The 72,089-nt window shown below is 39.2% G+C and overlaps 2 protein-coding genes across 3 annotated transcripts; one reads left to right on the forward strand and one right to left on the reverse strand.

The window, feature by feature from the left end:
- Positions 1-367: 367 nt before the first annotated feature.
- LOC121294613 (Bardet-Biedl syndrome 4 protein-like) lies at positions 368-25,208 on the forward strand. The gene is made up of 16 exons (XM_041218502.1): positions 368-442; positions 2,338-2,389; positions 8,555-8,634; positions 11,713-11,776; positions 13,947-14,058; positions 14,163-14,235; positions 14,752-14,805; positions 15,108-15,235; positions 16,884-16,938; positions 17,959-18,027; positions 19,113-19,265; positions 20,306-20,477; positions 21,192-21,261; positions 22,962-23,106; positions 23,469-23,679; positions 24,086-25,208. The coding sequence occupies exons 1-16, from the start codon at positions 419-421 to the stop codon at positions 24,232-24,234; spliced, it is 1,611 nt and encodes a 536-aa protein (XP_041074436.1). The 5' UTR covers positions 368-418; the 3' UTR covers positions 24,235-25,208.
- Positions 25,209-25,303: 95 nt separating this feature from the next.
- LOC121294614 (ADP-dependent glucokinase-like) lies at positions 25,304-39,858 on the reverse strand. 2 transcript variants are annotated; one of them, XM_041218504.1, is made up of 8 exons: positions 39,574-39,858; positions 38,447-38,720; positions 36,915-37,140; positions 35,363-35,425; positions 34,926-35,046; positions 33,884-34,080; positions 29,671-29,769; positions 25,304-29,311 (listed from the first exon to the last, which is right to left on the reverse strand). In XM_041218504.1, exons 2-8 carry the CDS (start codon positions 38,677-38,679, stop codon positions 28,760-28,762), a joined length of 1,491 nt encoding a protein of 496 aa, XP_041074438.1. In that variant the 5' UTR covers positions 38,680-38,720; positions 39,574-39,858; the 3' UTR covers positions 25,304-28,759. The 2 variants fall into 2 exon arrangements, with proteins under 2 accessions (XP_041074438.1, XP_041074437.1); XM_041218503.1 differs by having other exon boundaries at positions 25,304-29,314.
- Positions 39,859-72,089: the final 32,231 nt, after the last annotated feature.

The raw sequence follows: 72,089 nt of genomic DNA on the forward strand, positions 1-72,089 counted from the left end.
AGGTTCTTGAAAAGGTTGTAGAACAACTCAACTGACTTCTAGATAGTAGCAATGTCCTTGAAAAGTTTCAGTTCTGCTCATAGTACAGAGACTGCCATTGTCAGTGGGGACATCAAAAGTCTACTGTATGTACCTCTGTTTTCAAACACACTTTCCCTTGACAAAGGCATGTTAAACATACCGAAATCTTAGGACGTTTTTTATCTTTTTTTTTGTTGGGTGTAAATTTTACAGGACTTTATATATATATATATATTATATATATATATATATATATATATATATATATATATATATATATATATATATATATATACACACCCAGAAGAAAACAATTCAGCCACAGCGCGGCAGCCTTTAATTATTGTTCTGTAACCTTGGTAACGGACAACTTCCTGTGGTCGGGTTCAGGCTGAAGATGGCGGAGGACAATTCCCAAACGGTAAGGAAAAAAAATAAAAACACAGGTTTAAAAATAGTTTTTAGTGACAGGTAACGTGAATGTGTGCGGGGATACGTGTTTCTGCATAAAGCAGATAAGTAAGGGCGACAAATCCCAGCTCCCCACCCCCCTTTTTACACAAAGTAGTAGTCAGAAGTACAGTGTTGTGTGATGAAGCAGGTGGGGGCGGTGACGCGTCTCATAAAACTGTTTCATACACAGTCGGTTGCTCATTTTCCACCCAGAGAATGTACATTTGTTTTCCACTCTTTGTACTCTGCTTAGCGTTCAGGAGTGCGAGTAATATGTACCGAACTGCAGACAGTCTCGCTATGTATTCAGTCTTTAGATTTATACATATTGCGGTTTCTATCGGGACACAGTAAGATTTATAGTAATATGAGGGTTGTGAAGTCAGCTGCGTATTGTACTTTTTTTACAGTTGTTGTCATTTGCAACCATTGTGATGTTAAAATGTTGTATACTATCTTAATGTAGTACCAGTGTAAAAAGTTTAACAGTGTCTGAACATCACAAGTTCAGTTTTGCCCCAAACAACATTTAACATAAAGCTGATGTATAACTTGTGATACAAAAGGTATTGAAAAAATACCGGCAGTAGCTTGACTGTGTAGGCAGCACTAAGATGAATCATGCCTAATCATGATCAATGGTCAGTGAAACCATCCATCAATTGCATCATGTGCCAAAGAACATTCACTTCCCCATATAAGATTGTTTATTTCAGTCGGGTTATGAGTGACAAGCTCTGACTGAATTTTAGTAGCTGGGTCTTTCAAAACGTATTTGTTTTAAACAGTAACAGCACAAGCCTGAAGCAGAACTGCTGTGCTGACAAGACTATTCTGAGCAACCAGCACTGAGAATATAGCAGAGCTACTGTAACCTGTAAAAGATCATTTATACCTGTAGAAGGCACATTTTCTATCAATAAAATGCAGACCTCAGTGTAATTATGAAGACCTTTAGCACTGATGAAAGCATTAGCAGAAATGTCTTCACTTTGTTTTTAGGGTCCTCATTCAATAAAATGGGAAAACCCTCATGCAGATCCTGTCCGATGGTCAGTCTGGTTATATTTTGTTTTTAACACTGTTATTAACTCGCACTAGTTCTGCACCCGTTCCTGGGTGTCATGCCACATGCTTAGGTACATTTTTTTAATGAACAGCTGCCATCAATTTAAGCAATCAGGCCCCAGCTAAATGTGCACTAAACAGATTGCAGGATTTGTCTACTTTAATTGGTAACTGGAGTGTTAAAAGTTTAAAGTAGTCTAGATAGGTATCATGTTTATTCATTTTTGTAACTCGGATAAGACTACAGTATTCCAGTATTGTGATCCATGCATAACACAGGCAGGCTACCTTGATAAAATACACACCAAACATACCACTGTTTGCAAACATGTAAAATAATTTCTCAAGAATGATGCTCAATTGATGGTACTTGAAAGTAAAAAATGACCATTAAAGTAAAAAACTAACTTTAGTATGCCCACACATGACAAGGTTTTTGCAATTTACAGCGGGATTAATTGCATATTGGAATTAGTCATGTGTTCCTATTAAATATGAAAGGTTTAAGGGCTATAGGTCATGGTGTCCAATTTGCTCATTTAAGTGTGAGTGTGAGGCTTGCAGATTTTTCCCCACGTTTTCATTGTACTATTTATTTAAAGAAAGCGTTCAGCCTTTTACCTTACTGTTGAAAGTGAAATCGGGTCCGGCAAGTTTTTTTTGTTTGTTTTATTTATATTTAGATGGAAAAGGCTGCTCAAGGTTTGTTTCTGTTCACTGTTTGTACTAAGGAGTGAAAATATGTCATGTCAGCCAAGAAATACAGCTCTAAAAGGTTTGATGATTTTTTTTCAGGAACTTCAGCTTCCTGTGGTCACTGAAGTTAAGAAGCCTATCTCCAAAAAAGGTATGTTTTTATGTTTGCAATTTTTCAATTTAAATTAATTTAATATAGCGCCTTTCATACCACAGTATCTCAAAGTGCTTTTACATGCCAGTTAAAACAGAAGAAGGTATGCAGTATCAAGAAATAGTAAAAATTACTGAATAACAATAATGATATCAATAATAAAAAAAAAATCAAGATATGTGTAGAAAACAGGACATTATAAGAAACATACAACTACAAAAATAAGCAAATAAAATAGATAAGCACAATCATATTTGTAAGTCAAGTTAAAAAGGCTAAACTGTACAAGTATTTAATCTTGATTTAAAAATATGAACTCCACTGACTATGGGAATTGTAACAGGATAACATCACAGCCCAGGCTGGTTACCCTCAGGAAGCAGACTCAAGAGACAGGAGTTTGCAGTTGAAGCGCGAGAGCACATATTTATTAACAAAAATAAAACGAAGGAAACAAAAGGGTTAAACAAATAAACAAACTAAAGATTAAACAAACGGCACCCAAGTAACAGCTATCCTGGTGTTTTAGCTGAGAGCATGCCCTGCTACTCTCAGCTTTCACCTCCCTGCTACCTCCTCCAAACAAAGGATTCTTATTTTATACTAATGAGTGAGAAGGGGACACATATTAGCAGTGATTGATTCATTCTAGCATAAAGACAATTTTGTAATTTTTTTAGAGAATAAAAGCTCTAGTTAATATTACTAGAACTAAACACCAATTCAAGACATGTTTTGTTTTTGTGTGTGAACAAAAAACAAAGCACTGGTTTGTAAACATGGACTGTGACTAGACATGTGTTCTCCCCACTCTGGATGAACTCGCCTACAAAGGGGATATGACGGAGGAGGTTTTTGTCTGGAGAACCGTTTATCCAATTGTCATGAAACCTGGTATTAATATTGTTTTGCATTATTAAGAATATATGGGGGTGTCTGTCTGTCTATACAACCATCCATCTGTATGTCACAGAAACTTTGTAACAGTCAATAATGACAAATCCGGGAGACAATAAAGACAACGTTTAACAAAGACAGAAGAATCTGTGGGTTTGGCTTACAGTACCTTACACAGGATGCCAAACAATGAAGTAACACATACAAAGTATATGTACTGTGTTTTGGTATTAAATTGAACAAGATTGTGGGACACATCCGTTATTCAAAAAACTCGGACTCTTTAGCAGACACTTCTAGCGTAATACCATGTATTAATTTCTCTTTTCAAAAACTCAAAAGCATTGTGTTGAAACAAAGTAAATAAATAAAACACGCAGATATAGCACTTGTGGACGAGATGCCACGAAAATGTAATTTGTCATTGAAATTGCCATTAGAATAAATTAGCTTACTTTCCCAATAGCTACTGTAGTTCCCAGAGGACCTTATGAAGGAGACCATGTACACTGGTGAAAGAAACAATATAGTGTTATCACAACAGGCTACAAAGGACCATATTTGCATTTCATGTTCTGGAATTGTATTATAAATGGTTTTAGCAATGCAAGGTTAAAGGGAATACGGCATGTTAAACAATTACAAAAACGAATAGAAAAAAATAGAATTTTGTAAAACTAAGGTATGACGGATTGACGCAGTTACAAAACTATAGATCCCATAAGCACTTTCACATGTTCATATCTACCTTTCAGTATTAGAACTCTCCATTCATTGTTCCTTGCCTCTTGTATTTCACTAAGCCTCATTGTAGTGTGTTGTGTTTAGACTAATTTTACACTGTTTTGATTTGATTAAATAGGTTTTCTCCTGCCTTCATAAGCTTGTATTCAAAAAGCCTACTGAAAATAACCACTAACTAGGGAGAAAGTTGCATGTAATGGGAGTTCAGACATTCAGCATTTATAGCCAATTACAAAATAACTGAAAATGTTGTTATTGTCCATCTTGGTTTGTACTAAGAAACGGGGGTGAGGGGTAACATTAATAAATCTTGACTATAACATACGCCTACAATCTGACTGTTAAGCTGCAATCCCAGTCGTTTCCAGCAGGTGTCCTCACTAGACAGTGGAACTTCGAGGAGTCCCAGGAGGGAAGCAGGCTTCAGTTATAGACTATCCAATACAGTAAATCCTTAGTATAGTTCACACTTAATAATTACTGTGATTTCTTTATACTGAAGCACATTGGGAAAGTGACAAAGAAGCTCTGCCATCCCTCCCTGCTGTTATGAATCTTTGCAGACTCCGCAGGAGCTGCAGCAGCAAGTCTCAGTTATTATTCTGGTAAAAAAAGATATATATTGGCAGGGATGCATCTTGCCATCCCGATAATCCCTGAGCATGCTGCAGAAATCCAAAATGCAAATCTAGACAGCACGCAATTGATACAAATCTCTACAGCACACAATTGAAGGTGGTTGTGGCATTGCTATTATAAGCTTCTTTGTCTGTTTGAGCTTGTAGAATTCACAGATGCACCACATTGAATTACCTGTGTTTGAAGAATGTTTCTGTTAAAACTGTATTTTTGGACATGACATTGATTAAATAGCTGCTTATTAAAAAATATTAAATAAATTGAGAGATTTGACAAATAACATAACAGAGATTGAGAGCACACATACATCTAGGAAAGATAAGTCTAAACACCTGACAAGTAACTTAAACTTGAGTATGCTCATACTGTATATCTAAGATACTGAAGCTAATTAGTCATCCAACTAGTCCTCTTTCAGAAGTTACTTACTGCTGAATGAGTTAAAGCATTCCAGGTTTATATATACAGTGGCATCATAAATATCAAACTGATTTTAACTTCTAGTATGCATTCTTGTTGTTATTTAGGTTTACTTTGTATCTTTTCTGTTATTAAACATTGCTAAAAATTCACATTAAATAGAAGCAGGCATTCTGTGAGGGGAAGTGAGGCAAAGCTACAGAATAAATCATTCCTGCCTGCTACACAGATGTGAACTGGGATTAGATTTTGAATGTCACGCTTTATGTCAGTTCAAAACACAGTCATGCATATATGGAAAAAAAACACAGTGAAAGAGAAATACCATAACCCTATATGTGGTTTCAGCTATGGTGTCACCATTTAGGTACTGCATAGTTTACAGATCTGACACAGATTTGGCAAAGTGCACTTAGGAAAAATGGATTTCAATATGGTGACAATTTAGTCTTAATTGAAAGCAGATTGGGATCACAGTAGTTATGTGATGCAGAAATATTATTTGTGTTGTTCATAAAACAGTTTCAAGCTTTGTCTTTGTTTCATCGCCTGGCCCATCCTGTCTGCCTGTGTTAGTTTCTTTAAGCTCCCCCTGCTTTTCATGCTGAGCCTCTCCTCTCTCATCTCTACTGCCTGTGTGTCTCTCCACTTCCTCCACTCGGAGCTTCTTCTCTCTTACACTCCAGCAGCTTGTAGGACACCAGGGGCAGCTAGTTGCCTGGTAACCAGAAGGCTTTCTCTTTCACAACAGTAACACTGGCATTATACTGCCAGCAGAATAAATCATTTTAAAACCGTTCGCATTCAGATGTATGATCCATATTTACGTAGGTGGAAAATATGAACATTATTATTATTATTATTATTATTATTATTATTATTATTATTATTATTATTATATGTCCCGTAGAATGGGGTATTTAGCTTAAATAATGGGACATTTTCACCACTGCTTAATAAAGGAAAGTGGAAAATCCAGGCCATTGCCATTGTATCTATGATTTACATTTTTAGTAGAATCTTAATTGGTACTGGCTGACCATGACTAGTATATTACTGCAATTCAATTGTAGGTACTACTCTCCTTTGATAATATATGTTTTTTGCGGTTACCCATTTAGATAGCGTTTGTGTTGTTGGAGTTGCAGCAAGGAACCACTGAAGCTACAGACTATTAAAAGCCTCTGTCTTTGAATACTGTGTTGTGTCCACTGGAAAACAATGCAGATTTAAAACCACTATTTAATTCCTGGTTGAAATAAAGACTTGGTACTGCTGGGTACTTGAAGACCAGTGTTGGAAAACATGGATTGAGAATTGATTAGGGGTTTGCTACGCATGTGGACTAGCAGAGCTATACTGGTGTTCTTTCCTGAAAAGAGACTAATATTGCAGATAGCAGACTGTTTGGTTAAAATTGCATGTACTGCTAACCACTGATAGAGACGATGCGTCTACAAACTGTCCAACAATGACTGCAAGCTAATGAGATAACAATGCTGTGGACTAGAAGGGAACAGGCTCTAGACTTCAGAGAGATCAAAAGAGATAATCCCACTGGCATCAATGGGGGTCGCAAGGAGATAACAAAAGGCAGATGTATGGACCTTTTGTCTCCAGGAGTGTGAAGAATGCACTGAGTTCAGAGGTTGTCACACTAGACCACACACACAGACACACACACATTAACACTCACACAATAAATTAAATTACCTTGACCATTGGTTAATGTCAGAGAAAGGGGAGGTGGACCATCTATACAGAAGGGTATTTAATGTCACGCAAACATTGTAATTTTGAGTATTGTTTGTCCTGTACCTGGGACCAGACTCCCTGCATATTTCAATAAACCTGGCAACTGATTGAAGAAAAGGTCTCTGTGCATTTTCTTGAATCTACTTACTCACCATTTTTTAAGTACTTCAACCAGTGTTAAGAACAGCTGCCATAAGGGTTCAGTTGTGTTTTTGGGAAGGCATTTATTCAGGTGGGGGAGGAACCTCCAGTCGAGTCCTTATGGGGTGAACTTGAACTTGTAAAACAACGTAATGTTTCAGTATTTTATTGAATTCAAACAACAAAGACTAATAACACAGCTTCTAACAAGAATTACAAAATAACACTGCTTTTCTTATCCTTTCCTCTCCCTTCCTCTCCTTTTCCTTAACAACAGCTGCAAGTAGAGGAATAATAAACGTACCACTTTTATAAGTTTAAAGCTGCTTTTGCTAATGCAATCTGTGCAAATCACAAGCCTGACTATAGAAAGTAAACAGCAGAGTTCTTCAGCAACCTCCAACAGACTTCAAAGGTGTCTTTGAAGCCTGCCAATTTAATTGGACTGGATCAGCTTCACCGCATTTAAAAGAAAATGATAAAGTGCACAATGCGTTCTTCTATATGACATTGCTGTGGGGGTGCTGAGCCATCTCCATATAAAGAGGTGGTGACATATTTATACAGCTGCCTTAATGACACATGGATCAAGATCAAGTTCTGGACACATTTGTTTGTGACTTTTATGCACTGTCCCAATACTTGAGATATCCTTTAAATTAAATGTTAACAAAGTCTGTTTTTACCTCTGAGGAATATTGGATAAAAAAAAAATATTCCACTGATTTTCTTTGTTTATGACATTAATTAATCAAAGTGCCAGTTATAGGAGGACGCTTCCTGGAATATACCACCGCATTAGCCAAACAATACTCTGCAGCTGTGCACAAAGGGTTATTGAATTGTGCAATAGAACAGGGCAACAACTAGGGTGCTGTATTATTTAAATCTCCCTTCTGTCAGCAAATCTAAATGTTCAACACCATTACACTGTGAAATAATACATGTCATAAAATACCTTACACATTCTGCTAGTGCTTGAAGGTGTAGTGTTAACAGTTTACCTCACAATAAGACGTCCTTCTGTTTGGTTATGCCTGGTTATGGCCATGGTTATGCTTATGCTCAGTGCTAATGTCTGTATAAAGTCAATCATGCATGAACCTTTATTATTATCATATCTGCTCATTAAAGCGCTTGCTAGTTTTGCTTACCAACCATCCTCCTGGATTATGTTGAAACCAGAAATAAAAAGAAAGAATTTAGTATTCAACTCCAGCTTTCTGAACTGAATCTTTAATGTATCCCACGTGAGTTTTGTGTAGGTGGGTGGGAGCGAGTACTAGATGAAACAGCTTCTAATGTTTAACTGGTAAAAACAAAATGACTTGCAGCAAATAATTTTGACAGCAGATGAAATAACAGGTGCCCTTTCAGTGAAGCTGCACCGTACTGATATGAACTGTGCAGCATTTCATCTCCACAAGCGTTTGCTGGGGTAGAAGTGCTAGCCAGGTGGAGGGAGTGGGTTTCCCCAAGAGCAGCGTGGCATGGCACGACGAGAAAAGGTGCTCTGTCGAATCATTTCTGAATGCCGTGTCTGCTCTTCTAATGTTTTCCACTCAGCACCGGTGCTGCCCATTTTTGAAAGAAGGAACTGGCTGATCCATCTCCATTACATCCGAAAAGACTATGAAACCTGCAAGGTAAGAGATTGCTTTACTGGTGTGTGCTTGTGTTAGTGCTGAGTATATTTATCTGCCTCTTCGTTTAGATTGGGATTTACAGTTTGCATGTATACGGTATGTGTGTACACACACTGATTATACATGTGATGGAGGGATGTGCAGTATATTTTAAATAGATGGGCTGTACTGAATGAAAAGAAAATTCCCTGGCAAGAATCTGTGACATGACAAGACAACAGAAAAGTGAATTATTATTTTGTAAAGGGTTTCATATGTTTGTATGTCATTTTAGAGTTCTGCATAATCCTTGAGAATCTCAAAATATTGAAATCTTAAATATATCATAATCTCAGGGTACGCGGAGGCAGTTTGTCCTTACCGCTATCTTTCTGTATGTCGTTGTTGCACGTGATTTTTTCCATGTTACAGTTGGCTGTGATTTATTAATTTTCAGACGTTGCAAGGGATAATAAAAAATAAAAAAAGTAAATAGTTTTTTGTCTGTTGTGAAGAACTGGAACGTTACAGATAGCACAAGACAAATTTGCTCTTGGTACCAAACATGTCTACTTTTCCCTTAATAATATCAATTTAGCAGATGTAATTAAATTTAAATCATATATTAAAACAGCAGTTAAAAAATAAAATTAAAAAATACAACCCCCCTTGAGTGAAAGCAAACGCAGTGATGACCAAAAGCAAGGTTATATCATAACCTGCATTAAAATTCATAATGTATTTCATGTGTTTAACTGGGAGTTCTTTTCCCCAGGGAGGATTCTGATGATCATTTCAACTGAATTATTTATTTATTTATTTATTTATTTAAGAAGTACAACTCGTCTGATCTCAATTTATCTTTAGGATTTGTACATAAAGTTTTTATCATATGGATTAATATAGTGTGAAACTATAAGGACCCTCTGTGTGTTCATTAGTCTTATTTAATTGTACTATGCTTTTTGCCTTTGCTAAATTTTGTGCCCAATCAGTAACAGATTACTGCAGATTACACTGTTTACTCGTCTTGATTGAAAATCATTTTCAGAAATCCATTTACTATTACTTTACTATTTACTATTCTGCTTCTGTTTATCCACAACCAATATGTTTCCACAGCCCATAATGTAGTATACCCTTTACAGACATTGCCATATGGCCTGCATATTGTACAGTACACTGTATAGGTGATCTGAAGGGGGTATACAGTAATATTACTAGATAGCATTGCTAACAGGGTAGGATTTGAGTCGGAGGGTGCTATTGTGTGCCAGGGTGAGCATTTATTCTTTCAAAACAGCATAACTTTTGTATGGACGTGGGCTTTTGTTATTCACATATGTTATGTTTTGCTACAAATATAGCAACTTTAAATTATTTTATGATGAATGAAATTCCTGTTTTAATTATTATATAGTTATTCCTTAACATTTTTTTTTAGTTTGCATGACTAAATGACAATATAAACCACCATCAGTATAAACCACCAATTAAAAAAAAAAAAAAAAAATTGTGGCTGGTATTATGGTGATTTCTTTCCCAGTTTGTCCCTACCGCTGTTGAAATGCCTCAGATGCCACCTACAGGATATCACACCTGCTGGGTGGCCTGCAGCTTGCTCAGTTTAGAAAGAGTCGGAGGTCTATACCAGGAGCCAGGCAGGTAGGCAACGTCCATTCATCTGGACACCCCCTGGGAATGTTTGATCACAATCTGAAAGCTTCCCCCATGAGACTTGGAAGTCCTGCTGCACAACATTTATTGATAGGTCACTCAATCTAATTTTTGACATTTTCTTACTGAAATGTATTATTTATGAATTCAGACATGCCAAGTGTTTACAAAGAATATACAGGTAGTGGACAAAAAATAATAGGGCGTTGGGCCACCACATGCGGCCAGTATGGCCTGTATGTGCCATGGCATAGAGTCTACCAGCCTCTGGAATTCTGCAGGAGGGATGCAGCACCATTCTTCTACGAGAAAGTCAATCAACTCATGTCTGGTTGACGGAGGTGGAAAACGCTGTCTCAGGCGTCGTTCCAGAATATCCCTTAAATGCTCGATTGGGTTCAGATCTGTTGACTGAGAAAGCCATGACATATGGATAACATCAGTGTCATGCTCATCAAACCATTGGGCGACCACACGTGCTCTGTGGAAGACACGTGGGGTGAGGACATGGGGTGAGATGATCACTCAGTACCATTAAGTAGCGATTAGCATTGACCTTGCCTTCTAAGGAAATGAGTGCACCCAAACCATACCAGGAAAATGCACCCCACAACATTATGGAACCACCAAAACCCTTCACTGTTGAAACCAAGCACTCAGGGCTGTAGAGTTCTTTAGGTTGGCACCACACGTGCACTTGTCCATTTGTCGAGAACATGGTGAAGGATGATTCATCTGACTATATCACATTTCTCCACTGCTTGGTAGTCCATTGCCTGTGCTCTTGCTCCACTGGACTAGCAAGCGTGTATTGCCAGGTGTGATGAGTGGTTTGTGCACTGCAACCTGACTATGGTATCCCGCTCTGTGGAATTCTTGGTGGATCGTTTTTGATGAAACTAGCTGCTCGTGCCCCAGGTTGAAATTTGCAGTCAGTTGATCAGCAGTTGTTCGACTGTTTTGCCTTGCACTTTGAATTAATGCACAGATATCACGATCCTGGAGTATGCATTTCCACCCACTGTTGCCCTTTGCTGATGATGTCTTTCCCTCGGAGTTCCATGCCGACATCACCTTAGACACCGTTGCTCGTGAAACATCAGCAAGTTGAGCTGTCTTGGTCACTGAAGCTCCTGCCAAACACTCCCCAACAATCACCCCTCTATCAAAGTCACTGAAGTCTCCTCTTGCAGCCATGCTAGCCATAATTATAGGCAACCAGGCCTGTCCAGCATTTTTATACATGACCCCAAGCATGCTGGGATGTTATTTGCTAAATTAACATATGAGCCACACCTGTGTGGAAGCCCTTGCTTTCAATATACTTGGTGTACTCAGAATTCAATATACTCAGAATTGTTCTCCCCTAATTTTTTCATGACCAGGGTTTTTCATATTTTACTTTTTGTTTTTTGATTTTAGGCAATTATTAAAGAACAGCTACAGGAGTCCCAAGGAATGTGTGAATATGCTGTTTATGTCCAAGGTGAGCCTAATGTTACAGTTTGTGCCATTTTCATTTACAATTGAAAATTACCCAACCTTATGGTAAGAACCTTTAAAAAGAAGATATTCACCAGTGAGAAAAATGGCACACTAAAAGCATCTATATTTGAGCTGGAGAGATATTTGGAGGAAACACATACAGATTCAAAAAGGCAGGAGCCTATGTCAGTTCCTTCCGACATCCCACCTCTCAATCCACCCAAATACCAAATGGAGGACTGTGCACCTAAGTAGAAAAAAGTAGAGCAAGCTGTGAAAAATGCAAGGGCGTCATCATCTTCAGGGCCCGATGGTGTTCCATACAGAGTATACAAGAGTGCTTCAGGAGTTCTACGAATCCTATGGAAATTGATGAAAGTGGCATGGGAAAAACAGGTTGTACCAAGAGCATGGCGCCGAGCAGGTGGAGTCTTTATACCAAGAAAAAGATTCTACAAGCATCAGTCAGTTTTGCGTTATTTTTTTAAGGCAAGATTTTCTTCAGCATTATTGCTTAGAGATTGTCAACCTACCAATTTAAAGAACTGCTTCATTGACACTTCATTACAAAAAGCGGCATTCCAGGTTTTCCAGGGTGCTTAGAACACATCAGCGTAATCTGGCAACAAATTCAATCAGCTAAAAAGCAGAGGAAGGAGCTCCATGTGACATTCCTGTATTTGGCTCCAAAGTCCGACTGGAAATAATATTAGTAGATTAGGGAGGCAGCACCTGTGTTGAAAACTGGAAGAAAATGGGCAGCAAAGAAAGCTGTGGAAGATGCAAAGGCTGAACTTCGTATGAGTGATATTATGGGGCAAGTTCAGCATGGAAGAGGGCTCAGTTCAGCTCCTCCTACATGTCACAAGGCAACCCCATCTCAACGGAGGAAGCTGGTAGTCAACAAAGTGCAAAAGCAGTAGAGGATCAGGTATGTAAGGGCTGTTTCCCATGCCAAGCAGGGAGAATTGATGAGATGGGAGAGTGTGGAACAACGCAAGATCAGCTGGCAAGAGCTATGGTCAGTGGAACAGAGCAGGATCAGTTTCCTCATCAGATCAACATATGATGTTCTCCCATCACCACCGTACCTAAACCTCTGGGTGGATGAGGATCCCTCATGTCCTTTGTGTTCATTACTTGCAACATTAAGGCACATTTTGACAGGATGTAAGGTGGGTCTTAGCCAAGGACGGTTTACTTGGTACCATGACCAGGTGCTGCGATGTTTGGCCTTAGCATTGGAAGATAAGCGTAACCTGACCAATAAGTTGACACCAGTTCCATCAAAGCATTACACACAAAAGACAATATTCCTCCATCCGGAAGAGCAACCACCAAGAAAAGGTGTTAAAACCAAGCCTCGCCCAGGACAACTCGAAGCTGCTAGAGACTAATGTACAGGTAAGTAAGCTGGGCTGAGTTGAGTGGGGGACAGAGGGGGGTGATGCTGGGATGCCAGAATCACTGTTGAGCCCTCTTGAGGTGTCGTGAGCTAGTCGATGAAACACAGAGGACAGAAGGTGCCCACTTGAAGACCCCAGAGATGTACCTTACTTAGCACTATCCAGACGGTTGTCATGCTGATGCGCTGGGGAGAAAGCACTGTTGTTGATCCTTGGAGCCAGCATCGCAGCCGTTGTGTGCGCTAATGCGCTAGAGCCAGCATTACACTTCAGCCATCAACACCGGGCAGAAGGATCTCTACATCATCAGATGGAAAGAAACGCAAATGGATGGAGATGCAGATGGATCACATTAGTTTACTGTAAAGCTACGTCTTAGTTGGTGGTTATCTTGGCGAGAGCCGAGTTCAAATCAGCATGAAGTTTTAACATCTACTGTCATGTAATGGAAATCACAAGGGCTTGTTCCATGGAGTTTGGGTCAAGTACAGCTAGGGCTAGAACCCAAATCTAACCAAACCTTTGCATATCAGTCACTTTTCAATGCTTGATATGTCAACAAGTATATTTTCTGATGAGTTAATGTACTTACATGTATGGAAACAAGCAGTACCGTATTAAAATAATTTAATTATTTTCCTGAATAGCAGAATGTTCTAACAATAGAAGTTTGCATAAGAAATAGTGAACAATACAGGCATAATGTTGCAAACTTAAATTCATGAATTCATTTTGGTGTAAGCTTTTTTTTATGTTGTCTTGTAGCTTTAATATTCCGTCTTGAAGGGAAGATTCAGGAATCCCTGGAGCTTTTTCAGACCTGTGTGATTCTCAATCCCCACAGTCCAGACAATCTAAAACAAGTGGCCAGGTCACTGTAAGTGTAAATATAAATTGATGAGCCATACTGTGTCAAAATAGTTTGTTCTTTTCATTTCTCTTTTATAACTTGTTGTGTAACATGTTGTGCCTGTCTCCAAGGTTTCTGCTTGGTAAACACAAAGCTGCCATTGAAGTTTACAACGAGGCCATTAGACTGAATGAGAATGACTGGGTAAGATGCTTATGTTTTTCTGTTACTGGGTAATATTTATTGTTAAATACCAGACCCTTTTTTCTTTTAAGCACCAATATAATGTTCACATTTGTTTGGTTTCTAGCAATTATGCAGGTTGTTGAAAACTTGCCATGAGGTTTGAGCCAGAATTAGTATATAAGCGCATGAGTTTAGGTCAGATTTGGGGTTAGGTTCGAATCTGTGCTTCGGTCCAGCCAAACTGTGCAACTAGGTTCAAGCAAAGATTCCATAGAAAGTCAGGTGGCTTATATATGTCCCTCAGAAACCAGTTGTTATACAATAATTCCCCTTCCTCTCCAGATGAAGTCAAAGGGCTGGATTCAGAATACTGGAGGATCGCATTTACTTCCCAGACCTGGGTTTATTCACCCTTGATATAATGAAATTGATCACTTTGAAACCTAATGGCATAATGACAATTGCTGCTGTCAGTAGCTGCACTGTCATGCAGAGGTATCTTACTAGTTTATAATATATTTTGTTTCAATGCAGGAGGTTTTCTATAATCTTGGTGTGTGCTATATGTACCTGAAGGATTTTAAACATGTAAGTACTATGATGAAGTTGAATGTCCTACTGTTTTATTTTTAAGTAAATATTTTTTTATTACATGGGTATATATACTGTGTACTTTTTCTAAAAGGGTAGTCTGGAAGTTACACAGTAAATATTGATTTAAAAAAAAAAAACAAAAAAAAAAAAGAATAAATACAACATTTTGACAAACTCTTGCTAGGGTTTATGGACCAGACTCCTAGCATATTTAAATTATAATAACAAACACATTTAGTTTAATTCAGTAGCTTTTCATCCTTTAAGTAAAGTGACCTATTTTTTTTTTTCAAAAGGCAAAAGAGAAGATGAATTGTTCTCTGCAGCTGAATAAACATGACATAACGTTCGTGATGCTTGGGAAGATCTGTTTACTGGAAGGCGACACAGCCAGTGCAATTGAAGTGTACAAAAAGGCTGTGGAGTAAGTGTGCTTCTGCATAAATTCAGGAAACATGAGAAAAAATAAGAAGATATACCGGTAATGTTCGGTGTGTGGAATTAACAAAAACATAGTAAAAATGTGATATTTTATAATACAATACTTTGTACTGTGATAACTTGTAACAAGTCGCCCTGGATAAGGGCATCTGCTAAGAAAATAAATAATAATAATAATAATAATAAATAAACTAGGTCAATTAGACAAATCTATATGTTAATGACACAAATTCATTCATAATTAGCATGGACGTTCTGAGGGCATTCTGACCGTCCTCAAGTCGCAAGTCACAAGCCTAAAGCCAGAATCGCCAAGCAATCCAGAGCAGCAGTGGGCAGGCTACTGATCCCAGAAGACAGAGATCAGCCCTGCTTCTTATCCGCTCTGAATATGCTCTGTGTCTGGCCAGTAGGGTTCACTGTTGTGCGGTGAGGAGAATAAGTTCCTTCTGGTTTCTCATCCCCCACCCTGGGAGTGTCAGAGCCAATGTGGTCCCCAACAAAGGTTGTTTATATAAACCCTTCATGTTAACTGTCCAAGCTGTGAGATTCATCCTGTGCTCCCCTGCGCCAGCACTTCAACTGGATGAGCCACTCAGGGATCTCTACCATTTCAGGATTTCAGTCAGTGGGCAGATGGGATTGGAAGGTAGTGAAGTCAGAGGAAAACAAAACAGACCTGTGTTTCAGGAGATATGGAGAAACAAGATATATATATATATATATATATATATATATATATATATATATATATATATATATATATATATATCTACATATATATATATATATAAATTATCTTGTATTTATAGAACATAATAGTCAGGACAGAGAGAAATGTAATGTATTTAATAGAACATAATAGTCAGGACAGAGAGAAAAAAACTGTTAAGTTAGAGAGCTCATTTTAATATAGCTACATTATCCTTTTCATCCTCTAGTCGCAGCAGTCCCTAGCAGCACATTGGGCACCATCACCATTAGTACAGTCAAGCAATCCCTAGCAGCACATTGGGCACCATCACCATTAGTACAGTCAAGCAATCCCTAGCAGCACATTGGGCACCATCACCATTAGTACAGTCAAGCAATCCCTAGCAGCACATTGGGCACCATCACCATTAGTACAGTCAAGCAATCCCTAGCAGCACATTGGGCACCATCACCATTAGTACAGTCAAGCAATCCCTAGCAGCACATTGGGCACCATCACCATTAGTACTGTCAAGCAATCCCTAGCAGCACATTGGGCACCATCATCATTAGTACAGTCAGGCAATCCCTAGCAGCACATTGGGCACCATCACCATTAGTACAGTCAAGCAATCCCTAGCAGCACATTGGGCACAATCATCATTAGTATAGTCAATGGCTGATTCATAACAATACAGGTTATTTAATAAGAGCCAAATACCATACGTTTTAAAGTATTTAATGGCGCCCAAAGAGAGTAACTACACCTCGATCCTTTAAACAATAACGAGTGTTTAATTGTTTCAGTCTTTCAATTATCTATGTACTGCTGTACCATTTCAAATAAAAAGTGTTCTAAAATTTTGAAGATGACTGAAAAGCTTTGAATGGACAGACAGTTAGTTATAACTTCAGTACATTTTACTTTAACCATTCAGGTTTTCTCCTGAGAACACTGACCTTCTGACGACCCTTGGGTTACTCTACCTGCAGGTAAGAGGAGCGAAAGGGTTTCATGGGTTCATGAGGTGTATCACCTTCAGTAATTTAATAGTTCACTATCAATATCTACATTTCCTGTCACTGGAATTCTTCATTAAGCATCCCCTTAAGTTTTAAGTTTCTCAGCCTGCCACAACACCTACTGCTGCTAATATCTCATACACCATTTAAGCTGTGGAAACTCTCGGACAAATTCGATCAACATCCTTTCACTTTGACCTTTGATAAAATAGCTGTCATATGTGTTTTTATTTGTTTCTGGGTGACCCTGTGCTTCGAGAAGTTGGCATCATACTCGGTACACATATGTATTCTCTGATTCCTAAATTCAGTTGTGGGTGTTGTGCAAGAAAATGGTACAATTGTTTTGTTTTACTTTTTTTTTTTTTTTTTTTTGGTAAATCTGCCACAGTGTCAAAGTCTTGTATCTCAGAAACCATATCAGGCAGTGACTTCATGTCTGCAGTGTTATATAAACCCTTCATGTTAAACGTGTTGCTGGCTGTGAAACAGACCTCTGACCTAAGATGGCTGCCATATTGAGGTTGTGACTTTTGAAGTTCCAGCAGCATAGAGACAGTACACTTTAAGGTATTGTCTTACTGTTTGGTACATAGCTGTATTCTGTGACTTTCTAACTTAAGTTTCATTACCAGGGTTGTCCAGTAAAAAAGACCATTTCACTGCCGCATTGCTTTGAACTCTACCAATATCAATTATACAGACCACAAAAATTTTCATTTAAAGTATATATTCTGTTAATGACGAACCATGTTTTGCATACTGCAGTATGTGTATTGCTACGCCAGGTCAAAGATCTGTTTCCATTAGGCATGTGAAGCTGTGCCTGCATTTGATATAATTAAACACATCATGGCAGAGTCACATTTACTGTTTGTGGAATATGGTCTAATATTGGCCCACCTACCTAAATGTACTGTATTATACTTATATATAAGGGTAGACATAAAAATGTGTATGTATGTATCTTTTCTATAATTTTTCTTCCAGCTTGGAGTTTATCAGAAGGCATTTGAACACCTTGGGAATGCTCTCACCTATGATCCCAACAACTACAAGGTGAGAATTTCTGTCACGGTGGATGAGTGCGTTATTGTCTTGAAAGTAGACGTAGCCATCGCCATCAGGCTACAGTTGCATAAAAGTGTAGACTTGATCCATCACAATGCTGAAGTAAACTATGGCATTCGTAATGAAGTAATCAAGGGACCCAGGGTATACCAGGAGAACATTCCCCACACCAGGGTATACCAGGAGAACATGCCCCATACCAGGAGAACACGCGCCACACCAGGGTATGCCAGGAGAACACGTCCCACACCAGGGTATGCCAGGAGAACATGCCCCATGCCAGGAAGACATGCCCCACACCAGGGTAGACCAGGAGAACACGCCCCACACCAGGGTAGACCAGGAGAACACGCCCCACAGCAGGGTAGACCAGGAGAACACGCCCCACACCAGGGTAGACCAGGAGAACACGCCCCACACCAGGGTAGACCAGGAGAACACACCCGGGTAGACCAGGAGAACACGCCCCACACCCGGGTAGACCAGGAGAACACGCCCCACACCCTGGTAGACCAGGAGAACACGCCCCACACCCTGGTAGACCAGGAGAACACGCCCCACACCAGGGTATACCAGGAGAACACGCCCCACACCAGGGTAGACCAGGAGAACACGCCCCACACCAGGGTAGACCAGGAGAACACGCCGCACACCCTGGTAGACCAGGAGAACACGCCGCACACCCTGGTAGACCAGGAGAACACGCCGCACACCCTGGTAGACCAGGAGAACACGCCGCACACCCTGGTAGACCAGGAGAACACGCCGCACACCCTGGTAGACCAGGAGAACACGCCCCACACCAGGGTAGACCAGGAGAACACGCCCCATACCAGGGTAGACCAGAAGAACACACCCCACACCAGGGTAGACCAGGCGAACACGCCCCACACCAAGGTAGACCAGGAGAATATGTCCCACACCAGGGTATACCAGGAGAACACGCCCCATACAGGGCGATGCTGAGCCATTCAGGAAGATGGGTCCTTGTACTGTGGCGAGGCAATGTATGTTTCCAGTACCAACTGGTGAAATGTTTGTAATTAATATAGCCATTCTTCCTCCCTGTCCAGGCTATATTGGCTGCAGGCAGCATGATGCAGACCCATGGAGATTTTGATGTGGCCATGAACAAGTACCGTGTTGCTGCCTGTGCCATCCCGGAGAGCCCCCCACTATGGAACAACATAGGAATGTGTTTCTTTGGGAAGAAGAAATATGTAGCAGTAAGTGCCACTGAATGGATCACATATCACTCATTCAGCACTAAGTAGCTATACAGAAATCTAACCCCAAGTAGACCCTGGTATTGTTGTGATACAGCCATCTGAAACGTCTATGTATCAGTTAGTTAGAATCAGATTGATTGTATCTGAACAACAGGGGCATTCGTTGTCTTTTGTTCTACTCAGACTCTTTATTAACTTAGTTGTGTATTACTCATAAAGTCGAGGGCATGATCATTTGTCATTCTTGACATTTGAATACAGTAATTTTTCCAAAAAGTTCCATAATGTGATACGGATTTATCAAATGGCTCAAACATTGAGATCACATGAGAGCATAGAGTAGTGGATTGTGAATTTAGTTCCCCTACTACTACATCAGTAATTCAGTATTCCAGAGCACTGTATGTCAGATGCCTTTGCGCACACAACACTCTAGTCTTACGGGTGCAAATGCTCCCACAGGCACAGCTTTGAGGACCTATACTTCAGATAAAGATCTGTATCTGCTTTGAAATTTGAACAATGCAATTCCTCCATTATTCCATCATTGGATATCAATGAATAGTAAATTCCATACACTTGTACATACCGTTCAACTTAAACACTACATTAGTTACGAACAAGATAAAAAGGGGATCATAAAAATTGTAATGTTCTTGTACTGTGCCTCCAGGTTTTATTTTCCGATGCTCTGAAGGGTTATTAATCTAATTATCTTTTTTTTTTTTTTTAACTGTCAGCAATGATTATACTTGGAGGTGAATTACATTGTAATTAGTCTCTCTAATTAGCACATTTGTCATGTTGACATAATCAGCTTTTGAAGAGATGAATAAATCTATTAAGGTGTTCAGTGTTTAGAGTGCTCGACTGCACTGTGGGTATGGGTTTGAGCCCAGGCTTGAAAAAAGATGATCAAGCATGTGAGTCCAAAAAGTTAACTCCCTGGAAAAGCTGGTCAGGAAAATTACAAACAGTACAGTGCATTAGTAACTCGCAACTTTCCTGAATTCCAAACTATTCCTTGCATCTTCTAGGCAATCAGCTGTTTGAAGCGAGCGAATTACCTGTCTCCTTTCGACTGGAAGGTCTTGTATAACCTGGGGTTGGTCCATCTCACCATGCAGCAGTATGCTTCCGCCTTCCATTTCCTAAGCGCATCCATCAACCTGAATCCCAAGATGGGAGAGCTCTTCATGCTGCTGGCTGGTACTTTTATAACTGCATCTTTTTTTTCCTCTATTTGTATGATCCTGTATGGAAGGCCGCTCTGTTGGTAGTTTAGGGGAAAGTGTTTGGCCACTCTAGAACCACTGTGATCCCTGCTGCAAAATGCTGAAAGTGTGTTTTATCACATTTATATTTCTTCATTTTGGAATTCAACAATATGCTCAGGGAACGAGTTGGATTGCTATCATATACAATAAACTATTGTCACATGTCCTTTTGAAACACTTTTGTACAGTGACTTTTAGTTCATAAGAAAGTTAATTTCAGATTCTTTCACCTCTTTCATTGTTTTCAGTTTGCATTTGGCTTAACTTGCTTGCACAAATAATCAGTCATCATAAAATATATCAATTAGACCTTAAAGGAGAACATAAAATAAAATGTAGCAGTAAAGGGGTAAATGTTTGTTGAAAAAAAAAAAAAACTTATCATTAATGTATTTGGATCACACTGGTTCTAGTGTATCAGATAGTAAGCTATAAACTGTTTCCCAGCTTATAAAATGGCAAGTAACCATGGCACATTCAATCCAGGGTTTTGTGACATAAAATTATTGTAATAAAAAGAGACAGTCATAATTAGATTTAAGATATGATATATTTAAAATGGTCACACTTACATGTATTCGTATTTCATTTGCACACAAATCAACAAAGCAGAATGATTATAAATATTTAGATTTTATTTTTATAGTGGCCCTGACTAACCTGGAGGATCTTGAAAATGCCAAAAGATCATACAAGCAAGCAGCTGCTTTGGACCAGTAAGTTTGCGTTGTTTTATAAGAAATGTGTTTAGGGATTTAAACAAATAAAACACAAAGAAAGAGGCGCGTTGGCCAAACAAAGAGACAGACAAAACAGACGTGGACGAACACTAAAAGTACCGCGCTGGCACTTCCAGCACGCTGTAGCAATTGTTATTATTTTAACTAAACTCTCCTCTCTCTCTCACCTGTTCTCCACGTCCCGAACAAACAACCCTGAGTGAGTGAAAACATGCTGCTTTTATGCAGCTGTATCGAGACTCGATTGCTAATCAATCATTCAGTTGGCGTCTCGGTACAACTGCACATGAATTAATGAAGTGCAATTCCTCTTGCTCACATATTATTAAATTTTACGTGCACGTGAAGTGCCGTGCAATCCTGGTGCCTAAATACAAATTACACTTTATAACACTCGTGCTCATAACCCATATTTATATCCCGTGTATTTTATACATAAACACCAACATTAACACACTACATACAACATAAAACACTGATAAACATAAAGGGGCGGGACACTGCGCCACAATATAAGATATATTTTAATTGATAATTTGATATGTATAAACCACTTCATAAGCACAACACACTTGTGTGTGGTTATAGTTAACACCCAGCTTTTAAAGTGGGTGAAGGCACTTGGACATGGCAAGCACAACTGCTTTTGCTTACATGTTCGTCTTGCAACAATGCATAACTACTGGCTTCATGCCCCTAGTCCTTGTGTTACAGAAACTGACAAGTCCAATAGAGGAGGCTACAGATTTAAATACTATTCAAACAGAGCCAATCCTATGTAATACTTATCACTTATTAAAACCAAATGCTGAAGTTGATACAAGCTGTTTATCATGTGCTTTTTGGCTGTAAAAGGAGAAGATATTTTTTAGAAAAGGTTTAATTGTATTTTCATTGTTTGTTTTCAAAATCCCTGTACGTTTTGCTGGCCCTAATCATGCAGTATTTATTTATTATAACTTGTTCAATGTGTGTTAGCCAGAATGTTTGTGTTTTGGAATGAGCTCTAATAGGGCTTCGTGGCTTGTTGTGTAGTTCATTTTTAAATATGTGCTTCTGATGTCCACGATATCTTTAATTCAATGCTGAGCTGTGCAATGCCCCTGTAATCTTGCAGACATTCTAGAGCACACATTGCTGAATACAGTATGTCCAAAGAAATCCCATTCTGCCAGCCATGACAGTCAGATTTAACCGAGTGTTAAACAATGACCTTGCTTTACATTCCTAACCAGATGACCACGTTCATAAACAAGTTAGTGTTTCACACACATTTTCAAGTCTCTGTTTACCTCGACTTATCCTTAACTTAAGAGCATTGTGATGACTGGTCCCTGGTAAATGTATTTAGATTTAAATATACTAAATAATATTTTCTCTTTTTCTGAATGTTGTTTAAATTCTCCCCTAGGGAAAGCTATTTCCTTAAATGTTACATTGAAACATTAGTTTACATCACAGCACATACATTTGCAGTAAAAGTTACACATTAATTAGTACATCAAACAGGAATTCTGTATCCATCCAAAGCACTTCCAAAACAGTTTGCTCTCGAAGGATGTGGAACTACAACAAACCCAGCAGACGTGTTTGTGAACTTCACGTTAAACTTGGTAATTAGAATTGTATGAATGTATGTACATACTGTAAATCACGTTTGTACTTTTTCCTTCAAGGTTCAACCCGCTGATCAGTATGAACTATGCCATCTTCCTGTATAACCAGGGATTAAAGAAGGAAGCTCTGCAGCAGTTTCAGGATATGGAGAAGAGGGTGAACAAACTCAAGGAGAGCAACAGTAATACTGAGTTTGATCCTGAGGTTAGTTCCTGCACAATGACCCTCTTGACCACAGAGCAACCATTAGTTTAACATTGCAGTGATTGTGTTTCTTTTCAGGTTTACAAGTAGACAGTCAAGGAAGAATGGAGCACCTACACTGTTAATCAATGTGTGGACTTGCTGTTCATGTGTGTAATAGGCAAAGTGCTCGCAGTGCAACAGGGGCCGACTCTGCATGTGTTCTTGTCCGCAATGACAACTGGAAATGAAATGAAAATAACATGTTCTGTAAAAATTTTATTTTCATATGATGCTTGTTTAGCAGTGTTTGTGAAGAGCATTTGAAATGTGCTATATCAATGCATGTGCAGTTCTTTAGAAAGTTTCCTCTTTCTTCTCAGTTGGTTGATATGGCTCTGAAGATGGGAGCAGCCCTCCAGGTCGGGGAGAATCTCGTTTGGACCAAGCCAACCAAGGACTCCAAATCTAAGCAGCGATCTGCCACCTCCATCAAATCCACCAGCTCACAGCAGCCTCTGGGCACTAACCAGGCGTTAGGGCAGGCCATGTCATCCGCTGTTGGTTACAGCAAAAACATGCAGCTGTCTGGAGGTAAAGCAACACTCACCAGTTTTCTTTACCCACTAAATTCTAGACTGAGCTGTGTTTTTTGATCACGAGACCAAAGGGATCAGTCTTGATGTGTTCATTATATACCTCCAATAATGGGAAACGATATGTAATATTTATACTGTGAGTTAAAATCACCTACATATGAATTTCTAACAAAACTGCTTTTTCTGTAGTACTTTATGTGCAAGGAGGCCCAGCAATGAAGTGGTTAATATGAAAAGATCCAGTAAAATGCAGGTCACCTGTATATATAAATTTTAACTCTCAAACATAGAAACAACAGGCCCACCCCATTTGCACAGCTGTCCCTTAGACATGCACTGCCCCAAGACATCTGATTCAAAGCAAGCTGTGTCTCAGGTGTTTGGCTTGTTCTGTTCATCAGGTAGTGCAGTCCCGAGCCAGCAGAAGCCCCCCTCTCTGCCCCTGGAGCCAGAGCCCAGGGCCGAGGCTGCCCCGGAGGAACCTACATCCCCCACAGAAACCAAGGACAAGAAGAAAGAGAAGAGGAAACAGAGTGGATCCTTGCTGTGATTTGTTTTGCACTTATGCAGTTAATTTTAATGTGCACAGTTCTGTACTGCATCCAAAGCAAGGCAGCCATGTCAAAGTTATTAAAAAAAAAAAAAAAAAAAAAAAGGTAAAAACATTAGACTCTTGTGCAGCCGAGTGGAGGAGTAAACCTGTACATTAATCCTGGCTGCCAGAGTGGACCTGTCAGGCAGAAAGTTTTACACAACCATTTCTGCTAGGTATATTGTACAATATTTTATCAATGGTTGTTTACAGGGAATGGTTTTTTACCAGTCAGCTTTCTTCTTATTTATTTTAACTTGCTGGTACAAAAAAAATGCTTAACCATCTATTTTGTTTAACTCCCATTACTTGTTACTCTGCAAGCGTAGCAATTTTAAATGTATTTTTTTCATGAGACCAGTTTTTTGTTTTTAAAGCAAAAAAAAAAAGATCTAGTTTTGTTTTATATGAAGTGTTCAATTGTTCTGCGTTTTCTGTCTCGAGAAAGGCAGTTATTTTTATTTGTCTGATTACAAATGTATACAAGTGCAAATGCCTACCTTTAGTGTTTTAAATACTAAATGTCAAATAAATTAGATACAGTTGATCGGTTCTATTACGCTAACCTACTGTCTTAACCTGGACATTCTCGGAGGAAACAATCATTTAAAAAAAAAAAATAATGTGCTTCACCAAGTTGTAGTCCCAGTGATTTTTTTAAATGTTTGCATTAAGGGGATTCCTAATGGAGAGTGGTACATTGAGGTATCTATAGATACTAAAAAAGGTATTTTTGTAATTTTAGATTTCATTCCAGTTTTTACCTATTTCATTGTTTACGTGAGGAATATTAAATGCTTCAGGCTGGTAAACTGCATAGAAAAACTGCATATTTATTTAAAGAGCCTAGTTGCATTTACATGCACCCTATTCACGGTGTTCTGTTGTAGCAAGAAAAAGTATTGAAGTTATTTTCTTGTGATAACTTTGTCTGTCTTATTTTGTCATGGCAGTGGGAGGATTCCTGGCAGGTGCATCATCTTTTTGGATCTTGAGACTTAGAAAAGCATACACTGGTAACAAAAGCTTTAAGTTTAAAGAAAAACTTTATTGGACTCAAATATTAAAATAAACAAACAAAAAACCCCAGCAAACTTAAATACTCCCAATATGCAAGTAGAGGTTTAAGATATTCAATTAGTATTAACACCTTGAGACAGGGCCAGCTACTCTTAACAGAATATCCTCCAGTTGTTTCAGGATTATAAACGGAGGATTACATATTCATACTTTAGGAGACAAGCTTGAAGACATTTTTATAACACCCCTTTAAAGAATTTATTAGATTTTTTTGAAAAAAAGTTCTACTTTATAAAAAAAAGTTCTACTTTATAAAATTTGTATTGCTGTTATGCAAGACCAAATTGCATTTTAAATTGATTATGTATATACTTTTCCACAATCTGTTGTATTGCACTCGTGTTGAATATTGCTATACAAGCATTTTTCGGAGTTTCTTAAATCCAATCAGCAAGTCAAACTGGAGTCTATTGAAGAGAGATTGAATTTACCTAAATACAGTAGATTGGTAAGTCAGGTAATTAAACCAGTAAGTGAATGTAGAAGCATTACGGTTTAAAAAGCAAAAGGCTGAGACCCAGTACCAGACTGAGATTGCCAGTTAACTCAAATAAACTAGTTCCCAAGTTTTCCCTGTACCAATCAATCATCCAGGATATTTGCAAAGCCTGCATCGATCACATCTAAGAATCCACTGTGCATTTTATTATCTATTTAAATCTACTGTAACCAAAACAATTATAATAAATTCAGAGGTGGTAGGGAAATCATTGTAACATCAGTTATTTGATACATCTGGTTAATTCCTGCATGGGCAAGTTTCAACAAATAACACATATTTAATACTCTGTATCATATCAATGCCAAAGGAAGAGAATTCAGTACTTGCCAGTATTTAGTTACAAAGAGGCATATTCAACATTATATAGACATTATATATCTTTAAGGCCCTGCACCACACTGCATAACTGATTAAGAACCGTACTCGAAACTGTTCCAATGAATCCAGCTCAAAGCGTCCATGCTGAAGTGCCATTTCATGTTTAGCCGGGCTTAATGCATCCACACACTATTAGAATAGTTTGGTTACAATTCCTAGCAGTGCAATGAGGAGTGGAAATTAGCACAATAAAAAGTATCCCACCATGCACTGTATTTTATTTTAAATGCTCCATATTAAGAGGTCCATATTGTATTTTGGAAAAAGTAAATGTGAACACAGACAGTTAGTTAGGGCTTGAAGTTTTCAGGTTATATTTTCTTAGTTGAATAAATTGAGCAGATTGTATTTCATAATTAAACTCAGAAAAAAAAGCTCTTCATTACAAGACAATCTTTGTATGACAAGTTTGTATCTTCATATTTTTGCCTGAGCCTAATTCTGGTCCCCTTACTTTATTTCAAACAGAGCTGATAATTACATGAACTGTTCAATCCTACTTTTAACTTGCATTTCATTTTCGCAGTCCCTAATTTAACATTGTGCTTTTGTTATTTTCCCCACTTGTTTAACAGAGGGGTACAGACAGACAGTTTTGTTTTGTTTTTTTAAATAAAAATGAATAACCATTGTGGAGTGTACACCAGTGTACGTCCTTCAGGCGCCTTTTCTAAGTATTTCACCAAACATATCGCAAAGCATTATGGGATATTGGAGGATACAGAAAAAAATGCAGTTTGGTATTACAGCGTTCAGACTTCTGACAAACCGCACTACCTGCTGCAATCTAATTAGAACCGGACTCGAGACTACCCCAAGTTGGTTCGAGTACAGTATTAAACGTTGCATATTTAGCACTTTTAAGCTGGTTTAAAAGCAAATAATACGGTTTAAAGACATAGTGTGGACAGGGCCTTAAATAATGAGCTCTCTGGCACTGCTAAGTGTGTGTCAATCACAACTTTGGTAGCCTTTCTACATGCATATGCATAGTATACAACACAAATGGCTCCTCAAAATATTTGGTTATTTATAATGACTTATTTCCATAGGAGTGATGCTACTTCTGTGTTAGAACACTTCCTTACAGACAGTTAAATGAGAATAAGTGAAATCAATTACTTTTTTTATGGTTGGGTTGTACATTAAATTTCCACTTACTTTTTAGGCTCCACCACCTAACATGCTGTTTATACATAAATACAAAAAATGTGTTTTAGTCAACGCTGGCTGCAGTTCCCACATGCCTTCAGTACAGGTGAGGCACAGGCAATGCTGGCTTATCCACACAGTGCTTCACCAAAGTTCCTTAACTTTGACCTTGTAGGACTGTTCTCTGCTGGTGAATGAGGGTAGTACAGTCTCCTAGAGCACAAATAGGATAAAATCTAGGTTCACCAAAGAATCACTATTGTGGCAAATCTTGGAAATGGGCTTAAAGCACTTACATTTATTTCACACACTGTTGTTCTGTTGGACTTAAAATTGACTATTAGGATGTTATACAGTTAAAATTGTGGGCTTTTAAAGGTATTATTGTGCATCACATACAGTATCTTACTAACCAATAAAAGCTGCAGCAGTTGCGTAATTTGGAAGCACCTGATCTGATCAGAGGTTTTGCATGTTAAATCCAGGTCAGATATATTGTTTTCTGTAGCCATATCCTCCCCTGATATAATGACATTATTTGTATTTTTTTCAGATTCATATTGTCTTTGCTAAATGTTATAGTCACTCTAATGCAGGGGTATCAAACTCAATTTTGACGAAGGCCTGTTACGTAATTTGATATTTAGTGTACGCATCAGTTACTTTTGTTAATTTTAATTTTATTTTTGATTGTATATTAGAAGAACGTGAATTGTCGCAGACCAGATTACAATTTAACTTTTGAAATAAATTAAAAAACAAGCAGGACATTTATTTCATAAGCCCGTTTGCATCGATCCCAGATGCACTCCATTCTTCCACTTGTTTGATGGAATACATACCAAGTCCAAAACTCTCTTATTCAGCACCGACTGTGCCTGGATGGTTCTGCAATGTCTTTGACTTTAAACAAAATGATAAATGCTGTGTACACAATAAACACTCCTCCTTTTCCTTTAAAAAAGGCTCTTTGTTAAACACAGTCAACTGTTTCCATAACAGCAAAGCAGTGTAACATTAAGGCAATGCATTTGTCCGTTTTAGCCAAATTTAAAAATACATTTTTGGGTGTACCTGAGCAGACTGCTCAACCCTGAATATTTGGAGCATGTCATATTCAGAAATACCCAAGTCCTATTGCTCATTAAAGTGTGATTTCCCAATGTGAAAAAACCATAAGCACGTAAGTGTTGCTTCTGAATATAAGTACAGTCACATCTGACACAAAAAAAAGACAAAACCCCTCAAGATTATTTCAGTTAAGTAGGGAATCCTTACGCTAACCAATTGTCAGAGACCCTTTGTTGCAGCATGGCCCAAATGGTACTGAATAAGACAGTCTGCACTTAGTATTTCCATTCCAATAGTCAGTTACTGCTCAGCCATTTCAGAGTACAACAGTCCCTCTGCTGAAATGGCATCTCCCAGCCCAACTGTCCGAAGTGGGTTTTTACAAACTAAAACAGGCGTGAAGTAAAAGGAGACATTTTCTCTGTGCCAGATTACCACAGGTTCGGACAGATTTAAAGTCATCTTCTGTCCTGGCTCGTCCCGGGAGGTTTGGAATTCCAGGGGGGCTTGGAGGACAACTCTGTTCACGTCGATTTTCTGTGTGCCGCAGGCCTGGCTCCCAGCCACCCTGGCACCAGCACACACGGCAGACACCTGGTTGGCCCAGAAGCCATCAACTGTGGCCAGGATGTGGTAGGCAAGGGTGTGGAAGTGGATGCGGGTGAGATCAGCCTCAGACTCCAGGTCAGTGCGGCCGTGCTGCTTGAGGATCCATAAGAGTATGTCACTGACCTGACCAACATCAGGGACGCCGCTCCAGGAGGGCAGCTGGGAGTGGGGGCCCAAGCCCGCCTGCGAGATGAACAGCAACTCCTGCTCGTTCAGGCCGATGGAATTCACTATGGGCAGAACCTGCTAACAGCACATGAAGGGAAAAATTAGAAACATCTGCCTTGTCTTTTAAAAAAAAGCAGGTGTTTCACCAAGGCAATCTGGCCATGCTGTACAGAGTTTTCACAAACCATTGCCCCAGAACCAGTTCTTACCAAGCCACTAAAATGTCAACCCATTTATTTAGCATCTGTATATAGTATAATAGGCAAAATAAACCACAATATCTTCTCTTTAAAACACTCTCCACTGAGATCCTATATCTGTTCTGTGGAGTTACTACTCACCACCAATCTAGCAATAGCCAACAACTGAACAGCTCTTCAATAGCCTTCCCTACTCTCCTTCGTCAGATTCCTCAGTTAAACCTATACATTTACCTCTCGCATGATGCTATTAATGTAGTCTGTATCTCTCATGCTGGCCAGCTCCAGGTGGATAGGGACCTCATTGGGGATGTCCGAGATGGTTAGTACAGCCTGCAAAACAACAGCCGACATCAGAATGCGATCACCAGGCACCGCTAGGAGCTGCTCCTTTGAGGACAGACGCATAGGATTTAACATTTGTTTTGTGTTTGTCTTACTGAACCATGTAACAAAAAGCAGGTGGCACATCTGCACTGTCGTAATAGGATAACTCGTTTTGAACCTCAGGATTACTTGAGCCATTTTGTTAACGTAACGCCAACTGTATGTGTTGTTAGCTTGAAGTCCAGTCACTATTGCTAGGACCACTTGGTAATGTACAGCATCCAAAAAAAAGTGTTGCAGCACCACTGCTGGTAAATGCTGCTTGGAACCGAGACTTTTTTTTGTCCATTTTATCCAACTCTGTTCACTTTCTTACAAAATACAGCATTCCCAAATAGATAGTCATCCCCTCTTACAAAAAAAAAAAAAAATATATAAGCAAGCTGTCCAACAAATGCAACCTAAACATACTGTGCTGGTGTGTTTTTTGATTGAACAGGTTATCAATACAGATAAATGGTGCTTAATTGAGGATACCTTTTTTTCACATCTTTGAGCTCTGCTGCAATGTTATAACTAGCCCTGGGTATGGAATGTACATCAACTTTACAGGGCAGAACTATATGAACATAACTTAGATATTTTATTTAACATCATGTAATCAAAGAAACTACAAAATGATATTGCAAAAGTCTACTGGACGTGATAATAGCAGTATAGTATTTAATGTTACATTTCAAAATGTCACATTTTTACATTTTTCCACTTTTGCATTAAGTATATGGAAAACTACAGCGGTATGTAATTCAATAACGTAATATTATTCAGGTTTCATTCAACTTCATGAAGCAAAATTAGTTAATTCTATAGGGTGATGCACAACTTTTGGCCTGTAGTATCGATGCCATATAAGAGTGTCAAATCCTTAAAATAATGATGGCACAGGGAAAGTGGCCCTTTATGTTTTGAAGCATCTCAATGTTTTTGACAATTGTATCGATTTAAACAAGGTGGGGTCCTTAGAAATAACAGAGCTGTAGTGCCTCTATTTTCCAGTATAATTAGACCAGAACGGGCTGTGAATGTAAAACAATAGTCCATGCTAGTCAATTCTGGCATAGGAATTTTCTTTATTATCAGTAATTCTGTGCCTGGTTTTTTGTACCCTGTACTGATTTCATGGGGGAAATACAGTAAAGTAGCACAACTTCAGAGTGTTCCTTTAACAGAACATGTATATGTGGTTTTGATAGACGCAACCGCAAGGCCTGAATGTTTTTGGCACACAAACAATAAAAAAAAGCAATTGTAATTTTAGTAACGAGTCCTTTAAAATAGCTGTACATTTTATATTCCGGATTTTTTAAATTTAATTTTTTTAATTTATTTATATTTATTAAAAAGAGATTGCTGTCTTTTAATTCCTTCATGACCTGATCTAGACAAATACTAATTTTAAAGTTTGTTTCATAAGAACAGAAAGTTTACAAATGAGAGAAGGCCATTCAGCCCATCTTGCTCATTTGGTTGTTAGTAGCTTATTGATCCCAGAATCTCATCAAGCAGCTTCTTGAAGGATCCCAGGGTGTCAGCTTCAACAACATTACTGGGGAGTTGATTCCAGACCCTCACAATTCTCTGTGTAAAAAAGTGCCTCCTATTTTCTGTTCTGAATGCCCCTTTGTCTAATCTCCATTTGTGACCCCTGGTCCTTGTTTCTTTTTTCAGGTCGAAAAAGTCCCTTGGGTCGACATTGTCAATACCTTTTAGAATTTTGAATGCTTGAATTAGGCTGCCGCGTAGTCTTCTTTGTTCAAGACTGAATAGATTTAATTATTTTAGCCTGACTGCATATGAGATGCCTTTTAAACCCGGAATAATTCTGGTCTCTCTTCTTTGCACACTTTCTAGAGCAGCAATATCCTTTTTGTACCGAGGTGACCAGAACTGAACACAATATTCAAGATGAGGTCTTACTAATGTACTGTACAGTTTTAACATTACTTCCCTTGATTTAAATTCAACACTTTTCACAATGTATCTTGTTGGCCTTTTTTATAGTTTCCCCACACTGTCTAGATGAAAACATATCTGAGTAAACAAAAAAACTACTAGGTCTTTTTCATAGTCCTTCTTTAATTTCAGTGTCTCCCATATGATATTTATAATGCACATTTTTATTTCCTGCGTGCAGTACCTTACACTTTTCTCTATTAAATGTCATTTGTCATGTGTCTGCCCAGTTCTGAATCTTGTCTAGATCATTTTGAATGACCTTTGCTGCTGCAACAGTGTTTGCCACTCCTCCTACTTTTGTGTCATCTGCAAATTTAACAAGTTTGCTTACTATACCAGAATCTAAATCATTAATGTAGATTAGGAATAGCAGAGGACCTAATATTGATCCCCATGGTACTCCACCGGGTACCACACTCCATTCTGAGGTTTCTTCTCTAATCAGTACTTTCTGTTTTCTACATGTTAACCACTCCCTAATCCATGTACATGTGTTTCCTTGAATCCCAACTGCATTCAGTTTGAGAATTAATCTTTTGTGCGGGACTTTGTCAAAAGCTTTCTGGAAATCTAAATAAACCATGTCATATGCTTTGCAATTATCCATTATCGATGTTGCATCCTCAAAACAAAATCAAGCAGGTTAGTTAGACACGATCTCCCTTTCCTAAAACCATGTTGACTGTCTCCCAGGATACTCTTACCATATAGATAATTTTCCATTTTGGATCTTATTATAGTTTCCATAAGTTTGCATATAATAGAAGTCAGACTTATTGGTCTGTAGTTACCAGATTCAGTTTTGTTTCCCTTTTTGTGGATCGGTATTACATTTGCAATTTTCGAGTCTGTTGATACAACCCCTGTGTCAAGAGACTGTTGCATGATCTTGGTTAGAGGTTTGTAAATTACTTCTTTCATTTATTTGAGTACTACTGGGAGGATCTCATCTGGCCCAGGGGATTTGTTTATTTTAAGAGCTCCTAGTCCCTTTAACACTTCTGCCTCTGTTATGCTAAAGTTATTTAAAACTGGATAGGAACTGGTTGACATGTGGGGCATGTTGTCCATATCCTCCTCTGTAAAAACTTGTGAAAAGTAATCATTTAATATATTTGCTATTTTTTTCTTCATCTATGATTTTCCCATTTGTATCTCTTAGACATTTAACCTCCTCTCTGAATGTTCTCTTGCTGTTGTAATATTGGAAAAACATTCTGGAATTGATTTTAGCCCCCTTAGAAATGTTCATTTCTATTTCTCTCTTGGCCTTTCTAACTTCCTTTTTGACTTGCGTTTGCAGTTCCGTGTACTCTTTCTGTGTACTTTGTTTTTGGTCCCTTTTTAACGCTCTGTAAAGTGCTTTTTTCGCTTAATATTTTTTTTAATTGATCTATTAAACCATTTTGGCAATTTAGTTTTACATTTAGATTTGTCTACTTTAGGGATGTAATTGTTTTGCGCCTCTAGTACTACATTTTTGAAGAACAGCTATCCTTTTCTGTGGATGTTTTCTCTATTTTACTCCAATCTACTTCTTTTAGTCTCCGTTTCATACCTTCATAGTTTGCTTTTCTAAAATTGTAAACCTTAGCTTTAGTCATTACTTTTGGGGTTTTAAAAAGCACTTCAAATGAGACCATGTTGTGGTCTGAGTTTGCCAGTGGTTCTCTGACCTCTGTTTTAGTCTGTCTTTGTTATTTGAAAAGACTAAATCAAGACATGTCTCCCCTCTAGTTGGTGCCTTAAATTGTGTTAGGAAGCAGTCATTTGTCATTTCCACCATTTCCATTTTGTCTGTCGTGCTACCCAACGGGTTTTCCCATTTTATATGGGGGAAGTTGAAATCCCCCATTAGTATGGCTTCTCCTTTGCTACACGCATTTCTAAATATCATTGTTTCAAAGGCCTTCCATTAAAAAAATAAAATAAATTAAAAAAAATAAACAAATGTGAAGCAAGTCATTGATGTAAGCAACCCTCACGGTCCACTTAAACTGGAGTGACCCAATATCAATATCATCCCTAAACAGCACCGCTCCCACTCGCACACAGAGCGCCGAGGTGCTGCTGGAAGGGGGCGTCTATTCGGTGCCTTTCCCACCTCTTTGAGACGCTCCTCCCAGAGCTCCCTGCCCTGGCCCTCCATCATGTGCAGCCCGGACAGCACCACCAGCTGGGGCTGGAATTCCTCCATGCTCCCCACGAAGGTCTCCAGTGCACTCATCTCCCCATTGGACATGTCATGCGAAAAGATGAAGCGGTTTGCATTGGGTGCCTGCGACGAGCCCCATTTATCTCCTGAACAAGGGAGGAGGAAAGAGAGTCAAGTCTTGCGTTTTTTTCATTAAAATGGGAGTATTTTGTATTCAGGATAGGAAATGTACATTAAGTGAATAAAACACAGCCCCAAAACATGCAAGAAAGATGAGAAGGCATATAAAAGACACAAAATCTACAAAAGGGACCAAGTTATAGAAATTGATGTTTTAAAAGGCTCAAAATCGGGGCTGACTTATCACTTTAACATAAAGGCCATATGACTGTATTGCCTGCAACAGTCTTACTAGACGATGGGTGTGCGAGAGCGAGTTGTTAAATGTATTAAATCAGCCAGTACTCAATCACCCAGATTTTGGCTACTGACCAAGTAGCTCCCTATTTCACTAATAATCACACACAAACTGCAGATAAAACTATTTACTAAGGGAGACATTCTGAAAGCTAGCAGGCAGGAAAGGCAGCAAACTACTTGACACACAGTGCACAAGATTAAGAAATGATAACAAAAAAAATATAGCAGCAGTTCTACTGAATCATTTCCTTACTGGAAGCGGCAAGCGGTGTTTCACATTTATATTTTATCTCAGGAATCTCCAGAAGCTGCAGTTTACAAAGGATTCACACCCACCATAAAAGAAAACTGTCGTTATGCCTGAAAGAACCCTATTGTTTGCCATATTGACATGATGCCAAGCTATACATCATCTCAGCACACAATGGCTGATCAACCTACTCACAGAAATTCTACAATCACACTGAATGATGTGGAGGGCTTTCAGGTCATCAGTTAGAATCCCAAATAGTTTATGCAGAAAGGCCAAACAGAGAACATCCCCCAAGCCGCTGTGTCTGGGTTACATTACCTGCCTTGTACTCCAGGATGAGGTGGTACTCATCAGTCCCCTGCAGAGACTCGGCCGGGACAATGATCTGATCAGTCAGCAGCTCGTGGAGTTTGGGTCCAACCGGCCCGCACAGCAGCACCTGGAGAACAGATAGAGGCAGAGAGGTCAGAGCGCAACTCGTCACAAACCTGGGGGTGGCATCTCTACACAGGCTTAATCTGTGGATAGAGAAATGAAAAAACAAAAGCAGCATGTTTTGCTATAGCCAACACAGATTGATCAAAACACTGGATCTAAACACTGCTTAAACACTTAGATCTAACACCACTGAGATCAGGTGAATTTACCCTAGTGTTTAAGAATATATGTTTCACCCATAACAATCCGAGTTCTATTTGACAGCTTATAGCACAACAGAACTTTCCCTAGTCAGGGAAGGCAGAGGGCAAGCTTACCGTCACGTGGGGATTGGTTGCCAGCTTCTGACCAATCAGAGCTGCATTTCCACCCACAAAGTGCTGAAAAAGAGAGGAAGGAAAGTGAATACAGTATGCTGAGTGCAAACGGCAGAATTGTCTGAGCTCTACCTAGTCAAAATTTAACCTCACGCAAGACTTTTTGTAATCAATGTCTGAAGAGATCTTATGGGAAATTTCAGAGCTGGAGTTTTAAACATACCAGACTCAGTTTAATTGAATTCACAGTCAGACTCACATTTGGGATCTATTTTCATTGTTCTGGGGTTAGCCATTTACTATACCAGTTATGAGCTGCCATTTTCAAACCCCAGCAAAGCTACTGGCTTATTCTGAGGGGTGAAAAGATTCATTCTGTACTGTTGAATCATGATACTTCCTTGCATGATGCATAAAGTGATATCGATACATGAGCAATATTGTACTACTTGAGGTCCACCACATTGTGATGAATTAATTTATTTGATTTACATATGACTTTATATAAATCAAATATTAAATCAAGTCTTTTTTTTTATTGAAAGCGTACGATAATGTAAGAGTTACACTATCATTTACACAAAAGGTTTACGACTGCTTTCACAGATCGTGACCAAGGCTAAGGTACTCCAAAATGAGTAGTAATGTGTATACAGGAAATCAACTCAGAGTCTAATAATTTACAACATTTTAATTTTACAATACATCAGGACTATCAAGTCCTGTGATTTGAACCTGGACACAATCTACTGGAATAAATCTTTCACATTTCAGTCTGCAAAACTGTGTTCAAGCAGTATCAGCTGCAAGGAGGGGCTAACTTTTTGAAGGCAACAATGAATAGAATTAGGAGCGATTCACAAATTATGCAATTGCTAACAAGCATGCAGAGTCACACTTTACCATCAAACAAAACCTTGCATAATGCAATATTAATTCAAATAAATCAATTAGTTTTGTCCCAATGTATGCAATTAAAATAGGAGGAGAAACAAGGCTAATATAATGGCATTACCATCTTGGTAGTTTCTCCTCCTGTAAAACAAATAAAACCATTCTGTTTGTTTAAACTGCATTTGACTTGAGCATTTCACAATTCTTTAGTTAACAAAAGGAAAAATAGCGAGCACTTATCCAGTAACACAATACAATTTCTAACTATCTTGTTTAATGTGTTACTATCTGGCCCATGCTAAACCTGCTCTGAACTTGTTAATACATATATTGCAGGACTGGGATTACTTTACCCTTGCAAACAGTTAAGACACCATTCCAGCAAACAATGCTGACGAATGAAAACTGGGATGGAAATAAGACTCGCATTGCATAGCAGTTTGATCCATTCCTGATTTTGCTAGGAGCTTAATAAGACACATCTGGGCTTGTTAGCTACACACTGGAGCTAATCAAGCTTGTATTAAAACCTGAATGGGTGAAACAACTATGCAATAGGAGTTTTATTTCCATCCCTGGAATTCTCAAACCATTTCAATCTGCACATCTTTTTAGATCAATTGAACAGACCCTGCAGTGTAAGTATGTCCCCCGTTACCTGAGCCCCAGGATACTCTGACGCCGCCCTTGCTATCCACTGAAATGACTCCTTATCACTGTAGAATCGCTCGGCGGCCGCCCCCTTCTCCATGTAGTGGATGAAGGTTTCTTTGAGGTCCTCTTTGGAGTGCAGGACCTCGTGATCCAGCCCTGTGCCAGGATCGATAGCGAGCGCTTGGAGCAGCCCCACCCCGGTTACCACCACATCCACACAGGTGTTCACTCTGAAGGAGACACACAGGGAAATTGTTTAAAGTGGCTGCAGATCTTACGTGCCGTACACTTCAGGGATGGAAATAAGACCCACTGTTTAGAAAGGGGGCAGGGCTACAGTACACCAAGTCATCACTCCAGAGGGTAAGTGATGTGGCAACCGCAGATTGGAGGAGAAACGGTTGCACTCGCTAACCAAGGGGGCGTGGCTAGGTGATCTGTTCCTTGTTATGGTTAAGAGAAATGCTAAACGATGAAAGTAAAATAACAGCGAGTGTTTAGTGTTTGTTTGTTTTGTCGAGTCTAATTGTGCTGTTTTATTTATTAGATGGCTAACACGATCCGGCGCTGTCGCTTAAGGCCAGCACAAACCTGGAAAACACTTCACCACTGGTCACGGATAAATTGTACTTGCATGTTGGTACTCACTGTGGACGTGATCGTGTGTACTTCTTGTGTGTGTTTAATGACTATTTATTATTATTTCGGGACTGTAACCCGTAGTTTAAACAGTGCAATACACATACACATTCCTGTGTATTGCCTGGAATAATTGTTTGCGGTCACAAACGACCTGGATAACAAACCCTCCTCAAACAAAACATTGTTTGTACATTGCAATCACTTCTTTGTCATTACTTGTGCACAGCATTGTGCACGCATTTTCTCCTTCAAACAAGATATCTGGTGGTACACAAGGTTAAAGAAAGCTCTCAGTTTGCTGGCTTTGAAATTGTGTTACATTTCACCCAAGCAGTGTCTTTGGGGTCAAAGGATGTTACTTGCAGCAGGTTGGTTAGTTAGTGACAAGAAAGAAGGATGGTGACAATTGCATTCGTCAAGTGAAATAACCAAGGAAGTGCTACCTGAAAGCAAGGCTTGGCAATTTGAACCTAAAAGTAACACCAGATATGTTTTTAAATGAAAATACATGCTTGCTATGTGTTTTTCAAAACTGCATGCAAGACCTACATAGCGAACGAAAGTGCACAATAGAAAAGATGAATAGATTTTTTTTTGTTTGCTACAATTTTAAGATGGAACTATAATTCTGTGTACAATGCACACAATCACACACAGCACTACTAAGATTCACCTAGGAAGGCTGTGGTGGGGGAGGGGTACTCTACATGTTTTTCAAAGATTATGGATAGCCATTCTAGGGGAATCTAAATTTGTCAAAACAATCTGTGGATCTGGTATATACAGCTCTTGTGGTTTATTATGCCACCAGAACCCCTTGATGGAACTGCAGCTTTTTAATGTACAGTACAGTTGGGTGTGAAACACTCTTCCCTATATAATACTAATACTAACCCCACAGCCACCCTGGTCCACTGCGTGGCTGGGGCAGTGATGAGTGTGTCCCAGGCTGAGGAGATGGTCTGCTCATTGGTAGCAGTGCTGGAGCTTCCCTGAAGGCAGCTGGACAGGGACTGAAGGGATGTGGTGAGGTGGCGCACAGCCACCTCTGGAAACTCAGGGTTCGAGTGGTAGAAGTAGCCAATGCTTACTGCCAGCAGCACAGCTGCAAAGGCTTGTCGCCACATCCTCAGATCAGACCTGGTCTTTCTGCAGCTGGGCCTTTTACCTGAAAGGTAATCACAAGAAAACGGGGATTAAACTCCAGCAATAAGACGCAATAATTAAACACAAACAGAATACAGAATTAAAAATGAATTGGCAGTTTCTAGTCTTTCAAAATAAAATAATGAAATGTGCACTGGAAGCCCTGCGCGTTCGAAATCTAATGTGGAACATAAAACTGAATTAACCGAGTTGGGGAGAGAAAAAAAAAAAAACTGTGGTTATAGCGGCCTACTCAAAAGTCAAAATAATGAACCCCCGTGGGTTTTCTTAAATTATAACTTGTGTGATGTACAAAACATACATAAATACTAAGTGTTACACAGCCTTTCCATTTAATTGTTCATCTGTCAGTCTTGAGTTGCACAATTCATTTGCATGCCGAATTTAACAACATACCTGCATTCCTCACACAACTGAGATTCAATAAATACCGTACCATACAACACAAAGGAAAATGCGAATAATTAAGAATGGAATAGCATCCACCTTTGATGAAGCGAGCAAAATCATTTTACGCGAATAATAAATGTCTATTTGTTGCAATCCGTCATATCCATTACAATAAACGACAAAACATACCAATTTACAGAAACGGTATATTGCATCTAGTAGTATTTTCCACTTAACATTTCAGCTAATTTAATACAATGTACTGATAAGCACTGTAATCGATACCATCACTTCGTTAAACCCAGTTGTTACGCCGGCAAATTGATATAACTAGCTATTGCTATGTCAATGTAATTGTTTAGCAAACAATGCAAAAATGTACACAAGGTGCATTACCGGATAAAACACAGAGACTACAAATATTACTAAATGTATGTATTTATTCACAAGTGTTTGGGCTTTACCTGGAGTAGACACTGTTCTGGCCTTGTCTGTACGCGGGATGCCGTGCTGTGAATTTACGTTTTCAGACCGGCCGCCACGTCTGAATTTTAGGGGGTGTCAGGTTTCATTAGTCGAGATGTGGCGTACCCAGAATTACGGAGTCTGTGCTACCAACCCTAAATGTCTGTACAGATTATTAAGCAAATCTGTGCCTGTTAACCGCCAGGCGTACAGGAATAAGGCGTGATTATGTTTTGAGAATAGGAAATAATACCCGGAACATGCACAGAACGAAGCAGAGGACTACAGGTTAGTAGCTGAGAGGTGTGGAGAGACTACGGTATTAAAATGTGAGCATAGTATTTCATTTTAGCAAATACAAATGTATTTTAAAACTATAGAGCACCTCTGTTTCCAAACGTATACTTTGTAGTTTGCAACACATTTGACTTACGTTTGCTTGTTCATTTGCGTTTGTGTTTACCATACACCTCTTCATGTGGTTTAGCCCGAAAAAAAAAAGAACCAATCAGAATAGGGTTAGGCTTTTCGGTTTACAATACCTGCTATGCGTGCGTTTAATTGTGTCGACTAAATCAATGTGGTGGGGAATTTCACGGCCAGTAGGTGCAGTTTTATATCAGAGTTTGGGGTGCGCATAGTTGCACAGAGACGTTGTGTCCTGTTAATAAGGGGTTCAGATGCTTGGCTCCAGTAGGTGTGGTCTCTCTTAGTACAGGCAGGGATGTCATTAGAGTAAATGAGTCACTCGTGTGCAACCCATTGTCTCAGAAGTGTGCAGCAAAAGGACAGTTTTTCTATTGCGTTGTCCAACCACTGTATGTAAAACCGTTGCTTCTATCTACCCAGCATGCCCTTCTAAAATGGCTGTGCTCAGAGCATGTTTGAGCTCTTAGCGTAAGCTTCCAAAAAGACACACAATGCACCTTTTGTCCAGGTAACTTGAATGAATAGCTGAAAATGCAACCTGAAGGAAGTCCTCAATTCTACTCTCGCACACACATCGACACAGCACTGCACTACACACGGTAGAACATGTGCAGGGTTCAGGGTGACCCAGCGTTTAACCTTCCATCATCTTTAAAAAGACACGTTTAACTAACATTTCATAATACATATCTAGGAAAATTAAGGTTTGGGCCCCCTGTCTGTAACAATAGTCTTCCCTCGTGTCAATAAGTGTATACTATAGCCCTCCTCAACAGTCCATAAATAAATAAATAAATAAGGACCTCTGTAGTGACCACTCTGAGAATGACACTCCCTGTCTATACAGAGAGTGTAGTCACAGAGCCCGTAGGGGTGCTTTTTTCGTCGTTCAGAGGTTTCAATTGGTGTGCTGTTCAGTGCCATGTGCGTCAGTTACTGCCTTAATTCCTGGCACCACTGTGCTAACACTGATTGGAGTTGCATGGCATTTTAAAGGCATACAAAGTTTATTCAGTAGGCTGTGTGTGCTGGACAAGACTGACCTGTTAAAGAGCTAAAGAGTTGACGTTTCTACAACACACATGCTATGATATGTCACTTAGGGGCGGACCGTGCCCCTTGTGGTCTATGGGTGAAATTTGTGACAATGTGGAGAACATTATGTTTATTCTCTCATTTACTACATTAACATTGTGTTAAAGCTCAAATTGTACGGTAGTTTAAGAAAGCCACCAGACTATCAAGACTGTAATACCTGCATTTCACCTGCTCTGCCTGTCATTTACAAGCACAGGCTGCTGCCCCTTATTCCACAGAGTAAAGGCTTGAGAGGTTACTTGGATACTGAAAGCAGAAGCATGAAGATCCACCCATGCCGCTGTCATGTACTGTCATTGCATCTCCTGCTGAATGTCCCAGTCTTAGATCTTTTGCAGACTGAAGCAGGTTTTCCTCAAGGATTTGCCTATATTTAGCTCCACCCATTTTGCCTTCTACCCTGACAACCTTCCAAGTCCCTGCCAATGAAAAGCATTCCCATAGCATGATGCTGCCACCACCATGCTTCACAGTAGGGATGGTGATACCAGGGTGATGTGCTGTGTTAGGTTTGCGCCAGACATAATGCTTTGCATTTAGGCCATGTAGTTCAATTTTTGTTTCATCGAACCACAGAATATTTTGCCACATCTTTTCAGAGTCTCCCACATCCCTTTTTGCAAATTCCAAGTGGTATTTTACATGGGCTTTTTTTCAGAAATGGTTTCCTCTTGCCACTCTTACATACAAGCCAGATTTGTGGAGTACCTCAGCCGTTGTTGACACATAGACAATTTCTCCCATCTCAGCCATGGAATGCTATAAGTCTTTTAGAGTTGTCATTGGCCTCTTGGTGACTTCTCTGTCCAATGCCCTTCTTACACGGCTGCTCAGTTTGGGAGGATGGCCTGCTCTAAGCAGATTCTGGGTGGAGCCGTATACCTTTCACTTCTTAATGATCGACTTAACTGTTCTCCAAGTGATATTCAATGCCTTTGAAATCTTTTTATACCCCTCCCCTGATCTATGCCTTTCCACAAGTTTATCCCGGAGTTGTTTTGACAGCTCCTTGGTCTTCATGGTAGTATCTTTGCTTCAAATGCACTACCCGCCTGTTGGACCATACAGAGCAGGTGTATTTAATCTGAAATCATGTGAACTACTTTTATTGCACACAGATGGACTCCATTTAACTTATTGTGTGAATTCTGAAGGCAATTGGTTGCACCTGAGCTTATCTAGGCGTGTCATAGCAAAGGGGTGAATACTTAAAAAAAAAAAAAAAATCCCATTTAAATGCATCAAGATTTCAGGTTGTAACACAACAAACTGTGAAAACGTCCAAGGGGGGGTGAATACTTCCTATAGGCACTGTACATCTTTGCATAAAGCTGGAGAATCGCTAATCCAGTTGTCATGAAACTTGGTATTTAAACAGTGTACCCTACATTATTGAGAATATCTGATTCTTGAGTTTATTATAACATTATTTAGCATACGTTATTGAGAATATCTGATTTCTTCGGATATATGATGGTGTCTGTTTATACATTTACTCTTACATTTGTGCATATATCAGGATAATATATCATTCTGAATTTTGAGCCGTGTAAGGGCTGTATGTTACTGACAGACTTGTTATTGTCATTATGCTATCATATTATTTGTCATTAAATTAATCTCGGAAGAGAGACACTTCTTTGACAGCCATCTCTTCTTAATACAGTTACTTCACCAAGAGCCCAGATTAGCACCTTCGAACGTGTTTCATTAGTATAAGTACAGCATAGCGTCCCAGAGTTTTCAGTTGAAATCTTGTACTGCAACACATTGAGGTGTGACGGTCAGTGTGAGTGGAAGGGAGATACACAAGGATCCTCAGGGGATTAGGAGCAGTACAATAAAAAGTAATCGTGCTTGCTTTTTTGCTAAGTTAATATGTCAGCAGGGTATCCTTTTCCCATACCTAATGTTGGCAACTGTGTCAGAAAGCTAAATGATATGATGTCTCTTTCATTCACGTTCATTTGGCTTCCAAATCTAAAAACAAGTCACTGCATACAATTTGCATAAACAAATTCCACAAAGGCTGCCATTCATAACACAGAACAACCTGCCACTGAATGACTGGTCCCATTGAGGTCACACTCAAACAGGAGCAGCACGTAACTGACTATTTGATTAAAATCCAGAACCTTATAGAAGAAAAATCACTTGTCACACGTAAGCTGTTGTATAACTGGTACAAAAACCTCAGCCTCTGTTATCTCCTAATGAAATCCTGAAAGGTGTAATGCATTGCTGTACCGTGGTACTGTATCAGAGCTGTGTAATATATGTTCCAGATTCATTGAGTTGCCATTGCTGATTATCATGTGATCTGCTAAGAGCTCTGCTGGGGTTGATTGAGGGTAAAACAATGAGATTATGAAGGTACACTAATAGTATTTGTGTATTTTTTGTAAGGGTATATGTGTTAGTAGATCAGGTCACCATTAGATAAGATGCAGTCAATGCTGTGGTGTCTCAAGCATGTTAATAAAATGTATTTCTACAGTGACTGACAGATTTCCTCTGTAACGAAGTCTTTCTGTATGCTGATTGCTACAATTGGTTTTTGCAGGACATGGTCTATTTCTACAAAATACTCAAGACATCCAGATCTATTGCAAAATAAGCAAAAAAATATTGGATTTTTATATGGTGTAATAAAGCATAGTGAAAGCATGGTCGATTATAGGTAAGCATTGTAAAGCACAGGTATGGTATTAATGTATATTAAAATAACATGGCAAACCATGGTCAATTATTGTAACTGCAAACTATAACCATGCGTGACTGATCAGCTACTGATTATTTAACTAGCTGACAGTCATGCATCCTTATTAAACTCATGCAGACTATGGCCAAGGTGTAATAAGGTAATTACTGGCTAGTTAACCCCTCGGCCAGAATATATGGATCTGCAGCTTTGGCCGCACAGTGAAGTGTGTTCGAGAGGCTGAGCGAATCAGATGGTAAAGGAAAGTAAGAGAACCGGCATACTACTTGTTACTGTTTGTTTGTTTGGCCCTTGTGCCTTTTTGTTTGGTCTTTTTGTCATGTCTAAATCTTTTGTTTCATTATTTAAAATAAACACACTGAGCCCCGCTATTCCTTGTTTTGAATCTGTGTTTCACCCCTGCAGCCGTCCTGTTCACAAGGAGCCAAATCCCAAGATTTGATTATATATTTACGAATATCAAAAGAAAGCTTAACAGCTCAGGAACAATACGTGATCACGTGTATTCTTGACAAATGTAGCCTTCGCTTTCAAATGGGACTTCTAAGAGAGCTACCACTGCCAAAACAGAACATTCCACATTGTTCTAATGTTCTACCAGGAGATAATGCATGATAATAGATTCATGACACAGCTCCACCAATCATGAGTGCAAGAAAAAGTTGTCAGCATTCTATCTGTTGGTGAATGGTGTTGTCAGTAGTGTATATAATATATAAGCATATCATGAAGCTGATTAAACAGCATGATCATTACACAGGTGCACCTGGGGACAATAAAAGCCCACTCTAAAATGTGCAATTTTGTCACACAACACAATGCCACAGATGTCTCAAGTTTTGAGGGAGCGTGCAATTGGCATGCTGACTGCAGGAATGTCCACCAGAGCTGTTGCCAGAGAATTGAATGTTTATTTCTTTACCATAAGCCGCCTCCAGCGTTGTTTTACAGAATTTGGCAGTATGTCCAACCGGCCTCACAACCGCAGACCACGTGTAACTATGCCAGCCCAGGACCTCCACATCCAGCTTCTTCACCTGCGGGATCGTCTGAGACCAGCCACTCGGACAGCTGATGAAACTATGGGTTTGCACAACCGAAGAATTTCTGCACAAACTGTCAGAAACCATCTCAGGGAAGCTCATCTGCGTGCTTGTCGCCCTCACCAGGGTCTTGACCTGACTGCAGTTCAGCGTCGTAACCAACTTCAGTGGGCAAATGCTCACCTTCGATGGTCACTGGCATGCTGGGGACGTGTGCTCTTTTTTCACAGATGAATCCCGGTTTCAACTGTACCGGGCAGATGGCAGACAGCGTGTATGGCATTGTGTGGTGGCGGTGGGGTTATGGTATGGGCAGGCATAAGCTACGGATAACGAACACAATTGCATTGTATCGATGGCAATTTGAATGCACAGAGATACTGTGACGAGATCCTGAGGCCCATTGTCATGCCATTCATCCGCCGCCATCACCTCATGTTTCAGCATGATAATGCACGGCCCCATGTCACAAGGATCTGTACACAATTCCTGGAAGCTGAAAATGTCCCAGTTCTTCCATGGCCCGCATACTCACCAGATATGTCACCCATTGACCATGTTTGGGATGCTCTGGATCGACGTGTACGACAGCGTGTTCCAGTTCCCACCAATATCCAGCAACTTCGCACAGCCATTGAAGAGGAGTGGGACAAAATTCCACAGGCCACAATCAATAGCCTGATCAATTCTATGTGAAGGAGATGTGTCGCGCTGCATGAGGCAAATGGTGGTCACACCAGATACTGACTGGTTTTCTGATCAATGCTCCTACCTTTTTTTTTAAGGTATCTGTGACCAACAAATGCATATCTGTATTTCCAGTCATGTGAAATCCATAGATTAGGGCCTAATGAATTTATTTCAATTGACGGATTTCCTAATATGAACTGTAACTCAGTAAAATCTTTGAAATTGTTGCATGTTGTGTTTATATTTTTGTTCAGTGTACAAACATACTGATGTCACACTTGAGAGCTGAGAACATGAGAAGCACTTGTTCAATTGCAATAAAACCTGCTACGGACCTTATAAAATACATGGAGACTGTCTGTCCGTCTCAACTGTAATAAAAACCAGTGAATTATATTTCCGTTTTACTGAAAAGTGCTGTTTTTACATGACGTAGAACCAATAACAACTTTCTGAAATGTTTGCTAGCAGAATTGATCATTTTTAGGCTTCAGTTTCTTATTTTATATTGTCATAAAAAGCAGCTGAAGGACTGTATTTTAACAGTTACATTTAGATGTATAGTTTGCAGTTAACAGAATCATAGCAATCATAGCAATATAGTTAGATAACATTTGAAAATGCCAGTTGAAAATGTTCCAAAACATTACAAAGTAGCCTGTCTTCAAATGAGGACAATGGCATTTAATGGGTTAATTGTGTTTAATCTTGAAATGCACCTGTTTAACAAATTAAACAAAGTCTAGCATCCCTGCAGAATACTAACTAGCTGAAGTTGAGGCTCAACATGGTTGCCTTGGTAACAGAACTGCAACATCTAATTAACTACTGTTTGACAGGTGTTCTTACCGAGCTTCACCTTTGAAGAGAGGTGTTCTGATTGGTATAGAATACCAATGGAGGGGGAGACTGGTACTCTTGAGAAAACACAGAATGGAGCCAACACATCTACAGGGTTTTTAATGGTAGAATTGACTTATGTAGTTTGTTTTGCTTGCACATTCTCCACTGGTTCTTTTATCACTGACTTTGCCTTTGCAGCAACATAAAACTGAGCTCCCACTGTGTTAGGAACCCAGAGATATTAAGAGTGAGTGAGATGCTGTGTCACCCTCGTTTAATGTGATTGAGCACTGTTTGTGCACATATAAACACTAGTACTCGTGCTTTAATACAGTCAGCCATCATTTTGACGATCGTACACGTAGTGGACAAAAAAAATGGAAACACCAATGTAAAGTAACTTAATGGGTCGTTGGGCCTGTATGCGCCGTACCATAGAGCCTACCAGCCTCTGGAATTCTGCAGGAGGGATCTGGCACAATTCTTCCATGGGAAAGTCAATCAACTCACGCCTGGTTGATGGAGGTGGAAAACGCTGTCTCAGGCGTCGTTCCATAATATCCCATAAATGGCCGATTGGGTTCAGATCTGGTGACTGAGAAGGCCATGACATATAGATAAGATCAGTGTCATGCTCATCAGACCATTGGGCGACCACACGTGCTCTATGGATGGGGGCATTGTCACCCTGGAAGACACCCCCCCCCCCCCCTCCGGCAGGAAAGAAATGCTGCAACATGGGGTGAAGATGATCACTCAGTACCATTAACTAGCGATTAGCATTGACCTTGCCTTCTAAGGGAATGAGTGTACCCAAACCATACCAGGAAAATGCGCCCCACAACATTACAGAACCACCAGAACCTTTCACTGTTGGAACTAAGCACTGTAGAGTTCTTTAGGCTGGTGCCACACGTGCACTCATCCATTTGTCAAGAACATGGTGAAGGATGATTTATCTGACCATATCGCATTTCTCCACTGCTCGGTAGTCCATTGCCTACGCTCTTGCACCACTGGACTCGCAAACGTGCATTTCCAGGTGTGATAAGCGGTTTTCAAAGTCACTGAGGTCTCCTCTTGCAACCATGCTAGCCATAATTATAGGCAACCAGGCCTGTCCAGCATTTTCATACAAGACCCTAAGCATGCTGGGATGTTATTTGCTTAATTAACGCATGAGCCACACCTGTGTGGAAGCCCTTGCTTTCAATATACTCGGTGTCCCTCATTTACCCAGGTGTTTCCATTTTTTTGTCCACTACCTGTATTTTTTTCTATTGTTTGGTCCCTATTGGTCCCCTGGAAATTATAAATGATCACTACCTTTTGAAATAGGCTGTTAAAAAAAAAGAAAATATGTTTTTTAAATATGTATTTGTCATTTTTCACACAGATAAGATGAAATCAGGTGGAATTAGGTTCACACACTTATCAGATCAAATATCACAAGGCTTACATATTTAATACGCAATAGACTTTCACTAATCTGAACTGTTTTGGCCCAGTGATCATTTGTAATTTTTCTCTAAATCTGCCTTGAGCTTGTCTAGAGAATCCTAAGTGCTGGCACTGAGCAGCTTTCCTCATTCCATTCAAATCATGTGACAATCTGCTCTGATCACTGTCAACTCCGCCTACTCAGTATCAGAACAGACAATCAAACTACCAGTATATCTGGTAAAACCGCTATTCATAAACATGATCTCCTTCATTGTCTTATACTGAAAAATACATTTAAAAAAACATGTAGATATTCATATTTCCTTAGTGTACTTGTCTGCTATTTTGAGTGGAGGTCTGCAGTGCTGAAAGGTAATATTTTTGGTGATGCTTCTCATACAGATTTTACTGCAGATCTTTTGAACCTACAAGCGAAATGCTTTCCATTCTCTGCACAAGTTTTGTCAGTCCCTTGACGGGATTCAAAGTCACAGTGATGCATTGAGGCAGAGCAATTTAGCTAAGCCACTGAGCCTTTGGAGAAAAAGATTTTAAAAATGCCCTTTGATTCACACATCTAGCTCTAGGCACTAACAGAGTTTGAGCTTTGTGGAACACAATGTGTTTTGAATGAAAAAAAAAGCTTTTACATTTCTGTACAAACGCAAGAAAATAGACACGGATGTGACACATTGTTGAGGCATGTTTTGATCAGCTTTTACTTTATGCATAAGCTTCTGAGACCTGTTTGGAGACTAGAGGCAAAATAACCCTCTAATCTCAGGAGGTTAGTGAAGAAGCTAAACAAACCAGGCTGGGTTACTAGAGATAATCTGATAGGTATAGAAAAAGAAACTTAAAACAACCTTTAGGAGGTATTGCAGACTAGCTATGGTAAAGGCATGGTCCTGTGGTGTGAAGGATGAGACTGCAGTCAGGGGAGCACAGGTTTGCATCCTGGCAGAGCTCCCATCTTCACAGGGGAGAATTGCATTGGCTCAGGCACTCCTGCAGGTTAGGAATGCAAAATCATCAGGAACTCTTTCTCCTTACCTCACTACAGTGGCCCCTACTGGCCAACGTGCCTGGCGAACTGTAGACTGGCTTTTGTCCCCCAGTGGCCGGTAGCTTGCTGACAACCCCATGAAGCTCCTATATGTAAAGAGGTGATTGGCTTGACAGTGGGACTGGAGTACCTTATCCTGAGCCGTTGTGAGTTGCTGCAGCAAGGGAACATAATTACATAATAAGAATAAGAATAAATGAGGTATTGCAGACGACAACGGCATTGTTCTGAGAACATGGCCCATTCAATAACAGAATTGCTATTCCCAAACCCACCTCTCTTATTACAGAACAGAGCTTCAGTTAAACTTTGTCTTGCAGAAGCAGCTTTGATTCAGGCTTAAACTGTGGCTGCTTTTTAACCCTGGGTTATAGTTGAGGCACCTGCACGTCTGTCAGTCGCATTGTCCCACTTACTTTTACATGTATAGAGAGGACCGATTATCCAGTTGCAATTGCACTTGGTCTTTCGCACAGTATCACAATGTGGGGGTATGTGAAGGTGCCTGTCCTGCTGTCCATACTTATTTTACACATGGACACAACTGAAATTGTTCCCCTGTGATCAAAGACATTTCACATAGAAATGTAGAGTCAGTAAAGCCTATGATAGCGTATGGCACACCCTGTATGTAAAAACAGAAATGTGAAATACGGAGTGGAGACAGATAGACAGGAGACAGATTGTCTGTAACAATTCACCAGATAGATGTAAAACACTAAAGCGTGACACACTGTAAGTACGGACAAAAGCACATATATAGAGATGTCTGTGCTATATCCCTGTCACCAGGAGATAATAAGATAAGAAAATTGATCCTAAAGCCTTGGGAATTGCTCTTTAAACCTGCGTGCAATACAGTATTGTATCTCAGTGCAATATTTTCATTGAAGTATTCTAAAAGATAACTGGATAGAAAATATATTCTGTATAGAAAACACTAATATTTATTGTTCCAGTTAAGTTCAGTCATCAGAGGATGCCACAGTTGAATAAAATAGTTCAGCCTTAATCTTCAAGCTACAACCTTGAAGATTAATGAATATTAAAAACTGGCATTCTTGTTCAAATCAGGTATGTAGACAATACCATCACATACAGTACAGAATTCTACATACAAGTGGTACTGGTGTATCAATGTCAGTTTAGCCCTTATGAGTGCTATACTGTATTAGTGAAGATAATGAATTGATTTAGCTTCACTGCTTTTATGAAATCCTTTCTGTCCCTAATAATGGCTAATTGTATCCTGTATGTTCTAGCTTCAATCTAATTTGTAATTGAAGTTGTGAACTGATGCACATAATGCTTTTAGGTTTAAAGCCTTTGGCCTAGAAGGAAATGGGAATTAAATGTTTTGCATATCAATTAAGTATCCTGCTAAAATATTATAATAAAAAAACACACACAGCTATTCCCCAGGCTTAACAAAGGAACATGAGACCTGACACATCTTAGCATTGCCCTGAAGACGCTCTCTTTAAAAAAAAAAAAAAATTCTGAACTGTCTGATCTTGTAAGAAAATCAAAGACCCCCCACTGACATAAAGGGGCTTATTTCATGCCTATAATCTTTAAAACTCAAACTACATCATTTTAAAGTTTTTATGAAGTGAACAGGCCGTCCTCATAAACTGAGTATCCGGGCGAGAAGGTCACTAGTCAGGGAGGCCACCACGAGGCCTGTGGCAACTCAAATGGAGTTACAGTCTTCCACGGCTGAGCTGGGAGACACTGTGCATACGGCAACAATAGCCCGGGTGCTTCACAAAACTGGCCTTTATGAGAAAGTGACAAAAAGAAAGCCATTGTTGAAAAAAAACTCGGCTAGTTTGCCAGAAAGCATGTGGGAGACTCTGAGACCAAGTGGAAGAAGATTCTATGGTCTGATGAGACCAAAATAGAGCTTTTTGGCCTCAATGCTAAGCGTTATGTTTGGCGCAAGCCTAACACCGCACATCATCCTGAGAACACCATCCCTACCGTAAGCATGGTGGTGGCAGCATCATGCTATGGGGATGCTTCTCTGCGTCAGAGCCTGCAAAGCTTGTGACGATAGAGGGCAAAATGGATGCAGCAAAGTAAACAGAAATCCTGGAGGAAAACCTGCTGAAGTCTGCAAGAGACCTGGGATTTGGGAGAAGAGTCATCTTCCAGCAGGACAATGACCACAAACATACAGCCAAAGCCACACTGGAGTGGCTTAAAAACAAAAAGGTCAATGTCCTGGAGTGGCCCGGTCAAAGCCCGGACCTCAATCCAACTAAGAATATGTGGAAAGAGTTGAAAATTGCTGTTCACCAAAGGTCCCCATCCAACTTGACGGAGCTTGAGCAATTTTGCAAAGAAGAATGGGCAAAAATTGTATTGTCCAGATGTGCAAAGCTGGTAGAGACTTATCCAAATAGACTCATGGCTGTAATTGCTGCCAAAGGTGCCTCTACCAAATATTGACTCAAGGGGGTGAATACTTACGCAATCAATTATTTTCTGTTTTGTAGTTGTAATTAATTTAGAACAGTTTGTAGATTTTATTTTTCACTTTGACATTATGGACATTTTTTTGTGTTGATCAGTGGCAAAAACTCCTAATTAAATCCATTTTGATTCCATGTTGCAACACAATAAAATGTGGAAAAGTCCAAGGGGTGAATACTTTTGGAGCCACTGTGTGTGTGTGTGTGTGTGTGTGTGTGTGTCTATATATATATATATATATATACATATATGCGCTATTTAAGGCACAGGCAGCTTCAATGTAAATGTTCATATATATTTTTTACCTCCAACCTTTATGATGTCTGCAATCTTTCTAAGTGGCTATTATTTCAATGACTCAAATACTGTGATTCTCTGACCAGCCAGAGTGTCTTTATACAAGTAAGAGCCAGCGCCATCCAGGGATCTGTCACTTTGGGTCAAGTTTCCTTTTGTTTCTCTGCCAATACGCTGCAGTACTCTAGATGGCACTGTCGCTTACTAATATAAAGACACATGTCTCATCTGTACTTATATGCCAGAGCAGTCCTTTGACTTACGCGTGCAAGTGCAGTGCAGTCAATAATACAAAATAATGCAGTCAGATATAATACTGTGATTCTGGAAATCTTAAGTTGGGATCAGTTGGGACACTGGCTAATCTAGACATTGTGTATGGCAGGCAGCAGAATAGCTCCTTCAGAACTCCTAATCAAAGCACCTTTATACAGACTTATCAAAAAACAAATGCAATATGAGAATGATTGCAAAAATAATACAACTGTAAAAAAAAAGAAGAAATAATGTAGTTTGAAGCTATTTTCTCTTTAAAAGTTAAACAAAAATCTATATCTCAAGCATGGGAGGCTTTAGGTCAACTGAGCCCCACATGATGTGAAATAGGATTTTTTTTGTAAGGCAGTTATTGATTCAACAGGCTCTCTTTAATTAGTGTCTAAAAGCCTATAGCTGGTGTGCTCAATTACCACACCGCCATCCCTATGAAACCCACGAGGCATTCGGGAAATAAATGAATATACAGTATGCACAAACAGCACTGGAACCTGTGGAGGTGACGCTGTCAACATTGACAAAGAACCATTGTATCAGCCATCATTATATCACTGTTGCTCAAGGACTAGGTGCAGAATCATTTTCAATTTCAAGGTGGCCTAAAAAGAATTCTATTACATCCGGGTTATTGGATTTTCAACCGTGTCATGAGAACATGTATAGGGGGGAAAACGAGCTTGACAGTGATCTATATAAGCTGTCGTACAGCAGTCCTGATGCCCTGGACCCACGAGCCCACCTACATGATGAAACAGTCCCTCCATGTACAGAACATTAGATATCATGCCTTATCATTATAGCACAGCGGACAACAGAGCCAGATATTAATATTAATCAAGAAAAAAAAGAAAATTTTGTCCCATCAGCACCACTTGTAACTTACAATTCTCTGCACAGGTTTCTAATTAAGCAATTGTGCCAGTTGACGAAGGCTCTCCTGCATGGTAGTTTTTTTTATTTCTTGATTTGGTAGTCGCAAATTAGTTTTTTGTTATTTTCTCCCCAATTTAGTAGTGTCCAATTATTTTGTTTAGCTCAGCTCACCGCTGTCCTCTGAAGCACGTGCCATAGGCGAGGGCCCTCAAGAAAGTCAAGGTCAACTACCACGTGGTAGAGTCTTCATCGAGAGGGCATTGTCGCTATTAAAACATTCTTTTCTTTAAAATAACACTTTGTCTTGCAATAAATCGCTGGGAAACCTTCTGCTGAGAAATGTCCTGAAAATGTTCATAAAGGATCACATGCATAAGAGGAAAAAAGAAACAAAACAAAAAACTTTTATTAAACAAATAACTTTTTACTTGTAAGAGTTGCTTATAGTCTATCTGGATAGTGTAAAGATTTGAATGGAGCAGTATTACTGAATTGTCCATGTCTCTGTTGTTGTTGAATATGCTGAGCTGCAATCGAGTCGTGGATTGGCTGATGCAGCAGTGGCAGGTACAGGACTGGTTGCTTTTGTAGTTGCAAAATACCGATTGGCTGGTTTTGGTGGATAATAAAATACATTTTGACCAACTATGTCTTTGTTTAGCATTTGCTGTCCAATACGGCCAGTCAAAATGAAAAAGCTAGTGCTTGCATGGATATATTTTTAATTTGATTCACAGTTGATGCTGTGAGGTTCCAGTGGGCATCTACCATCTAATAAATTTCTAACACATCTGAGCCTCACAGTGTATGGAAACTATGACTAGACTTAATAGTAGGATGCTCATTAAGAAGCCATGTGGGCAGTGGAAACATAGCTGCAGAGACTGGTCCGACCAGCTGGTAACAAACTCAGAACTGGTGAAAGATTGTTAGATTCACAATGGCAGTAGCCCCCTCTCCAGCAGACAGAAATAGATAACATACTGCAGGCAGAAAATGTGGGATCCTTGGGAGTTATCTTTAGAATCGTCTGAAAACAAAACAGAAAAAAGCGTGTGCATTCGCCTCATACTGCGATGTAATTCTACCCCTGAAAGCATGTGCTCAATATTGGGTTTTCTTGTTCTTATCCCTCTTGTCAGAGATGTCATTGAATAGCATGGCTGGGCATTTACAATGCAATTATACCATTCAGGGCAATTACACTGCTGAATGTGATGATTTATGAATTAAAGCTGTGCATTGCTGATCGCTGTAAAGTCTCTACCATTCAGGCCATGTAATCTTATTTATTATAAGATATGCATTGTCTATACAGTTAAAGGTCCAGTGCAAGGTCATTGGTTTTGTTTTTAACCTACTGTGTGAGTGATTACAACAGGGACACCTTTAAAGTGTTAAGGCGGTGCTACCCAATGTTTTCAAATCAATTCCTTACCTAATGTGTTTAGCACTTGCAACATTATCACGGTCCCCCTTTCCTTAATTGTTTTAAAAATCCTTGTTTTTTTTGCTTGCTTTTTATACTTTAATTCTGGGATAAGCAGATATTTCAGACACAGTGCAGACTTTCATCACAAGAAGAGAGGAAACAGTGATAAAATTAAGACAGTTAATACTGGTGAAGATAGATTTTAAGAATAGGTTATCACTCCTTTAATGGGTGCATGTGAAGTGACTCTATAACTGTGTCTTTAGGTTATAAACATGGGTAGCCAGGATGGCATTGCATTGACATGGCGAATCTGCAACTTGTTTTAATCGTTCTGGAGGAAAACATTCTTCAATGATTACCATTTATCCCCTTTTAAATGTTTACTACAATATTTTCGCTTGGTATTTTTGCAGTTGTCCCATGCTTTCCCATGATTATACCATGCATTTACAGTAGTTTACCCTAGTTTGCCATGTTTATTAATATGCTTTAGCATACCTCTCTGTGCTTCACAATGATTGCCTATGCTAGGCATTGCTAAATCTTCGTAAGGATCATCCCTTAAAGGAAGTTAGGGAATAGGAAGCCTGTTTTCCAGACTAGCTTACAGAGTCATCACTTTTGAAGCATCAGTTATTTCTGATGACAATGACATAGAAGGACTACTGTCAGCTCCCTCTCTATAGTATATCAAAGACTGTTGGTTTTGCTATCTTGCTCATTTTTATATATATATATATATATATATATATATATATATATATATATATATATATATATTTCTATATATATATATGTTTTCTTCTTTTTTACGAAGTAAGCGTTCTTGGTGTCATGGTACCCTCTGTTACAATCTTTAAACTGTTTGACCCAAAAATCAATCTATAAAAACAGTTGTTGGCTTGTCACTGATGGCTCAGATCGCACAGAGTGTGCATCACTGTATTGATTTGGGTGGTAGGTGACCCTGCAACCCTAAATTAATGACCTCACAGGCACACTTACCGTGCTAATCGATATGAAGTCAATACTCTCTCAGCATCAATTTTCCACATTCAAAAGATGCTCAATCACAGGGTGACTGGAACCAAATCACACATAGAAATGTAATTCAAGGACAAGATTGATTCAAATTGCAAAAAGAAAAAAGTGTGCTTAGCTTGTTTGAGCACCAATTTCACATAAAACCGAAAAAAAGAATTGCATGGCCCAGGATTTCAATGTGCAACCTGAAAAGAGTGTTTTTTTTCTAGACACACGAGTCGTCGTTTTATAATCTGTAATATATAAGATGATGACTTGTGTGCCCAACAAAGCCTTTGCAAAAACTGTGCACAAATATATTAGTACTTGTACTTGTTAAAAGTTTTTTTAGTAGATCAACAGTCAATACCATATATATATATATATATATATATATATAGCTTGAAGGCTGCCGACTCCTTATCTAGAGCTCTGACAAATTGTTTCATTAGGCCCAATTTGATGTGCAGTACACTCGGTCCACTGTGGCCAGTCCCGCCTGAGGTAGTGCACCTTGGTGTCCCTGCTGTCCCAAAGGCAAAGATAGCAGGGAAACTTGGTAAAACCGCTTTGGAGACCCATCAGGAATGCCACCATTGCAGCCTCTTGATGCCATCTCAGAAAAATGCACATATGTATCCACTTAGGCAGCTGGAACTAAACTGAACTGGTGGGCTTAAGGCCCCTGTATTTATACTACTATTTATATTACTGGAAAGTTCTAGAAAGTTCTAGAAGTTACTCCAAGTTTACTCAGCACTGAATCAATCTGGAATGTTCTGGAAAATAAGTACATTTCAAAATATCACTGTCCTGGCCACAAAAGCAAAGTTTGTGGGGAATAATAGCCATTTTCTATACTTTTGAGGCATAAGCAATTAGGAAATAACACTTACTACCCAGGAACCAAAATAAAAATAAAAAATTGTTACACAGTGTTATCCTTGTAGTCACATTGAGATTAAAACCTCTTTTACGAGTGAGACCTAGCCAAGCAGGTAGCAGTCCATTCATAAGTTAGCAGAGGCGGGACAAACAGTTCTGTTAACTGTAATTTTTGGCCGTATGCAGCTGTCCAGTCTGCTGAATGTCGGTGTTGCTGATTGTACAGAGACTGGTACAGAGACTGTTCATTTACTGAGAAATCACAGTAGGCTACAATTAATTATTATTCTTACAAAAAAATAAAATGTCATAAGGAAAAAAATCCATTCCGGGGACACTCAAAACCTTACATACTGGGCTTAATCATGATGTTCAAGTGGGTGAGTAGAATGAATAACATAACGCATTTCTATGTATTGTGCATATAAAAATGCTTGATTGATGTTTTCTTTGCAGGTGAATGAACTCGTTACATTTACAAATCAGAGAGTGCGCTACCGCAGTAGACTTTGTCACGGCACGACTTATATTAAAAAAAAAAAATTTAGAAAAACAAAAAACAAAAAACAGACAGTATCCAAAGACTTTTTAAAAATGTTACTTCAAAAACATACAGCTATGTCAGATCAAATGGCCTTTAAAGAAACCTATATAGTATTGTGATACAATACTGTCCTTATTCAATAAAACAGTGGCGTTACCAGTACATTAATTTGAAAACTCGGCGCCTAGATATGGAGCCAATTGTGTATTTGAATGGTTCTGTATATATGTGTGCACGATATATTGTGTGGTCTCGTCTGTTGTCATATCAGTACATACTGTGGTGACACCAATGATAACAGCTTGTCGCATGTCCATCATTCTTCATTCTCGCTTGGCTGTTGTGTGCAGTTGCTATATTGGTAGTGAATTTGCAGACGGTTTTGCGAGGCACAAACAGATTTGCGAATTGCTCAAAAAACTGCTATATTCTAATGTCTCACAACTGCTTTGTGCCGTTTTAGAATATCTCTCATTTTATGCCGACTATTTTTTTGCGAGGCACAAATTTAGTGAGGGGATTGCGTGAAGATCGAAGATCGGGTCCATTATCCCTCGTTGGGGATGGTCATTATTTAGAATGTCTGGATACAGTATAAAGAACTTTAACACCCAGTGTGTTTGCAAGGTAATTATTTTCTTTCCTAAATGATGGGCCAAGATCATCCATTGTCACCTGTAGGATGAAAAGCAGAAACGTGGGCGATGTAGCTGCAAAAGAGGTGAATCAAAGACACTTCATGACAGTCTGATAGAGGTTGATCTCACTACTTAATATATAACAGCGCATTAATGAGAAGGAAGCACATGCTAACAGTGCCCTGTCACCTGCCAACTTCAGTGCAATCAGAGTGCTGAACCAGGCAATGCCTGCAACACTTTGACCGTAGTAGATGTGATGAATCAATCAGTAAGAAATATCACATTGAACAAATATGGTATTTCTTTACCTCCCACACAAAAAGGAGAGTGTTGGTGGAGGAGATGTTAATGGACCTGGAGTGTAGACAGGATTCTGAAAGCTATATTGAGGTCACAGTGTGACTTTAAACTTGTGAGTTTTAAAAAGTCACCAATGGAAGCAATCATAGAAACATAGCATGCAGATCTATTGTGTGTCCATTGCTGATGATGCTCTTCTAACAGCCTTGTCTTCATTAAAATAAACTGGTATTAACCGACAAGAAGCAGTTATATTTTAGTGTGAAATTGAACTTGATTGTGAGGCACAGAAGCTTTGAAAGAAGTCAATTGAATTGATTGATCTGTACAGACTGTAGGCTCCCTGCTGACATTGCTGAACACCTGTGGAATGCAGTGATTTAAGAAAGAAACGATAAAGATGCAGCCACATTGACACATCTCCTGCCCGTAAAACTGCAACGCCTTTCCTCTCAATCTCAAAAAGACAAGGGAAGTGAAGGGTTTGCAATACAAGCTTGCAGTTGTTCTGAGTTTGTGTTATACCAGAGATAATGAATTCCGTAGGAATGGAGACAGCGTGTTGCTCATCCATACCTGTTCTCAGCAAATCAATGTGGAGCGCAGTACCCTGAGGCAATGGAGTGATGTGCGCTTAACACCTCCCTGACACCTGCAACTAGAAGCTTAAAAGAGCTTGGAAAGCTGCATTGTGATATTCTTCTTGTTGATGCCAGTCCATAGCATTAAGTAGGCTGGAGAAACCTGGCTTTGTTAGTTTCTACAGTACACAACGCACCTGTAAAAAATTACAAATGCAATTGGCATCCCTTATTTATTTATTTTTCATAAGCTGGGCACACTGAGTAATACCTGTGATGTGCAACAAACTGTTTTGTGTAAATGAGCCGTCCCTCGCATGATTGATTGTCTTTATGCTTTATTATATGTTGCATTATTAAAGTTTGTTTAAAATAGCTGCAGCAACTTGTCATTTCGGGTGTTGTCTTTGAAATATGTGCATGATCCAAACCGTAGTATAAAATAGAAGGAAAATTATTTTTAACAGAAGGGTGAATGATAATATTGCAAGTACTCTTAATAGGTAAAAAAATTGATTTTATAACCTTGGTTACTTTAGCGCCCCTGAACTGAAGTGTCATGCCCCAGGGATTGAACCCCCTTTGAGCAGTGTTGTGGTGCCCGGTCTAAGCAAAGTCAAAGAATGTCGGAAACTTGTTTTCAAAAAAAGTGTAGTGAAGCATCAGAAAAATGTGCAGTCTTGAATACAAGCCCCCTATCAAAGTGAGAGCTGCTGTCTTACCAGAGCTGCAAACAAGATCTACAAGCTCCAGCTCTACAATAAAACATAGAATAAAGCATAAAGACAATCAATCACGCGAGGGACGGCTCATTTACACAAAAGAGTCCTGAATTTATAGCATTGTATTTAAAATATTTACATACCAAACTTAAAAAAATTCTCAGCACAATCAACGGAGGGGCAGAATCAGTGTTAATAAAACTAAAGTAGGAAAGCAATAGATTTCAAATAAATTGGTTAACATTTCATTAAGCCACTTATGTGCAAGAATGGAATTTTGAGCTTCTAGCACTGATGACTTTAGAACATAATAGACAGATTAGAAGAAATTATTTCCACCAAGGGGTTCTGTGACATCATGAAACCACAAGAGTGCAATTTGAGTATGGTAGCTTATTATTGTCACACCCTACAATAGTCTGCAGCCTTATTTTTTATTATAGTGAATTTTGTACTGAATATTTTTTATTTAGACAACACTGTGGTGGGGGAGGGCAACAGCATTTTAATACAAAAATGAATACGGTTGAACATTAAATCAGAGATGTGAGTACGAATTATTGATTATTCCGACATCAGTGAATAATGTCTTTGATGTCATAATAGAAAATGATGACTCTGTTTCAACATGGACCAGGCTGCAATAATATGGGCTATGCATGTAATACATTATAACTATGATTGAATGTGCATGTGTGAGTGTATGTAATGTCTGGCCTGGAACCATGCAGTTTTATTGTAAAATCAATATAAATTTGGCAGAACAATTGAACCTTGCAAACAGAATGCCACACAAGGGAATTACAAGCAGTGCAAGGTGACATGTAATATAAAGCAAGTAATAGGTGCAGAATCATGAAAAAATACAACAATGTATTATATGCCTGCCAACTTGATTAAACCCAAACACATTATACAAGCATTTCTATAGTAATGTCAGTTTTTTTTATACCAGATTGCTGCTGTGCAGAATGTATATTCAAATGAGCTTCAGTGCACAGAGCAAGGTAAAAGGCTTCCACTCCTTGCTACCCCACAATCAGCCGGGCGGATCCTTTTCAGGAACATTTTTAGCTGGAATAGTCATCACCCTTCTGTTAAAAATGACGAACCTTGATCTGATCAGTAAGAATAATACTGGATCACACAGAACACTGATAATGGGATATTTAACAGATACAAATTAAATACTTGGAAAATGTAACTGATACAAAATATCCCTTTAATACTGAACAATATGCATGTCCCAGACCTACTGGTTTGAACCCTATATATACACAGTGCCTTGCAAAAGTACTCAGACCCCTGACCAATTCTCTCATATTACCGAATTACAGATGGTACATTGAAATTTCGTTCTGTCTGATAATTTATTTTTAAACACTGAAACTCAGAATCAATTATTGTAAAGTGACATTGGTTTTATGTTGGGAAATATTTTTAAGAAAAATAAAAAAATGAAATATCTTGCTTGCATAAGTATTCAACCCCCACACATTAATATTTGTTAGAGCCACCTTTCACTGCAATAACAGCTTTAAGTCTTTTGGGGTAAGTATGTACCAGCTTTGCACACAGTGTCGGAGGGATTTTGGCCCATTCTTCTTGGCAGATTTGCTCCAGGTTGTTCAGGTTGGTTGGACGACGCTTGTGGACTGCAATTTTCAGATAGTGCCACATATTCTCAATGGGATTGAGATCAGGACTTTGACTGGGCCACTGTAGGACATACACCTTTTTGTTCTTGAGCCACTCCAATGTTGCTTCGGCGTTGTGCTTGGGATCATTGTCCTGCTGAAAATTTCCTCCCAAGCGTCAGTTTTTTAGTGGACTGAAGCAGATTCTCTTTCAGTATTTTCCTGTATTTTCGCCATCCATTCTTCCTTCAGTTGTAACAAGATGCCCAGTCCCTGCTGATGAGAAGCATCCCCACAGCATGATGCTGCCACCACCATACTTCACTGTAGGGATGGTGTGTCTTGAGGCATGGGCAGTGTTAGGTTTGCGCCACACATATCGCTTTGAGTTTTGGCCAGAAAACTCTATCTTGGTCTCATCTGACCACAAAACCTTTTCCCACATCGCAGCTGGGTCACTCTCATGCTTTCTGGCAAACTCCAGACGTGCTTTCAGATGGTACTTTTTGAGTAACGGCTTCTTTCTTGCCACCCTCCCATACAGGCCAGTATTATGCAGAGCTCTTGATATGGTTGACTGGTGCACCATTACTCCACTCCCAGCCACTGAACTCTGTAGCTCCTTCAAAGTGACTGTTGGCCTCTGTGGCTTCTCTCACAAGTCTCCTTCTTGTTTGAGCACTGAGTTTTGAAGGATGGCCTTTTCTTGGAAGTGCCTGAGTGGTGTGATGCAGCTTCTACTTCCTGATTATTGATCCAACTGTGCTCACTGGGATATCCAAACACTTGGATATTATTTTGTACCCTTTCCCTAATCTATGCATTTGTATTACTTTATCTCTAACTTCTGTAGAATGCTCTTTGGTCTTCATTTTCCTTCAGATTCACAGCCTTACCAATGATCCTTCAACAGTGGGGTTTTTATCCAGAAAGCGTGACAGCAACTTTAATGGTTCACAGGTGGAGGCCAATGGTAAGCTAATTCGGTCCTCGTTAGGGTAATTTCTTTCATCGGTGCAAAGTGGGAGCTTCCACAGCACAGGGGTTGAATACTTATGCAAGCGAGATATTTCATTTTTTTATTTTTCTTAAAAATATTTCCCAACATAAAACCAATGTCACCTTACAATAATTGATTTTGAGTTTAAGTGTTTTAAAAAAAAAATATCGAACAGAATGAAATTTCAGTGTACCATTTGTAACTCGGTAATATGAGAGAATTGGTCAGGGGTCTGAATACTTTTGCAAGCACTGTATATATTAGTTTGATGCACCATAACTGTAGACGTGCTCATGTGTAACCAAAGCGTTTATTTCTCTGCAGCATCGTTGTCATGCTGTCCATTAAGACAGATGGACTAACGCTCACAATGCCCTCTTCAGCCAATGAGCTTTTCCCTCACAGGCACCAGTACCATTGATTTATTTTTAACTGAATAAATGATGGGGGCCTCTTCTCATTTCCCCCACTCATTATGGTGATAGATGTAACTTCTACCACACGACGTGAACCAGAAAACAGGACTGCTTTCAAGAATCATTTTCCCTCCATGAATCACAACAAAACGTTAATCAAATAGATTGTAAATCCAAAAAAACAGGATGACAGTTGGTAAAATGCAGGGTTTTTTTTAACAACAAACAAAACTAAGCAACCGCCATAACACTGTCAATAAGTGATGGGCAGTCTGGACTGCACTGTTTCAATGTAACGGATCTGCAAAGAGATTGAGTTATTCCTGAGGGATAAAAAAAAGCTAATATTCCATAAACAGTACATAGATGACATAGAATCTCTTATATTCTGGTATGTTTTTTCTCATTAATAGGACTGTACAATTTCAGTAAATAAACGTCACAAAGGCCCTAATTCACAGCACAGCCTGGCACAAAACGACTGATGTCACTGAGGTCTGCACATAACTTACTTTTTAATTAAAATCCAAGGCTTTAAAACAGGAAAGTCAAAAAGTACTTGCCCTGTAATATCTATAACTAGAAGACCTGCGGTGTGTACATTCGTCTCCCTTCCGAGTATAAAAACATAGACTCCACTTCTGATCCACTTAAAAGCCTACTAACTCCTCGTACACTATGTGCTTTGGAGTTGTCTCCTAAAAATCCAATGTGTGTCAGTGTTCCAAAGGTTGCGCTACTCTTCTAAATTAAAATCCCAATTAAGTAAGGCGCAGTAACTGTGCATCGCATGCCCATTGGTGGCTCTGTGTGTCTGTAAAATCATGCAATTAATGTAAATGAATGTTAAACAGCAATGCATAGCAATCAGTGACGTCTCCATAACTTAAACACTCAGTCATAAAATCTGACAATCCAGAGGTGCAGATTTGATGCTATGACGTTAGATTCTAGTGCCAGGGTATCCCGTAAAGAGATAGCAAAATTGCATTGTTTAATTAACAGTTTTTTTCATTTTTTATTTTATTCCTTAGCAACTGTAGATCATGATAGTTTCTCATTGGGTCTGGACTACTTACATGACCCACCCACACTCATCCACATACGCAGGAGAGAAGGCTTGTGTCGTGTGGGAAGTTGTGAGGGGGGCTAGATTAAGGCAGGGTTTGATAATTTAGCACCAGTAAGCTCTCTGGTGCTAAACTTTCAAAACAGTTTACCACCGATTTTCAAAAAGATTTGCATCCCTGCAACCAATTCAACAAGTGAAGTCTCAGTGACAGAGCATAAAACGTGGGTAGGGTCTGTGCAGTGTTTTTCAAAGGGCTATGACCGTTACTCAAGTGAAGGACATTACTAATTAGTTTTATGTAACTGGCCAGTTCATTTGAACTGTATAGAGACTACTGTATAATTGCATTTCTGTTCATCTGTCTCAAACACCTGATGATTGGCTCTCTTTGACCTCCCAGTTGTAATAAATGAACCACATGGGGGAGGGGGGGTGTTAAGAAGCCCTCGGGAGTTCTTATGTCCTTGAAGCCATGGTTAGAAGTCGTTTTATATTCTGTGATATATGTCTGAATAATTAACCCGATGCAAGCTTCCCATATAAAACAAGCTGTGTTGGTGACGTGAATACTTTCCAAGGATATGAGTAACATTGCAGGTGTCTGAATCATGACCTACACACACAGCGCCATGTACAGGGTGGCTGGTGGTCAACTTGGCACCTCAAACTGACCTTGCAGAAAAACTGTTCACCACAAATCAATGAAATATGAGCAGTTGAGGACCCCTGAGAAACATTTCCCACAGTAAAAGCACTGCAAAGTGTACAAAAGCACAGTGCAAGCACGGTAAAGCATAGGTAAGCATTGTAAAGCACAGAGAGGTCTGCTAAAGCATATTTAAAAACTGTGTCAACCCCAGGGAAATGCATACTATAACCATGTAAAAGCATGGTAAAGAGAAGAAATACCACGCAAAAATACTGTGGGAAACTTTCATAAGGGACGCTGTGTCTGAAGCTTATTAGCTGCTTAAAATGGCTGCCATGCGTTTTTACTGTAGAATTTATTAGTTATTTCAAAGTGAAAAGAACAATCACAGTGGGCTTCCATCTATTTATTTTTTTTTTTTAACTGACCGTTTAACTTCCTGTTCAGTTCAGGAGATGCTCTTCTGTTGTAGTTACCTGTCATGGATACACAGAACTTAGGCAGGATCAGCCAAAGGGCCTTTATTGACGTAAGAAATCCAGTTATCTGGCTCAAGTTTCCTTTTTGTTTTTCTGGCAGTACACGGTAGCACTCTAGATGGCGCTGTTGCTTACTAATACACTTTGGCTGATCTAGCCTACATTACAGATGACTACAGCAGGCAGCTAGGACTGAAAAGCAGCTCCTGAACCCACAGTCAAAGCACAGTAAAACACTAAACAAAAAAACAAATGGCATCTGAGTCATAAGAACCACTCAAACAGCATTGTGATTCGAAGCTGCATTCTCTTTAACGATGGATGTACAAAATGAAATGTTGTTCTTACTCAGGTTATTTGGTTTCCAGTTTCTGTTGCTTCCATTTCATTACATCACAGCTCAGCATTGTGTCCTCAACTACAAACCATTAGAACACGCAACTGCTAAAATTGATTGCATTTTTTTTTTTTTTTTTTTTTTTTGCACAAGCATGATGTTTTTTGCCAGTCATAAAAAGTCAACAAATAATTGTCTCAAAAAATGTTCTCACTTTAAAATGGGGCCCTGTTTGTTCTGCAGTGCTTCAAAGATTCTTCCAGGAAACTGAACAATGCACTATGGGTAATAAATAACCCTGGCTGCGGGATCTCTGAGGCACTCTGGACAGACCAGTGTTTGCTGCGTGCTTTTAATGCTCTTCCTTTCTCATGAAGTAAACGCTGCTATTTAACTCCAGAGGCAGATTAGTCAGTGTGTAAAAGGATATTAGAGGGCTTTCCAGGCTTAATATTCTTTCCTGTCCAGCTTGTCAGTGTAAAGTAACCTTGTAGTTCATTGTGGGTGGCACAGAGACTCAGTAGAACTCTTTTCCAGTATGTTCGCTGTGTGTGCTCTGATCATGGGTGATAGGTGAATGCCGGTAAACTAACAGCATGAGATTCTGACCTTGGCAAGATTGCAATACTTCTCTGTTCATGATGGTATTTATAACAAGACTGGTACAAGCAAACGGTGTGTGCAGAATTGTTCTAAACTATGCAGAGGTTTTGTGTTGTGGACTAATGTCTGCTGGGAGCTAAATTAAGCCCACCAAATGATTGACTCATTCTCATTTTTTCCATGCATTTCCAATCCTATGTTGTCCATTTTTCTTCACTGGGGGTGTGTTGATGCTCGTATTTCCCAATAAATTGCCTTTAAGACATTAGTTGTTGGTATTAATTAAATAGAATAAACCATGTTAATTACTCAGCACAAAACAAGGTAATCCCGTCGTTTCCCTTGTTTACAGTTATTGAGTATCAATTGATAACAATTTGACAATGTAAGGCTGCACATAGATTAGATACGGTTGGCCCAGTACCTTTTTATTGTTTTAGTTTAAAGTTGTTCTGGTTTTCCATTGTGTCTCACATGTACTGCATGTTACATTTTAGAGACTTTAGACTTTAGAGTCAAAGAGAAGAGAAAAAAGGTATCAGAAATATTATTTAAGTCAATATCAATTTTAAAAGCCAATTGGAAGATCAGCCCAGATCACCATTATCAACAACAGAGGTGATCAGAACAAAATTCAGTCAGGACACTTATTTATAGTTTTGTGTTCAGAATATAGAGCAACATAACATTACATACAAAATGGTGCTTTTTTTATTGCACTATAATTTTTCATTGTGATAATGCCTGGCGATGCTCATTTCTGTTTAATTACCCATCTCAACCTGCTTCTGAGAAGACTGTGAAACCTTGTGCCAGATCACGCAAATGCCCTGAAGGTCAATTCTTCATAGAAGCTGGTTTGACATTAAGCTGAAGTAGCTGTGTTTCTGTCTTGGAAATCTCAACACACTTAACATGTATTAAAGCCCTGCTCAAGAACTGTACATCAGTGGGCTGACACTTTATGATATCTTTATCATATCTTAACAGAGGGCCAAGAGGATCATTCTCAAGGCCATTGGAAAAGAATAAGAATTCCAAGAAAAGCAACTTCTTTATCAAACAATAATGTTAGCCTGCATGGCATTATACTGAAATCGAGAATTATATATAGAATAGTGGATGGGCTTCATTGAATTACAAGGAAGACCGTTCCAGCAAGGGGTACCTCAATGATATAAACCACAAGCGCCCAGTTCAGGTGGTTTATACTTTGGTAAGAAACTCTGAGATGTAGTTATTTTCTTGTACCTCAGAATTTTTGACTAGCTATTTGAAGTTATGCATGACACATTGCAGGAAGAAGAGTATTTTTAAATTCCAGTAAATCTCATCTAATGTGTGTTATTGTATTATCATTACTTCATACATGTTCCTATATGAAAGAGGCACACCTTAGTGAACAAACAAGCGGAGAACAGCTTTTGTACCCTTTTCGATGTTGCACTGGTCAAAAAGGAAGTACAGCTGACAATAAAAATACACACATTGCTTCTGCGAGTTTGTTTTCTTGCAAAAGGAAAAACAATTCAAAATGTTTCGTTTTTTGGTTTACATTTCTAAATTTCTACTCTATATTTCCTTTACAATAACAGAAGCTTCACATTTTGGCCTTCCTCCCATGTATCCAACCACTGCTTTTCCTGTGGCTGACGTGCTTTCAGTGTAGACCACGTTCCCTCCTGCGACTTCTGGATGTAGAAAGCAGTGATATACAAGGGTAGCATTGAAATAGCTGCAGGAAACAACTGATAAATCCTCTTCACTAACAGCTTTGGAAAAAATATCATTCAAAAAAAAATATGTAAAAAAAAAAACTGTCCTTTTACTATGATGTCTTTCATGCAGAAAAATGCATATTCAGAAAGATTTTACTGGAATTATTTAGATTACTCTATGTACTTCAATACAGTAGATTGAACTATTATTCTGAATGGACAGTAGGCAGAGCTTTAGCTTCATGGCTCAGACTCTTTGGAACTCTCTCCCACCTTTGGTGCGTGATGCTCCCACTTTAAATCTTGCTTTAAATCAACTCTCAAGACCCACCCGTTCTCACTTCCCATGCTCTTAAAGCCTGATATCTGCTATTAGCTGCTGTGTTGCTGCTAGTATTTCATGTATTATGCTACTATCATATATTATGCACTTTCCTCTGTATTTAATGTATTATGCTACTATCATGTATTATGCGCTTATACTCCACTATATTTAATGTACTATTTCATGTATTATGCTACTATTATGTATTATGCACTTTTCACTGTATCTAATGTATTATGCTTTTTTTTTTTTTTTACTGTATATCATGTATTATGCATTTCTCTGTATTTAAAGTATTATGGATTTTCTTGTTGTTACTGCATCTTGAAAAGCACTTTGTGATGGTGGTCCACTATGAAAGGCGCTATATAAAATAAAGATTGATTTGAAGATTGAACTTTGAGTCTGTGATAATGGATCTCAAATTAGCTTGAAAAGGCTCCCGAACACAAGGCAACTGCACTTTACTACCATTATCACCCAGCGATGGTCCTGGAGTTGGCTATTCGATCAAAGTAGTACAAAAGTTTATAATAAAATGCATAGGCTGCATGATGAAAGTGAAGTACAGCTAGCATTCGGTAATGACTATAGGACTTTGATCAGCAAGCAGGGAGAACATGGGCTCATTAGCCAGGCATACTGTAACGACTGCGATTTAAGTAGGATGGAGTGTAGAATGGTAAGTTCACAAACAGTTTTGCACTTTGAAAGACATATCTTTATTATCGGTGGAGTGTTAAATTACCTCAAAAGAGAACAGACATTCCCTTGGAATTAAACTGCTAACATATTTGAAGAAAGATCACTAGGACACCTGGAACTGAATAGCACGCAGTGAAGCTCGTGTGCTATAAGGAGTGGTTTAAAAAAAAAAAAAAAAAAAAAAGATTCTTAATGAAAAACTCTGCATGTAATTCATCTTTTAGAAGTGCAGTATAATGTTCACCAATGTTTGAATAAAACAGATTTGACTTAAGAGTGGCTAATTATTTTACCTGTTTTTTCTCCCTAATTTTCGAATATCCAATTGCGCTCACTCACTGCAGCAACTCCCCACAGTATCTCCGGAGAACTGAGGGTCAGTGGGTGTCCTCTTACCCCACCGCCATGGACTTTTACAAAATGTAATTTTTAAATATAAAACAATAGAAGAATATTTGTTTTTTAATCCCAGTGGTATCAAAAAATAAAAAATTGTCTGCCCTATCCCTTCCACAAATGCATCATAGTGGATTTGCTCCGTATTTTATGCAGTTATCATCCAGGCATCTTTCTGGATTTTATTTTACAATACTAAGACTTGGTGTTGATTTACCATGCTTGCCTAGGCTTTACTACTCTCGCTTTTACCGTGGTGTGCCTCTGAAAAGTAGTATAATGGATTACCTTTAAATTTCCCTACAACATAGAAATAATAACAGAAGAAATCTCAATTGGAGATACAGTAAGAAGAAACACATGCCTAGCTATTGATCTGCAGTAATCCCCTGGTACAATGTAACATGCTTTAAACAGCTACCACATGGTGTGGTGGTGGGGGGGGGGGGTCATTTCTTTATTTGTCCTGCTCACTGGCAGGTATAATTCTTTCAGCCCTCTGTCCTGCTCCCCTGTAGCTTCCCACAGAGAGAGTAGGTGTGCCGTTTGGGAGGGCAGCCCTGGCCTTTGTTTGGCAGATTAAGTTGCAGTGCTCAGAACCGTGATTGAATTATAAGGGAAGGGAGAGAAGGGCTTGTCTCCTTGGGCCAAAGATTCGGGAAAACGTCACAGCTATATTGTTTTTAAATGGCGGTAGGTTGGTAGGGGGGCATCTGTGGCTCAGTGCCTGGATACAGTTTTGATGTGCGACTTGTTTAATAAAGGCCACACAGACACACGCCTCTGGGCGTGCAGAGTTTATTAAACAATAACCCTTAATATACTTAAATAGGCTGCAGCCTGAGGATCAGAATAACATTCTAATGTGCCTTTCACTCCAGGCCATTGCCTTATTCCCTAAAGAGTATTTCAATTCAGCCAATCCACAAAATGGATTTTATTATTACCATAATTGAATGAAAAGAATAGAATAAATGTCATTAATATGTTGGTGATAGAAGTGCTGTATTCAAAAGTTATGAGTTTCTTACAAGTTTGTGTTATGAGCTCGCTATTTTTACAAATATCATAATATGGGGCACTAATGAAAACAATCACCAAAACGTTTGTCCGCTTGACTATACACACATTTAACATAATGTGTCCATCTTTCGTATAGAAAAATGTTAGATTAACAAAGTGATGTCAATAAATATTAAATAAGATTTACTGGAATATTGTGTATGTCTATGTACTTTAAAGATGCTCTCTCACTGCAAACCTTTCCTTTCCCTTCCTTGTCCATAATTTTAAATATTTAGCCATGAATTACTTATGAATTAGGTACTCAGTCTTTATAAGTTTTGCCTTAGATATTTTCGCCATGCAGCCCTGCTACCTGGGAACACATTTCAAGAGCTAATTTATTATTGTCAGTGCAGTATTTATAACAGGCGTTAATATCTACAGTACCTGAAAGCAATAACACAGGCATGTTTCAACATGACAGACAGGTTACCGCAGAGCCCTGCAATAATAAATAGAATAGAAACCAGAAAACAAAACTGTGGGGTAAGCTGCACATATGGAGGCTGCCATTAGTGACTATTAAGATCTGACCTTAACTTCCTCATGCCCTCCTGTGCATTACCAGAGGCACAGCACATTCCCACAAGAGGCAACAAAGGAGACCTTAATAAATGTAGCTTCTGAAACTGACAAGCAATCTTCTGAAATGGGATACTGGTGCTTTAAGAGAGGGTCATGCAATGGGATACCTCTCCCTGTCGCGTCTTGATTTCACAAAGTTAATCACGACTATTGTGAGCCTGAGAAGGACCGACGTGGAGAGAGAGAGAGAGGGGCGGTAATTGTCCCGGCAGTGGCTGGTAATTCAAGCTGGCTGCAGCTCCCACTCATTAGGGTCAGTGTTAACGGATCGCAGAAAGGGAGACGAGTGCCTGGGGGTGCTGGACGCTGGGTGGATTATGATGACTCCCGAGATAGCGAGGGTCGCTGCGCACACAATGGTCAATCAGGGAACTCGTATCTGACGCTTTCTCCAGCTCTGACACAAGAGGCACAATTACCTAATTAGATTGCTTTCTTTATCACTGCCTTTTAAAAGCTCAGTTATCCAGATATAAAGTTACAGGTTCAGTTTAATATGTATATAACAGACATGGGGATGGCTGAATTATAAATGTTAGTGGGAGTGTAATGCTGAGTTAATAGCAATTTTTGAATTTTCTTTATGTATAAAGCATGGAAGAGCCTAGGGGGAAGTGTTAGTATAAGTATGGTAAACTTTTCTGTAGCAATAAACTGCATTCTCTCCTTGCTGGGAATGCATATCCCTTGCGATGAGGTTATACATTAGCAGAGGTGCCTTACAGTAAGTGCATATGCCGCACTGTACATATATCTAGTGAAATGGTTGCCTGATTGTGAAGAAACTTGCTATGGACCTTCTTTAGCACAAGTTTTTGAGTGTATCATTATCTGGGGGTATATGAAGACATTTACAATTTTACATACTATACTAGATTAGCGCATATTCAAATGCAAGATGACACTTGCTGAAGACTATTAAAACAAGTTATGAGTGGCTGTCAATATGTCGGTATGGCTATACAAACACTCAGTGTTATAATACTCTTAATTTATGATCTTCAATGGCAATGCAATGCTTCTGAAGTAAGGGGCAATGATATCACAAGGGTAGCTACTTTTAGCTTCAATGCACTGGCCATAAAGACACTTCACTGGGCATTAACCTTGGGTAGCATCAGGAGAGCGCCGCAAGTCCAAACCTAAGCCTATCACAGAGGTTTATCCCCAGCTTGATGTCTCTTTTGGGGAGAGTGGGAGATCCAGAGCAGGTTTCAAATGATCTCCCACTGTGGGCCTATGGCTGCACCTGCTGGTGTAAATGAACAGCAGCTGTTTAAGTAATAATGAGTTTCTTTAGATGTGTTGCTGTACTGGCTGCAGAGTCTAACCGATCTGACAAACAATTTTGAATTGTAATATCAACTCCAGGTGATGTTTAGAGACAGTTTTGTTTTCTTAGTTTTTACAAATTAACCCTACTTTAAAACTGAACAGGAGAATAAATAAAGGTTCTTGATTTGGAGTAGACTTTCTGACACCAAAAATAATAACATACCTTAGACTACAATGCATGCCCTGTGGTTCAATAGTCCTATATAGTTGTGTGAGAATTACAGCTACAATCATGTGAAAGCAGAAGGGACTTCACAAGGGACATTATAGTAAGTGCCTTAAGAAAATTGCTAATCAAGCAATACATGTACCTGTGTTTTGAGTTGCAGAAAGAATGCACAAGTCTGATTGCAAGAGTGTCACAAGGGATCAAGCCTGCAGACATGTGCAGCATGTTGTGGCAAGCAACAGATGTGCTACCGTGGCCCAAATCATAGGAGCCTTCAACACTGGACAAGACATGCTTGTTTCCATACAAACAGTGTGCCAGGAGCTATGAATTGTGGGCTATGAAGGTCATCACAATCAATTCTGTAATTTTAACGCTAGAAAAACATGGATTAAGGCAGTGAATGGTTAGATGGAGGATGGATCACAGAAAAAAAACACCTCACAATTGGGTACTATTGACTCTGCTCGAGATAGATGCCCAGGAATGAAATGCAGTGGATCTTCAGGTCAGCACTGAGGTGCACTCACAGAGCTGTGAAGGGAAGTCGTCCCTCACCTTCAGCACTAAAAATCAAACTGTAAAGAAAAAAAAAAGGGAGAAGGAAATTGGCCTGGCAATACTGGCATTGAAAT

Source organism: Polyodon spathula, chromosome 19 (assembly GCF_017654505.1).
Source record: "Polyodon spathula isolate WHYD16114869_AA chromosome 19, ASM1765450v1, whole genome shotgun sequence".
Taxonomy (NCBI): Eukaryota; Metazoa; Chordata; class Actinopteri; order Acipenseriformes; family Polyodontidae; genus Polyodon; species Polyodon spathula.

Excerpts from the sequence above, each read along its gene's own strand:
- LOC121294613 (XM_041218502.1), top strand. The coding sequence starts at position 419 with ATGGCGGAGGACAATTCCCAAACG. Across the intron at positions 443-2,337 it reads CGGAGGACAATTCCCAAACG|GAACTTCAGCTTCCTGTGGT; the intron begins GTAAGGAAAAAA and ends ATTTTTTTTCAG. Across the intron at positions 14,059-14,162 it reads AAACAAGTGGCCAGGTCACT|GTTTCTGCTTGGTAAACACA; the intron begins GTAAGTGTAAAT and ends CCTGTCTCCAAG.
- LOC121294614 (XM_041218503.1), bottom strand. The coding sequence starts at position 38,679 with ATGTGGCGACAAGCCTTTGCAGCTGTGCTGCTGGCAGTAAGCATTGGC. Across the intron at positions 35,426-36,914 it reads CAGAGTATCCTGGGGCTCAG|CACTTTGTGGGTGGAAATGC; the intron begins GTAACGGGGGAC and ends TCTCTTTTTCAG. Across the intron at positions 35,047-35,362 it reads CAACCAATCCCCACGTGACG|GTGCTGCTGTGCGGGCCGGT; the intron begins GTAAGCTTGCCC and ends TCTGTTCTCCAG.